This window comes from Telopea speciosissima, chromosome 10, assembly GCF_018873765.1.
Source record: "Telopea speciosissima isolate NSW1024214 ecotype Mountain lineage chromosome 10, Tspe_v1, whole genome shotgun sequence".
NCBI classification, from domain to species: Eukaryota; Viridiplantae; Streptophyta; class Magnoliopsida; order Proteales; family Proteaceae; genus Telopea; species Telopea speciosissima.
Genome location: NC_057925.1, coordinates 42,173,660 through 42,245,385, shown reverse-complemented (window position 1 = coordinate 42,245,385; position 71,726 = coordinate 42,173,660). Strand labels below are relative to the sequence as shown.

At 39.9% G+C, this 71,726-nt stretch overlaps 1 protein-coding gene across 4 annotated transcripts; it reads right to left on the bottom strand.

Annotated features, from left to right (window-relative positions):
- Positions 1-41,689: 41,689 nt before the first annotated feature.
- On the bottom strand, positions 41,690-55,326 carry LOC122642390. Of its 4 annotated transcripts, none has more exons than XM_043835839.1 (3): positions 54,389-55,326; positions 43,583-43,779; positions 41,690-43,195 (listed from the first exon to the last, which is right to left on the bottom strand). In XM_043835839.1, exons 1-3 carry the CDS (start codon positions 55,170-55,172, stop codon positions 41,747-41,749), a joined length of 2,430 nt encoding a protein of 809 aa, XP_043691774.1. In that variant the 5' UTR covers positions 55,173-55,326; the 3' UTR covers positions 41,690-41,746. The 4 variants fall into 4 exon arrangements, with proteins under 4 accessions (XP_043691774.1, XP_043691775.1, XP_043691776.1 ...); XM_043835840.1 differs by having other exon boundaries at positions 43,598-43,779; positions 54,389-55,325; XM_043835841.1 differs by lacking the exon at positions 43,583-43,779 and adding an exon at positions 46,257-46,267 and having other exon boundaries at positions 41,690-41,959; positions 53,138-55,302.
- Between the last annotated feature and the right edge of the window lie 16,400 nt (positions 55,327-71,726).

Genomic DNA, 71,726 nt, shown 5'->3' with positions numbered 1-71,726 from the left:
GCTACAGTGGACCTATAAATTGAATAATCAACATACTGGACGTACCCTATAATGTAAGACTAGAACTAGAATAGGTCTAATCCCAGGCAGGATCAAATAAAAAACCTCCAATAAACAAGAAATTATATGAGGGAACCAAGAGAATAATTGCAACTCAAATCATATGAGGGAACCAAGAGAACAATGGGAACTCAGATGAGGGAATAATTTCCTTGGTTGAAATAACAAGTAAAAACCCACAAATTTGTAGCCTGTTGAAGCAGCAACGATGTTGATGTGGTAATCTTCAAGAAATCAATGTGACAATCAGTTGAAAGAAATCCCAGCAGCTTGTAGCACTTTTGAGATCGATTTGAACAAAATTAGGGTTTGGATTCAAGAACTGATGGAAGGGGATTGGGGAAGGTTAGGGTTGGCTATCTCAGCCTGGGCATCTCACCCAGCCTATCTTAGGATTTTCAGCGTTGCATAAGCAACTTTTCTATTCATTCAAATTCGTGTACAATGCTGGCCTCCCTTACAAACTTATATAGAAGACTCAAAAACAGACTTAGACACTAAAAAAGAAAGGCCTAACCCTAATTTTAACTAATAAGGTAACCTAAATTGACTAGGAAAGTGAAATAATAAAGAAAACAGACTCAAAATATGACTGTAACTAAACTAATTAAGCAAATCCCATTTTCCTACTTTCTACCCATATTTTAGGCTCATTAAATTGGTCAATTGCAAAATAAACCCATGGGATCAAAAGCCCAACACCTACTCTCCGTGGTATATGATGGTACACACCACTGCCCCCCATGTAGACCACTCTCATCCATAGTCAGGTCTCTGAGAGTATTAGTCAAGCTCGTAACATTGACGTCCATGGACTCCATACTATCATCCTCCTCAGGTGGTGATATGAATCAGTGACGCAAGCCTCTCGAGTAGCTTGCACATGTGGGGGCACGTGCACTGTGGTCCTGATCCTGTGTGGCATGAGTAAATTGAGTCTTGCCTCTGAAGCGCATCGGCTCAGGCTCCTGGTACCTCTCATGCATCCCTGCAAGCAAGGTTTAAAGTATCGGTATCGGGTATCGTATCGATCGGGTAATTTTAAGAGACGTATCGTATCGTATCGTTTCGGAGATACGTATCGAACAATACAAATACGCATAGAAATGGTCAAGATACACATGGAAATACACTTTTGGAACAAAAAACAATATAAATAAGCAATATATAATAAGTGTCATGCATAAAACCTAAAATGGTGAATAATGTATAACCAAACAAGTGCATTAAATTGAAATTGTTATAAAAGATGAAGTTTCTCACATGTTGTAATCGTTTATAGCCCTGAAGAGTATTGGATGATGCAAAAAGATGATGTTGTAGCACTCCTTGATTCGTTTTTTAGATTAAAAGTGTGAAAAACCAAGATTAAATGCAAGATTTTAGACTCTTGGTTGAGAGTTTTCCTTCATTTTTTCGTTAGATTAGGAATTGTATCGAGTCTGTGAGTGAAAATGGCGTTTTTATGGAATGTATCGGTAGTATCGGTATGTATCGGTGCATATCGGTATGTATCGGTACGTATCGGTATGTATCGGTATGTATCGAGCCGTATCGGCCGATACGTATCGATACGTATTAAACCACCCACTGAACCCTTTACTGGACGTATCGATGGTATCGCTACGTATCGGTCGTACCGTATCGTATCGGCCCGTATCGGTCGATACATTTCGATACACTTCGAGACCGTTCATTTTTTTTAAAAAAGAGACGTATCGGTATGTATCGTATCGGTATTGACCGATACCGATACGTATCGGTCCGTATCGTATCGTATCGATCGATACTTTAAACCATGCCTGCAAGTCTATCACCCTCATCATCATCATCATCATCATCATCATCATCATCATCATCATCATCATCATCATCAGATGGGGACGGTGTGCGAGTGTGGCCACTAGAATACGACCAGTCTGTGACCAAGAAATCTCAAAATCTCAAAACCTTGTACAACAGTGATTTGGCTAAGAAATCTCAAAATCAAGTTAAAAAACCCTTTCTATGGCGAAACTTGTCGAAGTTCACAAAATGGGTTGAAATTTCGACCCATTTCCTGCAAAACCATGTCTTTATAATGAAGGCTTTGTACCGGTTTTTGATATTTCGACGAAACAAAATTGTGGCATTTCACCGAAATTTCAGACAAAAAATTGCACTTCAGTATCACAGGCTGTTTCATTTCGGCAGTGTGCGAAATCGAAATATTTTGGTAGGTTTCGCAAAATTTTTGCAAAAACCTTGTACATGACTGCTCCTGACGAGTAGATGAACCAGAAACTGAACCAATGGTTTAGTTGAACCATTAAATTAGTTCAAAATATGAACCGTAGGCCAAGAACTGAATCTATTCCTCATTCCATCACTAGAACAAGTCTTCATTCTCTTTTTTCTTAGATAATACTGCATCACAACTGCATTAGGTTTATCGTTCGTTAATTGGTCTTGGTTTGAGTTTGACGGATATTTCTTGGTCGGTGACATCGAGTGCGTAACCGGTGGTGTTATGAATGGCAGGCTGATAAGGTGGTGCTCCTTTCTTGCTCCCATTTTTGGATGGGAAATGACTTGGGAGTATAGAAAGAGAGAGTGGGGGCAGCGGATAGCGTGGTTGCTTGTCTCTGGCCTGAGAGTTGAGATGCTGAGATCAGACACAATCCATGCAGTTAGGAGGAGGAGATGATGGGGAAGAAGGCTGTTCTGATAGGTTGCAACTACTCAGGAATGAAGGTGGAGCTCAAGGGATGCATCGGCGACATTTATCGTATTACTGATGCATCATTGAATACTATGGATTCGCCTAAGAGAACATCACTGTGTTGTTCAACTAATGTAGAAAGGGTTCAGCTAAGAACTGCTCTATAGTAAGATCGATAAACCCACAAATCCAAAAGAAACAAGGGGCAGAATTAGAAAGTGTATGAAATCAACCAAACCAGTCAAAGGAATTCTCCCAGCTTTGGATCGAATGATGCTTGAGTAGGTTAGAAACTCTGCTGAAAGTTTTAATTGATTCTGATGGTTGTGTTGGAAGATATGACAGCAACACCCAAAATAGAAACTAATCCTCTGCAGGCCAAACCTTAGTTAGTAAGTTCGGGAACGGCAATTGAACGGGAACGGATACGTACGGCAATTAAACGGACTAGACGGTAATAATACTTTTTAAAAATTCGGCTTCATAAAACGCATACGGTAATAATACGATACGCGTTTAATACGTGTATAATACGGCATAGACGGCAATAATACTTTAAAAAAACGGGCATATATTCATTATATAACATGCATTCACCACCTAATAAACAAAATAATATCATGATTTTATAAACTAAAATAAACACAATAATATAATATCTTATATTACATCTCTAAGATTAGCACTTAAAATATCAAAATATCAATAAAGTAGTCTCTAAACGAGAGAGACCCACACCCCATAGTGGAGAAGGTTTTTTTTTTTTTTTTGGTTGAACCATAGTGGAAAATGTGAGAATTTTCAACCAAAAGTGAAGTTGAGGTTAGATTTCCACAAAATTCCAATTTCAGACAATGAGAATAAGAATAAAACAGAAATAAGGAGACCTGCAAGGCATCTTAAAACGAGAACACAACAACTGAAGCTAAAAAAAAAAAGGAAAAATTATGTGATTAACTACAAATGAGAATAGGGAAAAAAATAGGGAAACTTGCTGTTTACCAAATTAATTAATCCTTGTAGATAAGAGTGAAACAGAGGATAGGTGAACGTGGATTGTGGTGAGAAACTGAAAATAAAAAAGGTTTCCCGTTTCTATTTTCCATGGAGATGCAGTTGGAACTTGTGATTTTTCGTTTGATTAGCAAACAATACGAAATAGAGAAAGGGATACTAACCACAGTGGAAGAAGTTCTTCCGAAGAACAACAGTGGAAGAAGAAATAAACAAGGAGAAACGTCGCCGCTGCCGTCGCTGCTGCCATCGCCTCTGCCGTCGCTGCTGCCGTCGCCGCTGCCGTCGCTGCTGCCGTCGCCTCTGCCGTCGCTGCTGCCGTCGCCGCTGCCGTCGCCGATGTTGTTGCCGTCGAAGCTTTGACGATAGCAGGTGTTGAACGGAGATGGAGGGGGGCTGCCGCTGCTGTTGCCTTCTAGGGTTGGACTTTGGAGTGAAAACGCAAATCACAAAAGAAGAGAAAGTGAAATCGTGAAAAAATTCTAATCTTTGGGGGTTTTTTTTTTTTTTTTTTTTTTTTTTAAAACATTAGAGTAAAATTTAAAAAGTATAAAACGTATAATACCCGAATTATACGAGTATAATACGCGATCGATTAAAAAACGCGTTTTTTTATAAAAATACGGGAAAGTGCGGGGACGGGAGTATTATGCGTTCAAAAATTCGGGTACGCGTATAATACGCGTATTATACGCGTACTTACTAACTAAGGGCCAAACCAGCCACTAGTTTGGGCTCTAACTTGGATCGAGTGTAGGATCTATGGAGAGAGGGCTCTGCTGCAAGTTTGGTGAAGTTATGATGGGTACAAGTGAAGTTATGGGGGTGGAATGAAAATAGAAAGTTATGGAGAATAGGGCAATTTAGCCAACAGAACAGGCTAAAAATTGGATCGAGTGGAGGAGGCCTTGAGGAGAATGTGTGCTCGGAATTTCATCCAATTCTAAGGACTAACAACAGAGATATGAGACAGACTTGAAAATAGAAAGTTTGATGAGATCTGGCTAACCAGAAGGAGTTTGGACTCCAAACCAGGGATCAAATGGGCCTCCTGTAGGTCTGATTCAGCCTTTCAAATATCACTGTCGATGGAGGAAGGTTGCTTTCGATGATAGCAGCAGGGAATTAGGAACAAGTGCAGCTGCAGGTGTGTATATGGTCTTCCTTATTTCTGATCAGCAACAGCATCTCCAGCAGTGGTTTGGAATGACTTCTGGTCCTCCTCAGATGTAGTAGCAGCGGAATAATATTGACACAAGTATAGCAGCAGAGCAGTTAAAGACTCACAGCAGCAGTCACCAACAGAGCGCGAGTAAGGCAGGAGGAAGGAAGAAGATAAGAGAAGGGAGGGATAACGATGCTTCAGCTCTCTCAGCCAGGTTTCTCAAACCTTCATCCACACAAGGATAAAAAAAACTCAGTGGCACTCAAGGCAAACTCATATTCATTCATCTTCAAATCGTGGGGAGCCTCTAAGGGCTGTCAGATATAAATAAAAGCATACCTTGCATCTCAAGCTTTAACAAAATAGAAACTACTTGGAAACAGAAACTAATAAAATTTAGTAACTAGGAATGACATGAAAATAGAAACTACTAAATACTAATTGATTCTAAAGCCTTCAAATCTCTTCAACTGAATCATGTATTCATGTGGACCCCACTTTAGATGGCTTAATAGCTGTGGCTGAACTCCATAGCTTGTGGTCCCCACCCTTTAAATTGTCTCCATCGGTTCAGTTTAAAAGACTTTAAGAAATTGACAAAACTGCCCCCATGGTCTTCTTAGTAATAATCTCACCAAGCCAAATTAAGGGGCTGTGACACTGTTCACATAAACAGTGTTTTGGCCTCTTCTTCTTCAAGTTTTGATCTACATCATCAACACTGATAACTCCTATATACAGCCCACTGGCAAGAACATCCAGCTTGAGAGTACGGAAAACTGATCATGGGGGTGGGCTCTGGGCAGCTGCCACTGCATATGGAAGAGAAGGGGGTGTTGGGAAAATTCAGATATTTCAGCACCATAGATAATTTGTGCTGCATTTCCGATTATGTCATCTATTGGAAAAAAAAAGAAAAGGGAGAAGAGAACCCATAAACCTGGGATGGAAGCTGCTTAGCTTCTCCGCGAGTCTCATGCGGGCCTTGAGAGTGGTGGAACTGGAAGTAGAAATGATGGTTCTGATTGTGGGGTGGGAGTGCGGCTTTTTGGATGGTGGGGTCATTGAAGGCGATAAAATTGAGGACATAAGAAACAACACTGGACTCCGTAATCTATTTACTAGAAAATGGTTCCGTTTGGAGAGGCATTTGAGTTGGCTGAGGGAGTCGAGCTTGGAGTGGAGAGAAGAAGATGTGGAAGTGTGGGAGAAGAAGCTTGGTGACTAGGTAGGTGCAGTTGCCTATGGAAGATTGGTCCAAGATGTGGCCCAAAGATAAGTTGGGAACACTGTTAGTTAAAACGTGTTTTTTACGGCCTACCATTTTTTGTGTTTTAAATGCCGAATTTCGTATCGATCCCAATCATAAGGCAAAAAACATCAAAATTTCGGGCTCCCGTTTTAAACGCATATAAAACATGTATGGCGTTCTTTTGAAGTAAAAAAGCACGCACTTTGTGTAACCGGGAGCACATTACCATGGTGAACTCTCCCAAAAATAATTAATTATTAAATGCACCAAAAAGGTGGAGAAAGTAGATTCCCACCAAAATTAGGATCTCTAGCCTTCTTCTTGTCATTTCATAGACCACCTCTTGCTTGCTCCCTCTTTTTCTGATGTGGGATTAAGTTCTCTATAGCAAGTCCTCTTTAGTGTAGTATATGCGAACCTGTCCCAAGTCCTACTGCACTGATTCAATGGGAGCAGGGGGACCTACCAACCACTGCGTCGTACCCCTCCTTTACTGTAAAGTGCAAAGTGTAAATTAAAAATCAATTAAGTGTCAATTATAGTATACAGTATTATGGTGAGTATTGTGCAAGTAACCAAACAATCAAAGATCAAAATGGATGGTAACCAGTTGGTGCCGAGGTGGTTAGACATGCCTCCAACCAATGATTTCATAGAGCTGCCCACACTAGTTGCTAAAATACTTGATCTCAGTGACCTACCGCCTGTTCATTCTTATAAACATTGGTATCACCAATGATTGAAGCCTTTATCTTTTTCTTTTTTTCAATTTTGTTTCACATTTGAAGAGATTACATGCAAGAGATCATGTCTTATTGGGATCTAGGAACAGTGGACTTCCCTCAGAAAAGACTAAACTTTTTATATGGTGCTTGGATTTTGTAGTTTGAAATGGGCTGTAGATATATTAATAATTGCTCAATTTATGTGTGTGTATTCAGTATTGCCTTTTCTTTTTTGTCCCGTATTTATTCAGACTTAAACATTTAAAGCCCATACCATACGTTTTTATATTTTTTGCATACTAGAAATGTTTGACTGTATTTTTTACCGTCCCATTTAAATTCTGAGCCGTTTTAAACATGCCGTACTGAACAAAGTTTTTTTGCAGTTCCCATTTTAACTACGGTTGGGAATGGGAAGAAAACTGCCGCTGCTAGTTACTTGTTAGGGTTTTGGGGTTTCGTAGGCAGTGGGAACGGGAAGGAAGAGGGAGAAAAGGGAAACCCGAGAGGGTGAGACTTGAGAGGCTTACAGTATATAACTATAGGGGTGATGTTGGCTGCGCCAGACACATGGAGCAGGCCTTTTAGCCTATCAGGGGGTGGGGCAGTCATTTCGCCCACCCCCATGTGTCTGTGCATCCTGCGCCCCCAGTGCAGAGAACATTTTCCCATAACTATATATAATGCGTGTGTATGGTTTTTACTGGTCAGTTCGGTTTTGGTAGGTTCAGTCGGTTTTCAGTTTTGATCGGTGTCACTGGTCGCGCGCCCTGTCAGTTATACAATCAGAAACCGAACCAACTTATTACCAAAATTTTATACTTCAGCAGAAACCAAAAGACTGTTTATTAAACAGTCAGTTCGGTTTTGGGCTTAGTTGGTTTGGTCTGTCGGTTCGGTCCTGGTTTTGACACCCCTAGCATCCTCCATTTCCACCACAGTGGTAGCCTTTCCTTGCGCTCTACCTTGAGGTCTTTTTAGATATGCATATTATTGAAATGTCACCCTTGTCCTGCTCATGATATATCCAGCCAGATGTGGAGCAGTGATGTTATTTGAAAATTTGCAAATTGTTATCGTGATCTGGGTATTAGCGCAGAGAGCTAATACCGAGATCATAATGAGAAGGGTATTTCAGTCTAATATGTTGGTAGGGTGTTTCTTTTATTTTATTTAGGTGTTTACTATTTTACCCTTTAAGTGATTGATATAATGAAGATTGAGAGGAGAGTTACACATATCGTGGAACTCTCCCAGTTCTGCTGAATCTCGCCTCCTCCTCTCTCTCGGCTTCTCTTCTTCTTCTTCTTCTTCTTCTTCTTCTTTTTCTTCAGTATTTATCATGGTATCAGAGCTGTAAGGGTTGTTACATACTTCGTGGATCATTGGTTCCCTTCTTTACAGCATTCAATTGAAGAAATTTTTTTTTTGAAGATTTGCAGCACTTGCGGCTTCTCCTATTTTCTGTTTGAAGGGGTGCAGCACCCTATGCTGTTTTCTGGATTGGTTTAGAGACTAGTTCATGATATGAATTAAGAACTAGGTCTCTCCCTTTTTTGTTTAAGGATTATTCGAAGGAGTTATTAGATGAAGTGAAGATTTTGTCAGGATTTTGTTGAGAAGATCGATTGCTGTCTCTACTGTTGGTTTCAGATTTTTCAAGGTTTTATCTGAGGGAGTTATTTGCTGTGATTATTGATTTCTATCAAGGTTCTTCAGTCTTGATCGACTTCTGTCCCTGTTTTCAGTATTTTTCGGTCTCTTTTGTCTTGACTTCATCAAGTAAATCATGGATGATGAGCCGAAACCTGTTGAGGGTTCAAAGTCAGTCACAATAGAAATTTTTTCTTCCTCTTCAAATCGTATTACCGAGAAGAAGTTGGAAGGGGTTACCAATTTTTTGCAGTGGAAGAAAATTGTTCGCCTAGTGTTAACTGGCCGTGATCAGCATAAACATCTATTCGAAACCAAGCCTGAGAATGACTCTTCGTGGGAGACAGTTGATGCTCGAATATTGGGACAGATGCTGAATTCTATGGATCACCAAATTGTGGACCTAGTGACACACATTGACACAGTGAAGGAGTTGTGGGAGTATCTTAATATCTTGTATTCTGGACAAAACAATCTGTCCCGTATTTATGACTTGTCCCAAGAGTTCTACAGGGCTGGTAGGAAGGGTCGTACTTTGACCCAGTACTTTGCTGATTTTAAGAGAATGTATGAAGAGCTTAATTCCTTACTTCCTATCACTGCCAATGTGGAACAGATGCAGAAACAGCGGGAACAACTTGCTGTTATGGGTTTTTTGGGAGGTCTTGGGAAGGAGTTTGACTCTGTTCGTTCCCAAATTCTTGGTGGTGACAAAGTAGCCACTTTGTCTGAAACCTTTTCCAGGGTTCTTCGTGTCTCTCGGGAACACACTACTGGTGGTGATACTTCAGCCCTGGCTTCTTTTCCATCCAACCGTGTGTGCAATAGTGGGGCTGGTGGTGGTGGTCATGTCAGTTCTGATGGTGGTGGTGGTGGCCGTGGTCGTGGTAGTGGGGCTGGTGTTTCTAGTAAGGCACCTACCTTGGGTACTCAGGATGTTTCTGGTGGTTCCGTGCGCACTTGTCATCATTGTGGTCGTCCAGGACATATCCAACGTTTATGTTGGAAACTACATGGCAAACCAACTCAGCAACAGTTTGCCAATTTTGCTACAACTGATTCTTCTGTTTCTCCACAGACTGAGGGTAAGACTATGAAGATGTCTGATGATGAATATGTCTGTTATACACAGTTTCAGATTTCTCAACCAGCCCAGCCTCCAACTGCGACCTTTGTTCAGACAGGTAATGCCACTGCATGCCTTTCGACACTCTCTTCCCGTCCCTGGATCATTGATTCAAGGGCCTCCGAGCACATGACTGGTGTTTCAGGTATACTTTCTTCGTTTTCAGCAATCCTCTTCGAGTGTCACTTTAGCTAATGGTTCCTTGGCTAAGGTGACTGGTACGGGTACTGTCCATATTACACCTTCTCTTTCTTTGTCTTTCGTTCTTTATGTTCCTGATTTTCCGTTTAACCTTTTCTCTGTTAGTCGGTTTATTAAATCCCATAACTGTTCTGTAACATTTTCTTCTGACTCTTGTGTATTTCAGGATCTTTCGTCGAAGAGGATGATTGGTAGAGGTCGTGCATCAGGGGGACTTTACATCCTTGAGGACACTTCATCTATGGCGTGTACCGGTGTGGCGTCACCCCACCAGATTCATTGTCGTTTGGGTCATCCTTCGTTGGAGAGTTTGAAGCTTCTTGATGGTCGTTTTCGGTCTATTTCTAGTTTTAATTGTGAGTCGTGTCAGTTTGGGAAACTCCACCGTGCGAGTTATCCACCTAGAGTCAATAAACGGTCTGACCAACCATTGTCTTTAGTTCATTCGGATGTTTGGGGTCCATGTCCTGTCGTTTCCACTTTGGGTATTCGTTACTTTGTAACTTTTGTTGATGATTATTCCAGGGTTACCTGGATCTATTTAATGAAAAATCGTTCTGAGTTATTTTCTATATTCTGTGCATTTGTGAATGAAGTGAATAATCAGTTTTCATACTCTTTGCGTGTTCTTCGTAGTGATAATGCTAAGGAATATCTTTCTGCTCCTTTTGCTGATTTTATGACTCAGCGTGGTATTATTCATCAGTCCTCTTGTGCCTACACCCCTCAGCAAAGTGGTGTGGCTGAGAGGAAAAATAGACATTTGATGGAGGTTACTCGCTGTCTCTTGTTTGAGATGAAAGTGCCTAAATCCTTTTGGGCATATGCTGTTTTAACCTCGTGTTATCTCATTAATCGTATGCCGCTTTCGGTTTTACGTGGTGGTATTCCTTTTTCTTTGTTGTTTCCTTCTGAGCCACTGTTTGTTTTGCCACCACGTGTGTTTGGTAGTGTTTGCTTTATTTGTGATCATCGTCCAGGAGTTTCCAAGTTGGATCCCAAGGCTCTCAAGTGCATGTTTGTTGGTTATTCTCGCACTCAAAAGGGTTATCGTTGTTATTCTTTTGACTTGCGAAAATATTTTGTTACCGCTGATGTATCTTTCTTTGAGTCTACACCGTTCGTTCATTCTTCTAGTACTGTGTCTGACTTGGATGATGATATTCCTGTTACTGTTGTTCGGTCTACTGTTCACCATGCTCCGCAGGCTGCCTCATTACCGGCTCAACCTAGTGTGTATCAACGTCACCAATGGAAAGTATGTCCTTGGACCCCTGCTACATCGACTTCTACGCCATCTCCTACTTTGCCGGCAGATCCTGTGATAGGTAATGATCCTACTCCTTTGGACCCTTCTTCTGATCTTGATATTCCTATTGCTTGTCGTAAAGGGGTTAGGGCTTGTACCCAACACCCCATTTCTAACTTTGTTTCTTATGATAGTTTGTCTTTCACCTTTCATTCTTGTTTACATACTGTTGAGCATCATCCTGTTCCTAAGTCTGTCGCAGAGGCATTGTCTAGTCCTGGTTGGAGGGCTGCTATGGGTGAGGAATTATCGGCATTGGAAGAAAATCAGACTTGGGATCTTGTTCCCTTACCTTCGGGGAAGACTGCTATTGGTTGTCGCTGGGTGTATGTGGTGAAGGTGAATCCTGATGGGTCCTTGGCTCGCTTGAAAGCCCGTCTGGATGCTAAGGGGTATGCCCAAGTATATGGTGTGGATTACTTGGATACCTTTTCACCCGTGGCAAAGCTTACTTTTGTTTGTATTTTGATATCTCTTGCTGCTACTTATCATTGGCCCTTATATCAGCTTGATGTCAAGAATGCATTCTTGCATGGTGATTTGCATGAAGAGGTTTATATGGAGCAACCTCCTGGGTTTGTTGCTCAGGGGGAGTCTGGCTTGGTGTGTAAATTGAAGAAATCTCTCTGTGGGCTGAAACAGTCCCCTAGAGCTTGGTTCGGCAGGTTTACTGAAGTTGTGTTAGAGTTTGGGCTGATACGGTGTGATAGTGATCATTCTGTATTTTTCCGTTGTTCTGGAGGTGGAAAACTATTTCTTGTGGTTTATGTTGATGATATAGTCATCACAGGAGATGATGTTTCTGGAATTGATGGTTTGAAGGCACACTTGCAGCAGAAATTTCAGACCAAGGACTTGGGAAAGCTGAAATATTTTTTGGGTGTGGAAGTTGCTCAATCAAAGAAAGGGATCTCGCTCTCACAGCGGAAATATGTTCTTGATCTTTTGTCAGAGACAGGAATGCTAGGTTCTAAGCCTCTTGATACTCCTATGGATCCTAACTTAAAACTTGTTGCAGAGGATGGTGAGATTTTAGGTGATCCAGAAAAGTATCGGAGGCTTGTTGGTAAATTGAATTATCTCACAGTGACTAGGCCTGATATAGCTTTTCCGGTTAGTGTGGTGAGTCAGTTTCTGTCTGCTCCTCGGACAACTCATTGGGAGGCTATTGTGCATATTTTACGTTATCTTAAAAAGGCTCCTGGACATGGTCTTCTCTACATTGATCATGGTCATGGGCGGATAGTAGGTTTTTCAGATGCTGACTGGGCAGGATCTCCAGTTGATAGACGATCTACTACAGGTTACTGTATCTTCGTTGGTGGAAATTTGGTGTCCTGGAAGAGTAAGAAACAGACAGTTGTTGCCCGCTCCAGTGCAGAGTCAGAATACAGGGCTATGGCACATGTTACCTGTGAGTTGATGTGGGTAAAGCAATTAATGGCTGAACTTGGCTTTGTTGATGGTCCTCCAATGAAACTGTGGTGTGATAATCAAGCTGCTGTCCATATTGCTTCAAATCCGGTGTTTCATGAGAGGACGAAACACATTGAAGTTGACTGTCATTTCATTCGAGAAAAGTTACAACAAGGTTTGATTACTCCTGGCCATGTCCGTACAGGAGAACAACTCGCAGACGTGTTCACAAAGTCATTGGGAAGTACAAGAGTGGATTATATTTGTAACAAGCTGGGCATGATTGACATCTATGCTCCAGCTTGAGGGGGAGTGTTATCGTGATCTGGGTATTAGCGTAGAGAGCTAATACCGAGATCATAATGAGAAGGGTATTTCAGTCTAATATGTTGGTAGGGTGTTTCTTTTATTTTATTTAGGTGTTTACTATTTTACCCTTTAAGTGATTGATATAATGAAGATTGAGAGGAGAGTTACACATATCGTGGAACTCTCCCAGTTCTGCTGAATCTCGCCTCCTCTCTCTCGGCTTCTCTTCTTCTTCTTTTTCTTCAGTATTTATCACATATGAATATCTTGGTTAGACTGCGACCACGCCTCTCCTCTTGTATGTGGGTGATTGGGACCATTGATGTCTTGATCCAGAAATTCATTACTTTTCCTTCAATATAATGTGCTGGTTTCAGGATGAGCATCAAGAGAGAGAGTATTTATGTCTTGTTATTTCTATGATATCAAGGAAGTTTGAAACAGGTGACTTTCATTACTTAGCTGTCACAGTCTTTTTATTAACAGTGATTGCCAAGAGAGAGGACCATACATTTTTATTTTCCTTGACACGGGTCTGTGGCACTGAAACTTAGCACTTTCCAATAGGATGACATTTGAAATAGATGACTTCATTGCATAGTTGCAGAGCAGATTCAACTACTGCAATCAATTGGGCCACTGGAAGAACTAGTACTGAGATTTTTCTTCTCAATCTAAGAATTTGAGCCTTCTAGCCTGTTTTTATGTATGTTTTTTCCATAGTAAGATGCAGCCAATGTGTTTTGCACTGTCTAGCCAAGGTGGCATTGGTTGGACTGTCAAGTCCAATTGTGTACATGTCCATGATAATCAATTGGCTCCACTTTCAAAAGGTGCTAGTGTGTAGCACTGGTTAGCCCTGGGTGCCTAAGATGCAAACCTACCTTCACACCCCACCATCCCACCCCACCCCCCCACCCCAAAAGAAAAGAAAATTCTGATGGGCTCATATTGGTACAAACAAATGGTTGATTTGGTGCTCCTTTAGATGTGTAACTTGAAGGTTGAAGCATTGACAAAATTTTCTTCCTGTACATTCATCGTGCATGAAGTGTGAAAATATTTGTTTCCTTTGAGCTTAGTCTAGTTTATTTAAAATTCTCTGCATTATACTTTTCTGTACTAATGTTGATTAATCAATTATAATTGATTCTTTAATTCGGTGGGAATATGAAGTCTCTTGTATAACAGTGTAAGATCAATTTCCTCAGTTACGGTTCATTATTTTACTTGTTTCTTAATATGCTAAGATTTTATATTTAGGGATCCTGTTATCTAATTCGTGACATGATTTCTATACTGAAAAATATGTTCTATTGGAAGGATGTGGTTCAGGGTGCAGCTGCCTTTTTGCAAGTATCTACTACATGCCCATTGTTAACTCCTCCACACCAGGCTCATTTGCCAAAGCACCAAGGTATGAAAATAGTACAGTTATATTGAATAACGAAAAATTCTATTATGTTGCTGAAAGGAAAAATTCTTGAGATATCTCATCCCATTAAGTGGAATAGTGTGATGTCAAGGTTATTGTCTTGTTTTGTTTTTTGGATGGATAGGTTATCGTCATGTTACCTGCATAAGAACCATGCAGCAGCTAAGCAGATCTATGAAAACAAGAATACCTAGGTCCCATACATCATAGAATTGGCCTATCAAATCAACTTCTACCTTCCATTTTGTAGGTCATATATCCCCAAAATCTCACGATTTTGGTAAACTCAATGATGCGGAACCTGGGGTCTAATGACCTTATTCGTTCACTTATGGGCCCACCCAAGTGTAAAATAGCCGAAAGTAGGAAGAAAATGGCAATTCTGTAAATATAACAAAGATTGAATAGGAAAGTGGCAAACTTGTAATAAAACAGAATCTCAAAAGGGGCTATTGGGTAACTCAATCGGAAAGGAAATGGAGATTAGTATTTATTGTAAAGGCCCAATCTTGGAAGTGACAAAAAAAATGGTGGGGAGAAATAAAGGAGAGGAGGGGTATTTTGGAAACAAAGGATAAAAACAAACGATTAGAAACAACTTACGATTTGGTTGTGTCAACCTTCAACAAGAACCAGAAAACCACCGGTAAAGTAAAGCTTGAAACTATGGCAGCTGAGGGCTCTCCATGTGAACCCATACTGGTCTGAAAACTTGTGAGGAGATTGATCTCTAGAAGGTCTATTAATCTCAACTGGTAAGCACTCAAACCCACCAACTAATTATTATTTTTGAAACTGAAACTCAGTCTAGCAGAAGAAGAAGAACCAGACTTGGTTTCTGGTTCTTTCTCTCAACAGGAGATGATTTTGGGGGAGGTGATAACCTAGAGCTAGAATTGCCCTATGGTAGGGGTGTACCTCCCAAATTCTGAGAGTAAAAGAAAGGGAATTCGGGGAGATCAAACCAGTTATCTGAGGTTGTTAACATCGTCCAGCATAGGAACAGGAAATAGAATAAGAAAGTAGTAATGGGAATGGAAAAAGAAATAGAAGGAAGAGACTCACCTGAGAGAAGGAAAGCCTGAATCGATTGGGAAGATGAGAGGGGGAAGGGGAGAGCACACACTCACAGCTCCTGACAGCAACACCAAACCGAAGTTTCATTCAATATTCCAAATCTATATAAAGTTGATTACAAGCTTGTATTTAAAGAGAAAATAAAAGACTCCTAACTAAACTCTAAAGCTGAAATACGACACTAAATCAACTCTAAGACCAAAATAGAATCCAAAACTAACTAGCCTATCTCCTACAATTAAACTCCAATAAAAAGATAATTAGAAATTACAAAGAGTCCCCAAAAAATAGAAATTAATAAAATCCTAAAACATCCTTCTAGACCAAAGTCCAAATTTGGATCCAGTTTGGGCTCCCCAACGGGTTTGGGCTGGTCCATGGAAGTGTCTTGCATCAATTCCCCTAGTGTTGAGAAAAACTCGTCCTCGAGTTTTGTAAAACGAGAGAATCAACACCACTCGATCGACATCCACAATTATTGGCTTTGATTGTGTGTGTGGGGGGGGGGGGAATGATCCAACACATCTCACGATCAACCGTTACGATCTCCTGATGATCATTGGCAAATAAAATCTCTCTGATTGGAATCTGATTGGGGGGTTTTTACATCTGCAATCGGACTATCTATCAATTCCTCAGCTTCAACCTTGATCGGACGTTCAATTCATTTTGACAATTTGACCATCATTTTTATTGTCCATCTTTTCTGCCACCTCTGATCCCTCTATCATGCTTGGCACCTCATCACAAAAGCGATTAATATTATCGGTAAGCTCTTGAAAACTCGATCGGAGATCCAATAATCCATCCTCAAATTTCTTCATACTTCTCTCAAGAAGTACAAGAAAATCATGATCGATCATCATCAGAAATAAAGGATTTCACTCTAATACCAATTGATGTAGAACCCAGGGTTGAAAGACCTTACTGGTTTGCTTATGGGCCCACCCAAGTGTACAATAGCCAAAAGTAGGAAGGAAATGACAATTATGTAAATATAACAAAGATTGCAATGAAAGTGGCAAACTTGTAATAAAACAGAATCTTAAAGGGGCCATTGGGTAACTCAATAGGAAAGGACACAATGGAGATTAGTATTTATTGTAAAAGGGACAAACTTTGAAGAGCCAAAAAAGAATGATGGGGAGTTTTTTTAATAAAGGAGAGGAGGGGTGTTTTGGAAACTAAGAATAAAACAAAATGTTAGAAACAACTTACGATTTGGTAGTCTTCAACCTTTGACAAGAACCAGAAAGCCAACGGTAAAGTAAAGCTTAAAACTACGTCAGGTGAGGGCTCTCCTTCATGTTAACTCCGACCGGTCTGAAAATTTGGGAGGAGATTGATCACTCAAAGATCTATTAATCTCACCTGGTAATCATTCAAACCCTGCAACCAAATATTTTTTTGGAGACTGAAACTCAGTCTAGCGGATGAAAAAGAACCAGACTTGGTTTCTTTTTCAATCTCTCAACAGGATATGATTATGGGGGAGGCAATAACCTAGAGCTAAAATCGCCCTACCGTAGGATGTACCTCCCAAATTCCAAGAGTAAAAGAAAGGGAATCTGGGGAGATCAAACCAGTTATCTGAGGTTGTTAACATCATCCAGTATAGGAACAGGAATAGAATAAGGAAGTAGGAATGTGAATGGAAAAAGAAGAAGAGAGTCACCTGAGAGAAGGAAAGCCTGAATCGATTGGGAGGATAAGAGAGAGAAAATCAGAGTAGGAGGGAGAGGGAATGGGAGAGCACACACTCACAGCTCTTCGCAGCAACACCAAACAGAAATCTCATTTAATAATCCAAACCTATCTAACGTTGATTACAAGCTTGTATTTAAAGAGAAAATAAAAGACTCCTAACTAAACTCTAAAGCTGAAACAAAACTCTAAATCAACTCTAAGACCAAAATAGAATCCAAAACCAACTAGCCTTATCTCCTACAACTTTAACTCTAATTAAAAATCCAATAAAAAGATAATAAAAAACTAGAACGGGTATAAAAAAAATAGAAATGGAAGGGCCCCAATATTCTCTATTTGGGGGTGAAGCAATTATTGAAGCAAAACTTGGAATTGAGGGATAAGGAACAAATATTGAAGCGGCAAGAGACAGACTTACCACTTTACTAAATCCTAACATATCCTACTAGACCAAAGGCCAAATTTGCATCTGGTTCATCTCCATCTGGGCTCCCAATGGATTTGGGCCGGTCCATGGAAGTGCTCTTGCATCATTTAATAATTGGAGTAGCTGAAATTTGGACATCTATGTATGTGGTTTAGTACCATCAGCTTTATAGATTGCCTGGTCCTTCAAGATTTGGCAGTGTGGACCCTCTACGCATTGGCGCTCCAGCCGACAAATATTGATTGATGAAGTTGCTAGGCCACTGTAGTTGGGTTTTTGGTCACTCAGCACTTTCGGTGTCTAGTTTTACAGAGTAAATCCCCCCACTCCAACCCCAAAAACAATAATGAAAAAATTCAAAGCCTGCCTGTTACAGATTGGCTGCAACAAAATCCCCATTCTGACTTGGTCATTTATCATATTGGAAATCTCAATATTCTTTTGGGTAGATTGTCAACAGCATAGCTAAAACATGTGAGGCATGAAAGCTAGGGACTCTTTGGAGATTAAGGGCCACTTGCTGTATTCATCATACTAGGTCAAATTTCAGATGAGAGTCCTTGGTTGGCTTATACATTTTAGATCTGCCTCTGACATGTCTAACTGATTACACCATCCAGATCCCAATGGTCTACCCAATGAGAGATCTCTCTCTATGCTTGTTGAATTATTTTTTTCTCAAGAACCACCCCCCACCCCCCCCCCCCCCAAAAAAAAAAGAAGAAAGTTTTGCATCAGCTTTCTTGTTCAAGTAGCCATCTGTCTTTGACTTTTAACTACGATATTTAATTTGTTCAATGGTAGAAAATGGAATAGCTCCGGCATTGCAATTGTGTGTAGCTCCTCCACCTTTTATTGCTGGTGGACAACATCCCTTTGCAGTTCCAACCCAAATTCAGCTGTCACAGGGTCCTTTCCCTATAATCCGGCCTGTCCCAGTACCTGGTGCCAATGGTCAGTTTGGCAGTATGATCCCATGAGTCCATGTATTCACCCCTTCCTAGTTTTTTTTTACCTTAAGTAGGATGTACTATTCTTTTTTTGAGAGTGATTACATTGTAATTTTGGCTTCCAAACTGTAAAGAGTAGTGGTTTTGCTGTGAAGTTTTTGTTGGTATAAATGGAATTATTCTCTCTGTTGGATAGAAATTAAGCTCAGAAGTTACTGTGACAATGGTAGTAAACAAAGGGTCCTAAAAGGCACACTCCCCAGATTCCAATGCTTTAAAAGTCTATGGCTCAGTTCTTTTTTATGTGATAGTATTGAAAACATATTCTGGAAAATTAGTTTGTTCGTCAGCTGGATAGATCGCTACTTAAATAATTGTGGAATCAGTTTGACATACAAACTTTAGATCTTATGAGCTAGTTTCTTAGAAAATTACATAACTGTAGATTGTATGTCATTTTCCAAAAATTAGTAGAATAGGCTGTTGATTTGTACATTTTATCTTATCCATAAACAGAGGTTACTTATCCAGGTGTTGTTTAACACTGATTTCCTGTGAAATTTCTTCAATATTTGTCATTAGAACAGACACAAGACACAAACATTGCTCTGTTAACCATAAATGTATTCAGTCCAAACTGGAACTGAAAATATGAGTTTACATGAAGAATATTCAGGTTTTGGGACCTTATAGAGGTTCTATAGACAGAAAGGGAATTTTCTTCAGATAGGATTATGCATTTCTGAAGAAAGTTTGTGGCTCTTTCGAGGGGATTTCAATTTTCAACTCAGGTATTGTTTTTTATTTTGTAATTTGGGGTTTGTTGCTCCTTTTCCCTTAATCCTCTCATAAAACAGAGGGGAAGATGACAAGACGTGTGCAGCACACAACCTATGTTTCTGAAAGTTGGTTGTGGAAGATAGACCAGGTAGATAAATATGGGTAATACTAAGGATATTGGTCCTTATTTTTTTATAAATGGGTTTAAGCATTAATGGAAACTGTAAAAAATATAGGAAAAATTACCCCGACATCCCTACTTGAAAAGCTAATTCACAGAATTTACCCATTTTAAAAATGATATCCTTATGGGATCTTAGATTATGGAAATTGTTAAAACAACAAATAACTTGCAACTAATCATGCCTGGTATTTAGAAAAAAAATGGAGTTCCTTTTTGTGGTTGTACATGTGCTAGCTGTTCTTGGCCATGATCTGATGATCCATTAAGGAATGGAGTCCTTGTGTGTTTCCAGTTTCAAACAATTCTGTGATCATTCCTTTTGATCATGATTTCAAGTCAAGGAATAGGAGGAATGATTTGGGTAGTTTAGAGGGCTGACTAACCAATAAGAACCACGCCAATCTCATTCTGATGGACTCTTCCTTTGCCACTTGGTCAGATCTATTTAGATTTGACTTTTATCTTTTTGCCCTTATCGAGTAAAAGATAATTTTTTTATTAAAATGAAAATAAAATAAACTAAGCAAATAAAAACATATCTACATTTTCTTCTACCCACATCGATAGGACCAGGATCCTCTGCAGAGGATTTTACTATCTCTAGCCACATATGCTAGCCCCAGCTAAGGGTATCAAATGTCTTTTCCTTTCACCCCAAAAAAAAAGTCTTTTCGTTACTCGATACAATTATTACATTCTATTTGTTTTTGGATGGGAATTATTACATTCTATTTAAACATAATAACTGACAATTCCAATAGGATGTCAAACAAATCCCATTGCCACCCTGTTGGATTCCCCTGTGTGAACTAGGTTTGAAGTTCCTCACTGTCCAACCACACTTCTATTCTTGCCAAAAAAAAAAAAAAAACCGCACTTCTATCTGTCTTAACCCTTTTGCCACTGCTTGGAGCAAACTTGCATGATAATCCTAGCCTTTAATGCACCACATTCGCTGAAAAAACCACAACTTAAGGAACCATAGTGAAACTTTGATTGATATATCAAAATCGATGCCCAACCACTACTATGTGTTGTAGGATCCAAATAACCATCACATATGATGATCGGATTGTCCCCTAAGGGCAATATGAGATAACCCTCAAGAGATATGAAAGACACATTCTCAAGGGGGGGGGTGTTAGGGAGGGAGAAATAGACAACAAAGCTAGATTCGAAATCCATTTATTAATAATGCTATTCACATGAGAGGGTGAAAAAGATTGAGGTTGGAAAATCAAATATAATACATCGTAACAGCCGCTACAGATAGAATTTGAGATAAATCAAGAGTAGAAATGGAGGATGATCAAGCCAAAGACTCAAAAACATCAAGCAAGGAAGAAGCCTGGAGGAATTCTGTGTGTAATCCAAGAGGCTCAATAGTCCAAATGTGTTTTGAAACATAACATGAAGAAAATATATGTCAAAAAGATTCATTTTCAATATGATATAGACAACACGAAATATCCAGATCAAAGAACTTCACAAGATGGTCTTTAGTAGCTAACCTATCATATAAAGCTTTCAAAAAATACTCCTCAAATCTTGAGTATAACTTAAGTTTTCACACGGCCTTCAATATTTTTCTTTTTTGTTGGGCAAAGACAACCCTTAAATCATTACGAACAAGATACTTAACGACACAACGAGTAGTCAAAAGTCTCAAACTAATTAGAGGGAAAATCCAATCTTAAACATGAAAAGGTGATACAATTGGTGTTTCACATATAGCCTAAGCAATAAAAGGAGGGAAGAGACATTTAATAAGATCAACATTCCATTGAGCAGCTTTGGTACCTAACTGAGTCAATTCCGGACTCCACTATCAGGAAAGGCAACGAGTTGGCTTGGACATCTTATGCTTGGTTTTCACTCTTGTATTCCTCATCATCCTTCATTACTAAGAGGTGTATGTTGGATGCCCTTCCAATCAGGGACCAACTCTGGAGAAGATCTATTCAGGTAGCTCGCTATTGTTTTTTTTTTGTTGGGTGAGGCTGAAAGTACTATATATTTTCTGAATGCCCCTTCATCTCCAAAATTTGGGGAGCTATCCTACCTAAGGTTGTGTTCGCCTTCAAGGGGCCTTACGAGGAATGTGGAGTTGGAGGATCAATGGGTGGAGAGCTCATTTAAGGGAGATCTGCTAGTTTGTATTGCTAAGTTAGCATTTTGTTGTACTATTGAGTATTGACCACTCACAGAAAAAAAAAAAAATAATTTTAGGGAATAAGACTAGCATCAAATCAATCATTATCAATAACACTCGGTTGAATATAGAGGAACGATGTCGGACTATCATTCTCTAGGGGTCAAAAACGCCCTTGAAATCAATTCCTTGTGGAGTATTGGGGTGCATAGTTGTCATGGCGACGCCATGGCGTCCTGGCGCTGGAGAGGGCTGCATGGCGACCTACGCCATGGCGACCCTCTTTGATTTCTTCTTCCTGACTCTCTTTCCCTCTTCGATTTCTTCTTCCTGTCTTCGATTTCTTCTTCCCTCTTTGATTTCTTCTTTCCCTCTTCAATTTCTTTCGATTTCTTCTTCGATTTCTTCTTCCTGTCTTCTTTCCCTCTTTGATTTCTTTCGATTTCTTCTTTCCCTCTTCGATTTCTTCTTCGATTTCTGAATTTTCTTCTTAAAACTTGAGAAACAATAGAGAAAAAATAAAACATGGCTTGAGTATACATCTATTAACACATTAAAAATAGGGAAAATAAAAAATAAAACATGGTCGACATGCTCGCCATGGCAACGCCATGGCGGGCGACATGTCGATATATCGACGTGACACCCCTCCACCGACTTGGATCGCCGTGACGCCGTGACAACTATGTTGGGGTGTTCAGCCCATAAGGTCTACTAGATAGTCTCCTGCTTTCGATGATTTTTTATGTTTTGTCCTTCTTTGGGTATCGCTTGGGTTTGTTCGGCAGGGTCCCCGTTTCTCCCTGTTGCTCCTATGTAGTTTTGCGATTGTCTTGGAGTCTGCCTCCATCTAAGGGATAGCCATCTTGCAATTGTATATTGTTTTTTCTTTCTTTTGCACTAGATTTAATATTAAAAAAAAGGGTGCACCCAATGCATGAGGCTCCCGTCACTGTAGGGTTTGGGGAGAGTCATAATGTATGCAACCTTACCCTCGCGAAGCGGAGAGGTTGTTTTTTGACTCAAACCTGTGACCACTAGGTCGCAATGGAACAACCTTACTATTGCGCCGAGGTTTAGCCTCTAAACTAAATTTGATATTACCTATAAAAAAAAACATTCCAACGACCACCAGTCATTAAATTGTTAATCCCAATTACATTAATAGATTACTAATACATTAGAGGGAGTGCAAAAACTCATAAAGCAGACACCCACGATTCAATCTATATAGAGAAAGACAAATGAGTAGAAATTGTTCAACAAACCAAGTTCTTAATTAACGGAAAAACTTGATATAGACCATCCTAGAACAGTGAACTTTTCTTCAGTACATTATCATCAAATAAGAAGGAATTAAGGAAGTATTTAGCCTTAAGAACTTTAGCCCATACCTCCTTAAAATTATATAATAACTTGCAAGTTAACTTGACCAGAAGGGCCATATTACGAAAAGAACAAATTCTAAATCCTATTACTCTAAATGGTTTAGGTAGACTCAAGTCCTTCGAAAAGAATGAGAACTAACCTTTATGGTTGTCAGACAAACCTTTCTAGAACCTAGCATTAATGACATCAATTTGAAAACGTACCCTTAGTAAATTCACGTATAATATGCGTATTATATGCGTCCTCGTATTTTAAATGTATAATACTCCCATCCCCATATTTTCTTGTATTTTTATTAAAAAATGCAATACGTGTCCTCGTATTTTTAAATGTATAATACTCCCATCCCCGTATTTTCTTGTATTTTTATTAAAAAATGCATTTTTTAATCAAACGAATATTATACTCGTATAATACACGTATTATATGTATTATACATTTTTTTTTAAAATAAAAAAAAAAAACCCAAAAGATTAGAATTTAGGGAAATGATTTCACTTTCCCTTTCGTCCCTTTCGATTTGCGTTGAACATCCAACCGTAGCAGGCAATAGTAGCTGCCCTCCATCTCCAATCATCCTCCCCATCTCCATTCAACAAAGCGGCACTTAAGTCTTGTACTCTCCTCTTGTTCTCTGGTCTTTGAACTTTGATGGTGGTAGTGAAGCAAATGAATCTAGTGTGATATTGGCGAGAACGGCTCAATCTCTATTCTATTTTATTCTTGTTTTTCTGTCTCTTGTAGTTAACGTGTACAGTGGAGATCCATATCTGGAACTCTCCCTCTTGTCTTGTGTTGGTTAATTAGTGAGAACTGGGAAGTGGAAACTCATCCCCCTTCACAAGAACACATCTGGTTAAAAATATATGGTTATCTCATTGTAGATAATAAGAAATGTAATGTTGGAAGAATGATTTAATGATAAGGTAATCAACTTGCTCATCTCATTTTCAGACAATCTACATTCATTTCTTGTAGATTATTGATATTTTGGTATGTTAAATGATAATCTTAGAGATGTTATATAGCATATTATATTATTGTGTTTATTTTAGTTCATAAAATCATGATATTATTTTGTTTATTAGGTGATGAATGCATGTTATATAATGAATATATGTCCGTTTTTTTAAAAGTATTATTGCCGTCTATGCCGTATTATATCCGTATTAAACGCGTATCGTATTATTACCGTATGCGTTTTATGAAATCGGATTTTTAAAAAGTATTATTACCATCTAGTCCGTATAATTGCCGTACGTATCCGTTCCCGTTCAATTGCCGTTCCCGAACTTACTAACTAAGAACGTACCCAAGAAGGAAAATGGAACACAGATATCCAGTAAGTTGGAATAGAATTAAGGATAAACTTAACTAGGACAGATCTCCCAGCATGGGACAACAAAAAGGTTTTCTACAGTCCAAGATTAATCCAAACACAATTAAGAACATTATTCCAAATCATTTTTTTTATCAAGGGGCCCCAAGATAATTAGATCCCTGAACCATAAGAGAAATACCGAAAATATTAAAAATTTTGTTTCTATTATTCACCGTAGTTACATTGCTAAAGAAAACACTACTTTTGAAAAAGTTAATTTATTGACCAAACAAATCCTAAAATAAATTTAAAATAGATTAAATAGACAAAGCATCATGTTCAGTGGCTCAACAAAAAATACAAAGTATCATCAGAAAACAAGAGATAGGGCTATAAACGGCTCAGATTCGGCTCGGATTCACTACTATCCGAATCCGAATCCATTTAACAAATACACTATCCGAATTCGATCCGATATCCGACGGATATTTAAATGGTATTACCGTATCCGAATCCGAGAGTTTATCGGATATCCGGATACTATCCGATCCGATAAACTATCCGATTCATGAACAATTAAACTTATGGATTTCCAACTCCAATTACTGATTTTCGACTCCAATTACCGATTTACGACTCCGATTACCAATTTTATTAAACTGCTGCCTATTCTTAGAAAGGTGTTATTTTGTTCTTTAAATTGGATTATCATTAGGTTAATGGATAGATTGATCCTGTTATCTTCAAATCAAACCTCAAAATGAAGTTTTTTACACGATTGTCATTTGAAAACTATACCCATGGTAAATAGTAATACTTTTCACCAAATGTAGGTAATAAAGCTCAAAATGACAATAGTGTAGATTGAACTTGTGATTTTCAAATCAAACCCCAAAATGAAGCTCTTCATGTGTTTAACAAATCCTTAAGCATGAGTTCAAGGTAAAAAACTAGCAAACACTTGTTCAAAGACAAACACCATAGTATTTTGCAATTCTAAACTAAACTACCGGAAATAAACGATTACACTAGTACACTTCTAAATAGGATTACACATATAAATACTCTGCAAGCTTGTCATTAGTTTGTGTTTCAAACAACGAAGCTCCATTGATAACAACTCCAACCAATGTGAAAATTGGAAACCATCTGCCTGCAATAGAAATATGACAAGCCTTAGCAAATGATCTTATCTACTTGATTCACAATCTATTAATAAACGTTTATTAAATGATAAGAGCAATATCTATAAGTTACTTTGAGAAATGAGCCCATTGATTCTTAGTAGCAACTTATCACCACAATAAGTTACTTGCTATAAATAATTAAAAAAAAATAGTAGCATTGTCAAATATCTACTACAAATACACATATTAGAACATAGTTACAAAACTAAAACTCTAAAACCGAAATATTCAACCAAATATATCTTCAAAACCAATATTAACCCACAACTACTTTTAGAAATTTAATAAGGAAAGTAGCCTACCTCTTAGAGAAACCCACACTCCCACTTTTTTGGGCACTTCCAAGTTCCAATCCTTGCTCCTAGCTCTAGTCTTCCAAAACTCAATCTTGAATCAAGATTGTTTAACCTAAAAACAATCAAGGGAAGAGAGAAAAATTAAACAAGATGTACTTAGGATCTATAGAGGAAATTCATGTCTCTCACATGGATTTAAACATGCACCTATGCTTCAATTAGCAATTACTCCAAAAATTCACAAGGCTCAAGAATAATAAAAAATGCACATAAACAAATAGCAAAGCCTACTTGAGGTAAGTTGAATAAATTACTAAATGTGGACAATTTAATTGCAAGATATCATCTCATTAAATGTATATGAGTGATATTCGAGGGAGACCACTATAATTCCGGATAAGGGCAGCCATCTAAATAGAGACTAACATCAACTTATCACTCAATTGACCAAGACTTGGAGAAAAAGAAAATGTAAATAATAATGCACAGCAAGAGACAACATGATAGAACAAATTAGAATGATAATTGTGCTTATGAAATGAAACAAATGGCATTTACACTAGTTAATGCAAAAGACAAATGCCAGCTCTAGGCAGGGCTAATCACAGCTCTAGGCAGGGCTAATCAAGTGAGATTAGATCTGTAATCCATTTTATACTAGTTGCATTTAGATCTGTAATGGAGATTAGATTCTCTGTACTTGTATACCAATTATCCTAATTAGTTCCTTTACATTAACCAAAAGATAGCATCAAAGAATAGTGAGAATTGAGAAAACATTTGATCATATTATAACCTTCCATAGAATTACAAATTATCTAAAAACATAAACCAAAGGAAAGAAGATAAGAAAAACAGAGTATACCAATAGAGGACTTCATTGACCATTAAGCAATCTTCCCAAGAGAGGTCTATGAAGTATAGCCAAGAAGGCCAAGACCCATGTAGGACTTATCGGTACACTTCAAAGGAGATGGAGTGATCTGCATGAATAAATAATTGATTCAACAGGACACCTCTTGGATGGGGTTTTACCTAAAACACAACCATCTTTTACATTAATTGTCCTTCAAGTTGATCTTTTATGTACAGTTATCCATGTTTTTACATCCACTCAAACTCAAGCAGCCCTTTGGATTGTTAAAATAATCTACATTGCATTAATATTTTGGGTTACCAAATCTAAGAGTTAGAACTTAAGGTAGTCTGAATTGAAAGCACAATTTGGCAGCCGCACAGTTAGTAGCAACTGAACATTTAACATTGGGTACACAAATAATCTAAACTTCACCTCATATTACATTCTAAAGATTTTAAGACTTATTACAGCCAACATCCATGTAGCATTTTCAACTTCATGACGATTGGAATTGACATATCGATGGTTGAAGGTGTACCCACCGTCCATGTCAACCTTGTGATCATCCTTGAAATGTGCAACAAATATTGGGTAAAACCTTATGTTACTAAGTTTATGGCAACAAGATTCTACACTAACCATTCTAGTTATGCAGATCTTTGAGAAAGGTCATGGATAGGTGTGGAAATCCATGGTGTGACTGACCAACACTTCACCAAAGAACAATGGCAGAGTTGTTAACGTAAGGAAAATCTTGTACACACAAAGTCCAGACCAATTTCAGCCCCTGTTCATGAAGTAAGAGATTATGCTAATCATAATATGTGACCTTTCAAACTTGTTGAGACCAATTAGATGGTTATGGAGACCAGTTCATGCAATCCCTTTCAAGGATTCATGCCATCTGTAAACTACCTTACTATGCAATTATGCAACTCCAAGGCCTGCAGACCTGATGGGTCCAATTTTCAAACTCATTTGGGGTTTAATCAAGCAAAAGAAATTGAATGAGACAAGAGCTTAAAGTGTTCAAAGCCTGAAACTAAACACATGAAACCGAGAGCTGAGAACCTGAATCAAAGTATAAACATCTATCACTGCAAAAACAAACCCACAAAAATGGAAAGTTGTAAAATATAAATTTCAGTATATCTTCCCCAAATGGGATTCTTCGGTTTATTGCCTAGCACAACACCAAACCAGAGATACTTGCGAGAGACAGAACCAAGAGAGAGATACGGAAGAAGAAGAAGAATCGTATACCTAATTAGTCCAAAGCGAGAGTCGAGGGGGTTGTGCGAATGCAGTTGCCATTGCCGTCGCCGCTGCTGCTAAGAGCCGAAAATCAAGAGTGAGTGATTGACCTTGAAGCTTGAGGGTTGAGTGCAGGCTGCCGACGCCGTTGAGAGCTTGAGAGCTTGAGTGTTGAAATTCTGAGACTTGAATCGAGAGTGAAAGAGGGAGAAAGGGATTCAAGAGAATAGAAAGCCCTAATTAGGTTAAGACTTAAGAGTGATATTACAAAAATAACCTTATAAAATACAAATAATAAAGGCAATACAGTAATATTGATATTTATTTATAAAAAATATTAAAAAACCATAATTTACAATCGGATAATAAATTATCCGATTATTATCCGACTCCGAATAGAACTATCCGACTCCGAATTCGATTAGCTTTCGGACGGATTCGGATATTTTTCGGAAACCAAAATTTCGGATTCGGAACCTCTTAAATGGATTCGAACTCGGATCGGATTCGGATTTTCGGCTATCCATTTACAGCCCTAACAAGAGATGGGTGATCTCAGGAGTATTCCGGCCAACTTTGATTCCCTTAAGGGAAATCCTTGACGAATACCCTCCGATGGTTCGAAAAAATTAAAAACAGCTACCCTGAAGCTTAATAGAGTAAGAACAAGAAGACATCATATAGCTAACCATATCTCACCAATGGTGGTTAAAACCCAAAAATTCAAAAAATGGCTTGAAGGTAACCCCACTGTAGTCTATCATAAGTCTTAGACATGTTAGAGTTGAGGATCATCCAATCCTGTTTGCCCCTGTTATGTCAAAGAAAATAAAATATCTCATGGAAAAATGAAAATATTATCAGTGATTTGCCACCTTTAACGAAAGCTACTTGAAGGAGAGATGATTTTGTCAAGGACAACTCTTAATCTTTTAGCAAGAATGTTATTATTTTTGAAGAAACAATACAAAGACTAAAAGAGCGAGAATCCTCAACTTGTTCCATGTTAATTTTCTTTTTAAGAATAAAGAAAGGAGGGTGTGATTTGCATTAAATGGGAGATAAACAGTAGTAAAAAAATTATGAATGAAAGAATACACATCATTTTTTTTAAAATGACAGAGATACCATCATGACCTAGTGCTTTTAAAGCACCAATGCTAAAAATAATAGTCAAATTTCTTCCTCGGTAGGGAGGGCAATGAGAAACATGTTGTCCTTGTCAGAAATGATAGAATCAAACAAACTCTAAATGAAGGAATGGTCTAGAAGATTAGATGTAGTAGAAAATAGAACTATGATGTTTCACATAAACATCTGTCATCTAGGGGATTAGAAACATTAACACTATCTTCATTTAAAACATATTTAATAATAAATCTCCAAATATTGGAAGCCGCATTGACATGAAAAAATATGGTATTACAATCCTCATTACATAAAAAAATAAACCCTATATTTTTTAAGCCAAAACACTTCTTTTGCTTCTAAAAGTCAAAATAATGTCACTAAAAAGTTTACAGGGCTGAGAAAGAGTTACAGGTGTAGAAGCAAAACTTTTAAGAAAACGTTATTTTTCAAAAAGAAATAATTCTAATTGAAAATTGTTATCAAAGATCTCCTTATTCCAAACACAAAATCACATCATACTAGCTAGTTTACTACATAGATTTTGACTACCATAAGAAAATTACTTGTTTTCGTGAAATAAAAAAAAGCTCCAGATGTTTCATTCCGTAGGGAAAAGTTGAGCAATGGATTGGATCAGCCTTTGATTTTGTTTCGTAAGATAAAATTGCGCAGTGGATGAAGGAAAAACATAGAAGCGTAAAAAATAAGGCAAAATGTTATGAATCCCCAAGGGAGAAGTGCTAGACTTGTAATAGTAGTGAACAAACACCAGCGATGGGGCAAAAAAATTACAACTTGAACCATAGATGTAACAATTCCAATAGTTGAAAATTGTGGTTCATTCTTTAAAACTTCATGTTGAGCCGCTGGTTCAACCACATAGTTTGACCAATCATGAGGATCATTCTCCACGAATGTGAGTAAGGACACCTCATTGATACGAAAACTCTTTTTTTTTTTTAAGAAAGCACATCATATATAGGAAATTGTAATACTCTAGTTTCAAGTGAAAATCATAAATGTCAAAGCTAGGCGGTATCCAAAATTTATACTTAGATGTATTAGCATGCCTTCTAAAAATTAAAACTAGGTAATGTACTTTTTACTAGATACTGTGAAAAATAGAAGGTAATCCTTCCAACCAAAACTTTCAACCTAGCCAAGTATCATTGCAAAGACAATTACAACATGGGCTACTTCAACGATTTACTTGAAATGAGGCTGTTCAAGTGTGTTATACAATGATTACGGTTAACCTTGACAGATGGTAACTTGTTTACCTGCTTCAGTTTGAAATCAGTTACAAAACTGGAACCAAAGTCTATGGATCTGTCTACCAATAAAATTGTTCTGTCATTTTCAAGTCTACCAATTGGTACATAATCCTTGTAATCGAAGCATTCAAATTGACTGATGAAGAAGTGTCATCCAATCCATTGTTTTGCATAAAAGTCCATCAGAATTCATACTTCATGTTTACTATGAACTCCCACATAAGATAAAAATTCTCCAAAAGCAATTAGGTAATGATCTATTAACTTGAAATTTGGGAGTAAAGTCTTATGAGAAGTTTCATTAACAGTATCTATGGAAAATAAGAACATTCGATTACCTTCAGTAAAAATGAATTGTACGAAACTATTAACAGATATGGCTTGTTTGACATTCGCAGGAAACTGAGGCCCTCTGACTTCTCTCCATTCATTAGAACAAGAATGAGTATCTTATAAACTAAGCGAAGTCCATTCCCATCTTGATCATAAATCTGGCACACGATCTTGTATTTCTGTTTTGAGAAATATATGTAAACCCAAAAGCATTATCCAGTTTAATATGTGAACATATTCTTACTTTTATTGTTTCTCTAGTGACAACGTTTTCTATAAAAAATATCCCAACATTGGATAGTCTTGCACCAACAGAAGGCCATTACAGGAAGCACATGGTGGCTTCATCATAGACATATTCAGATCTTGAACCACGACCACTCCGCCTTTCATTTTTATAAAACCCAATCGATATGAATCATAGACTAGGGTTTGGAGCATGATACCAAGTTTCGCGCAAGAAAGGTTGGAATTAGCAAACAAGGATCAAACATCAGGTTAAACCATTGTTTGCACACCACCTTTAAATTGTACAAAGTATTAGCTTGAAGTCTCTTGAGGATGTAGGAGATGATATCCTGACCTAATATTTCAAAACTAAGAGTAGATGTCTTGACCTTTCTATTCCTCTTAATCTTAGGCATCTCAAATGGTTGGTTGAGTAAGCTGAGATTCTAAAAATGTTGACTTTGCATAAAAAACTTCTCTGATTGAAGATGGTGGAGCAGCTTCTTCTCTTTCGTCAACTCCAACGATCTTTCTCTTAGTTCCTCTTTTCTTGGCAGTACACCGTTCTTGAACAACTGCTAGTTAGGTTACATTTATTGGGGATCAAGTTTACCAATTGGTACTCAATCTCTGTAATCGAACCATTCAAATTGACTAATGAAGAGACGTCGACCAATCCACTTTTCTGCATAAAAAGTCCATCAGAACCCATACTTCAACATGATCACTATGAACTCCAACAAAAGATAAAAACCCTCCAAAATCAATTAGGTAATGATCTGTTGACTTGGAATTTGGGAGTAAAGTCTTATGAGAAGTTTCATTAGTACTGTCTATGGAAAACAAGAACATTCGATTACCTTCAGTAAAAATGAAATATACGAAACTCTTAACAGATATGGCTTGTTTGACATTCACAGACAACTGAGGCCCTCTGACTTCTCTCCATTCATTAGAACCAAGAGTGAGTATCTTATAAACTAAGCGAAATCCATTCCCATCTTGATCATAAGTCTGACACACGATCTTGTATTTTCTATTTTGAAGAATATATGTGAACCCAAAAGCATTATCCAGTTCAGTATGTGAACATATTCTTACTTTTATCGCTTCTCTAGTGACAACGTTCTCTATGAAAAAATATCTCAGCTTTGGATAGTCTTGCACTAACAGAAGGCCATTGTAGGAAGCACATGTTGGCTTGGTTAGAGACATAATCAGATCTTGAACCAAGACCACTCCGCCTTTCATTTTTATAAAACTCAATCTACATGAATCATAGACTAGGGTTTGGAGCATGATACCAGGTTCTGCACAAGAAAGGTTGGAATTAGCAAACGGGGATCAAACATCAGGTTAAATCATTGTTTGCACACCACCCTTAAATTGTACAAAGTATCAGCTTCGAGTCTCTTGAGGATGTAGGAAATGAATTCCTGACCTAATATTTCAAAACTAAGAACAGATGTCTTGACCTTTCCTTAGCATTACACCAGCTCACACGATCTCAATATGATAGTGTCAATCCCATCCCCTTTTGTATATTTAGTATGTACATATCATTGTGACTGTATATACCATATATGTAGGTTTACAGAATAGGAAGTTAATACTGTATATATCATACCATTACAGATCATATACAATCAAGGAAAATAAAATCCCATTTTACCTACCTCATTCTTATCATGGTATCAGTTTAGGAAACGATCCATTTTTCACCATGACTGGTTCTGCTCAAGAGACAGCAGCTTCTTCAGTCCCTCCGGCTACGTTGCCGATCTCTTCTCCATATTTCTTACATTCGAATGATCAGCCGGGTGCATCACTTGTTACTCCACCGTTAGATGGTGACAATTATCCGACATGGAACCGTTCCATGTTGATGGCCCTTGAAGCCAAGAACAAAATCAGTTTTATTGATGGCTCTCTTTCGATTCCGGCAACTTCATCTGCAGATTATGCTCACTGGGTTCGTTGCAACAGCATGGTCAAGTCCTGGCTTGTACACTCCACAATCCCTTCCATCTCCCATAGTATTCTATGGATTGACTCCGCACACGCCATATGGACTAACCTCCAAGATCGATTCTCCCCAAAGAATGCACCGCGTATTTTTGAGATACGTCGCGCACTTTCCACTCACGTCCAAGGCAGCGATTCGATATCAGCATACTATACCATCGTCAAAGGTTATCGCGACGAACTGCTATCTTACCGTGCTCTTCCCAACTGTTCTTGTGGAGCTCTCAAAACGCTGCAGGATTTTCTGAATACCGATCACTTGCTCGACTTCCTTCAAGGCTTAAATGACACTTATGCGGCTGTGCGCAGCCAAATACTTCTGATGGACCCTTTGCCCACTGTCGCCAAGGCTTACTCATTGATCTTGCAAGAAGAGCGTCAGCGTAGCATTCATGATGCACGCCCTCTTCCACCCGATCAAGCAGCCATGATTGTATCTCGCCCCTCTGTTGCATCACGTTCTGGTTCTGGCTCCTCATCCAAACCAGTATATCATTGTTCATTTTGTAATAAGGAAGGCCACTCTGACTCCAGATGCTTCAAAAAGCATGGGTTTCCAGACTGGTGGAAACCTCGATCAAATAATCCAAAGACTGGTTCGATTGCAGCAAGTTCTACAGGAAACTCTGCACCTTTGCGTGCTCCAAGCACACTGCCCATTGCTGCCACTGCCAATGCATCGGTTCCTTCTTTGATAGCCGATCAACTTAAACAACTGCTGGCTCTCCTTCCTCCTGGTGACCACCCATTAGTGAACTTAGCAGGTATTTCATCCCCTTTTTGTTTCAATTCGATCCAATCTTGGATATTGGATTCGGGTGCCACAGACCACATGGTCTTTAACCCCTCTTTATTCTCATCTATTCACAACACTAACACTCATACTCCTGTCCTATTACCCAATGGTTCTAATGTCACGGTTACCCATGTTGGTGATGTTTCCTTGCTTCCTACTATTACTCTCAATTCGGTTCTTTGTGTTCCAGATTTTCATTTTAATTTAATTTCCATTCGCAAACTTACAACTGATTCTAATTGCGTGGTCACCTTTTCCTCTGACTCTTGTCTTATACAGGACCATCAATCGAAGATGACTTTAGCGACGGGTAAGCGGCATGGTGGTTTATATTTTTTGGAAGCGGTTCCTTCTTCTCCTTTTGTTTCTGTTGCGTCCCCAGGTGCCCATTTCGACCTTTGGCATTGGCAACTGGGTCACCCTGGGTTAGCATCTCATCCTCGCATCCGTACTATTGATTCTAATATTTTATTTTCAGATAATTGCACTTGTACTATTTGCCCCCTGGCTAAGAAAACTCGGTTGTCTTTTCCTTCTAGTTCAATAAAGACCGTTTCTTGCTTTGAAATGGTGCATTTAGATGTATGGGGACCGTTTCGTATCAAATTTTCATCGGGTGCCCCTTTTTTTCTCACTATTGTGGATGATTTTTCACGAAGCACGTGGATGTATTTAATGCAATCCAAATCCGAAGTAAACTCTCTTTTACTGCATTTTTTCGCTATGGTGCACACACAATTTAAATCCACCATTCGATGCATTCGTTCCGATAATGGTACAGAGTTTTTCAACAACCAAGTTTCCGCATACTTACACTCTTTGGGCGTTCTTCATCAGTCCAGTTGCGTTGACACCCCTCAACAAAATGGGGTCGTTGAACGTAAGCACCGGCATCTCCTTAATGTGGCCCGTGCTTTACGTTTTCAGTCAAACTTACCTCTTGAGTTTTGGGGTGATTGTCTTTTGACTGCCGCCTACTTAATAAACCGTTTACCCTCCAAGGTAATTCATGGCAAAACTCCCTTTGAGGTACTTCATGGCCGACCCCCAGTCCTCACCCACTTGCGTGTGTTTGGCTGTTTGGTCTTTAGTCGCCCCACTTCTATCCTTCACAAGTTTGACAAACGGGCATCCCCCGGGGTTTTTTTGGGTTATCCTCATGGCCAAAAGGGCTTTAGGATTTTTTATCTCCCGACTAAACGTATCTACATCACCCGCGATGTCATCTTTCATGAAACGATATTTCCCTATTCACTTCACCCTAACCCAACTCTCCCCGGTTCCCCTGTCCTTCCTTTACCCATCAGTGACACCACTGAACCAATCATTAACACCACTGAGCCCATGCTGCCACCTTCTTCTACCACAGAACCATCACCTACTCCTCACCCAGATCCACCACCTTCTTTCCCTACCCAGCCGCCACCATTGCGTCCTCAACGCACACACAATCCGCCGCTTCGTCTCAAAGATTACCATTGCACGCTACCCTCGTCTCAAGTATCGTCAACGGCTGTTGGTTCAGGTACTATGTATCCTATGGCTAATTTCTATCATATGATCATTTTCATCCAGCGCATTTAGCTTTTCTCACATCTTTATCTAGTTCCTCAGAACCAGCTACCTTTACCGAGGTTGTGAAGCACCAGGTATGGAGGGATGCCATGCAAGCTGAGATCCATGCTTTAACACTCAATGATACTTGGACAATTGTTCCACTTCCTCAGGGAAAGTCTCCTATTGGCTCCAAATGGGTCTACAAAATCAAACGTGCATCTGATGGCTCTATTGAGCGTTACAAGGCCCCTTTGGTCGCAAAAGGCTATAATCAGGTGGAGGGAATCGATTATCACGATACATTTGCCCCAGTTGCCAAGTTAGTCACCGTCCGGTTGATCCTTGCAGTTGCCACCATCCATGGCTGGCCTTTACATCAGATGGACGTGAATATGCATTTCTCCACGGTGATCTCAATGAGGAGGTGTACATGAATCCTCCCCCTGGATATCGGCGCAAGGGGGAGACTTGGGTTTGTCGTCTCAAGAAATCCCTATACGGTCTCAAGCAAGCATCACGCCAATGGTATTCCAAGTTCTCTACTTCCTTGTGCCGTTATGGGTTTTGACATTCCGAGGCAGACCATTCCTTATTTTACCTACATCACGGGCGACACTCTATTTTTGTGATTTTATATGTCGATGACATTGTCATTACGGGATCTGATGATGGCTTGATTAATTCAGTCAAGGCTATGCTACACCAGGAATTTCACATTAAAGACCTGGGTCCTTTGAAATATTTTCTTGGCATTGAAGTGGCACGATCTCAAAATGGCCTCTCTTTATGTCAACGGAAATATGTTCTCGATATTTTGAATGACTGTGGCTTGAGTGGAGCTCGACCCTCAGACACTCCTATGGAACAGAACTTGAAACTCACTGATACTTCTGGGGTTTTACTATCGGATCCATCCTCATATAGGCACTTGGTTGGGCGCTTCATTTATTTGACGGTGACTCGACCCGATATATCTTATACCGTCAACATATTGAGCCAATTCATGCATCAGCCCCGCCAGCCTCATCTTGATGCCGCCCATCGGCTCTTACGTTATCTCAAGGGTACAGTTGGTCAAGGACTTTACTTTCCTGCCAAATTGACACTTGATTTGCGTGCATATTGTGACTCTGATTGGGCGAGTTGCCCCATAACTCGCCGTTCCACCACTGGATACTGCATTTTTCTTGGCGATTGTCCAATCTCATGGAAAACAAAAAAGCAACATACAGTTTCTCGATCCTCTGCTGAGGCCGAATATCGTGTCATGGCTGTCGCCACCTGCGAAGTCACATGGCTGTCTTACCTACTTCAAGATATTGGGCTTCGTCGCACCGGTCCAATTCCCTTATTTTATGACAACTAGGCGGCACTCCATATTGCAGCAAATCCGGTTTTTCATGAACGGACCAAGCACATTGAAATAGACTGCCATCTCGTCCGTGAAAAGATGCATCAAGGTCTCATCAGTCCGGCTAAGATTCCCACGGCCTCCCAAGTTGCAGATTTGTTTACTAAGCCCTTGGGCCGTGATCAGTATCGTCTCCTCATGTCCAAGTTGGGCGTTCGCAATCTCCACGCTCCAACTTGAGGGGGAGTCTTAGCATTACACCAGCTCACATGTTCTCAATATGATAGTGTCAATCCCATTCCCTTTTGTATATTTAGTATGTACGTATCATTGTGACTGTATATACCATATATGTAGGTTTATAGAATAGGAAGTTAATACTGTATATATCATACCATTACAGATCATATACAATCAAGGAAAATAAAATCCCATTTTACCTACCTCATTCTTATCACCTTTCTATTCCTCTTAATCTTAGGCATCTCAAATGGTTGGTTGAGTAAGCAGAGATTCTGAAAATATTGACTGTGTGTAAAAAACTTCTCTAGTTGAAGATGGTGGAACAACTTCTTCTCCTTTGTCAGCTCCAACGATCTTTCTCTTAGTTCCTCTCTTCTTGGCAGTATACCGTTCTTGAACAAATGCTAATTGAGTTACATTTCTTGGGGATCAAGAATGCTAATAAATCTCTAAAATAATAATCCATGCGATATGAAATAGGAACGTCTTATAGAACTTAACAACAATTAGAAATTCCTCAATGGGAGAGGCAAAGACATTACCTAATTTTAATGGCACATTCAAAAACTCTAATTCCATAGCACAATCAATATTGTTAATAACATTCAAAGGACTCATAAAAAGCACCTTCGTCTACAACGCATTAGGATCGTTGATCACATGGAAATTACCCTGTACAGTCTTAAAAGAAAATTTAACAACATTATGAGCCAGACTACCAATAATGTTGTAAGAACCTGTAAATTCAAAGTCAGACAGGTCAATATCATCATTCACCTTACGCTTCTTGGACGAAGAACTAGGAAGCAATGACAAATCCCTAGAATATAATGTGGTTACTAAGCAATCCTCATACCTCAACATAATTTTCTCTTTTGATCAGCAATCAGTTGTTTGATGATAAACCATTCCATAAATATAACAAACGAAATGAAGCTCAAATCAAACAAAAACATAATGGAGTACACCATTCGAATTACACATCAATACTACCTCGGATTGAGTTGCGTTTATAATGAAAATTTTTATTACTGGCAGAGAACGAATGGGGGGAACCATAATTTTCAATCAAGATCAACAACTTGAAATTCCTATAATCTCGACAACCTACAGAATGTATTTCTCTGGAAAAAAAAAATTAAATGAAAGTAATATAAGATGAACCCAAAATGGGATGTAATCCACCCCAGGATGCATAGGTAGTGGAGCAACCAAAGACATTAGCAATGTGTGGAGCAGCTGTGTATGACACCACAAAGGCGAGGCATTGATAACCACATCTCAAGCTTTAAAGTTCGTGAAACATACATCAAATAATGAACCTGTAGAGATGATCACAAAAATGGCCCCTTTGGTGATTAAGTATCCATAAGTAAGGTCTCTAGAATAAAGGGAAAAGGACAAGGTCAACCCACACAGTACCCCAAAAGCACCGGTCGGGTCTTGCCAGAGAAAATGTTCCCAAAACAAACCCTAGAATGCAGATCCCTGACATTACCATCATTATGGCATAACCCAAAAGAGTCCCAGAATAAAAACCAAGTAGAGAGATTAACCATTTTTGAGTAATTCAGAGAAGCCCTACTTCTGGATATCCTACGCCGATGGTAGCAGGAACAAGAAGCACATGAAAAAGTATGACAATCACAACCATTCATCGAGGCTCTAGTATTCAAAGCCTCCTGCAACTCCGAATGAAGAGATGTCAAAACTTTAACATGCATCTTACCATTATCAGAAGAGGAAAACCCAACCAGCTTTTGATGGCGACCCAAAAAAAGAGCAACTTTTGTGGCATTGTATGGTCATATAAGCAAAAACCATCTCAAGTAGAAGAGTCGAGCCCACAATGCCTAATGTTCGGGACCCCATCCCTAACATGCCAAAAAAATTACAAGCATAAACTCGAAACAACATAAGAACAATTACAACAATGAGAAATAGAATGCATAAACCCAACACAAAACACCGCCATAGATGAAGAGCGAAGATCATAGAGGAAGAAGGAAGCTTCGGGAATGTGCAACACAGACTGAGAGCTGTTAATAGACAAATCTGAAAGACAATGATGAATGGAAAGAGAAAAAAAGACAAAGTAAATCGATGCGATCAATGAGAAACATGGCTAAAGCACGCTATGGCACCTCTTCCTGTCACTGTTTTTTTACATGAAGTGTATCCCGACTTCACACGTTTTGCCACATGAAAAAATGAAGTGACAATTTCAACCATTGGATACTTAGAAATGGCCTGAATTGGTCAAATGTCAAATTTAGATTCACATTCAATATATATCGTCTCATCCATAGGCATATCCTCCCATGTATGTCCATGGACCCCCTCATAGTCCTTAGCACCTCCAATTAGTTCAATGTTTTGTCTTGCCACATAGTCTATTCCATTTGGGCTGAAACTTGACATAGATAGAGCCAACCGTTGAACTAGGTGCCCATCCATGATTCCTTCCCAGACTGCTCAATTAGGAATCCCACTTGGAATTCTAACTTTCATGTAGAAATTTGGACGGCCCAAGTCTACACTGATTTAGGGCTATCAAGCTCCTTGGGTTGCACTACTATTGACCCAGGTCCGGATGGGCTTGGTGAGAATTGGGATGTGCAGCATTAGGTTGGAGTAGGGTTGACATAGACTGACTCAATCTCTGGCTGCAATTCAGCCTATATTGAATTGAACACTTTCATTTATGAAAACTTCAAATCCAACCAACACTAATGCTTAAGGTATCGCAAAATTACCCTTGGATTACTAGTTAACATGGTTTGAGTATTAAGAAATCATATACTTAAACCTGTCTTAGTGAAGTGTCTATACATGTGTTATGTTTTGTGGATGCCCCCGAACACATAGAATACATTCTTTTTTAGCTAACGAGGATCTCTTGAACCTACCCGGGTACGGTTCACGGTACACGAAGCCTCCTCACCCCGTGTAAAGCTTCACTCGTGGGGACTTGAACTTGGGACCCTGTGACCGAAGCATATCATCCTAAACAAGCCAAGAAAACCCACTGGGGGTTACATATTGATGACAATTTGGCTATTAAATCCCTTACATAAAATACATTCTTATTACTATAGAAATTCCACAAAAGTTATTCCTAGAAAGAACACCCCCCCCCCTCCCCACCCATAAAAAAAAAAAAAAAATTACAGTTGTTCCTCTCTTATAGTACTATAATTTCAAACATTCCCATATCTCACTAGTAAATAAATAAATAAATAAAAAACGTCATACCTTAGGTTATTATAAAAAAAGAAAAATATTTCACATGGCCCTTTCAGAGGCCTCCAATGTGGCCCAAATATTTGCCATGTTTTAGCTCAAATGATACTCAAATTTTGTGGTTAGGTGATAAAAGCCCGCTATTTTTTTTTTTTAAATGTCACAAAGCATCTATTTACCACATGGACAGATAAAACCAACCGTTGGATAAAGAAGACATGGTCTAGATTAGCCATGTCAAATTTTATACTTTAATTCAATCAAATACCCCATTTTGTATTTGTATACATCCCGTGTATGTCTAGCCAATTGTATCAATACTCTGGATATTACTGTGCATTCTCCCAACTTTGAGTGGGAAGAGACAATATAGATTAAAAAAAACTTAAAAATGATGGTTCAGATTCGTCTTGTGATTTTAAGAAACATCACCTTTCATTTTTACATGGATAACTACCCATATTTATGGGTTGGAATCATTTATATTCTAAACATTGTAAACCACTGTCCCACACACATAAATATGTACAAATGGACAAAGTGTAAATGTGAACCCAACATGGCCTTAAGGCAGTCAAGTTTAGACCGGTTTTGGCAGTCAACAAGGGATGGGCTCATTTTCCTGATAGTGATCGTCATGGTAGTGTAGTAAATTTCAGAGATCTCATAATTCCTGTAACTAAAATTAGAAGCAGAAAAGCAGAACAATAATGTCCACCCACAAATCTACCTTACCCTATATGTTGGTACCATCCACTGTTCTCAGACACTCATCAATGATGGCCAGTGATGAAGGAATTCCTCTTTCACCGTGGCTAAGGCAAAACTTGTTCCAATGGAAACATACATTCACAGAAATTATAACTATAATAACTGGAAATGTCCATCCCCATACTCAGCAGCCCTTTGGAATGCACAATCAGAAGAACACAGCAATCAATGTGTCTCACCTGAGTGGAGAATTTGATTCATAAATGAAATCTGAGAATTATGAGCAGTCTGCAAGACATTCTGATGATTGTCACTTGCCAGCCATCAATTGACTGCATTTTACATCAAACTTGGGGACCATATTGGAATAAAACTGAAACATTCAAAGCCAAAAGATGATCTACATTCAAAGCCAAAAGATGATCCTTGCAGCATTAAAACAGCTTTCGAACATAAATTTATGAACTTCCAAGCCCAATAAAACCAGCGGATTTTCCTATCTGTATTCTGTATAAAATGAAAGCAGAAGAAGCAAGTTAGCCAATCCAAACAGCAAATTGAAGCTTCACCAAGTCCATAGTTTCAAAACTTCACTAGCAGAGCCGTCAAAAGAGTAGGAATGAGAGACGAAGTAACAAGTGCTGAATTTTGTTTGTCTCCAAGCAACTGAAATTGAAGGGATTGTTGATAAATAGGTCATAGAATGTTCAAGAAATAAAATATTTTCTATAGTTAATCCACTGCACTTGAAATCCTGCTGTAAGTTTACCCCAAAAAGAATTCCTTCTATAAGAAATATCATAAAACTCTTTTACTGTCAGTAGTATAATTAGCTGTATTAGTCTGTCTTCAAGGCTCAGTGCAGTTATCTTCAGTTAGAGCATGTTTTTTACTTCAACACCTTCTCAGGTACTCATACTACCGGTAACCTTTGATTCTTCAGGATCATACTGAGATTGAATACTGGGAACAGCATCCTCTGCAACACTATCTTCATTCTGGATGGGCAGGGTGGAAGTAGAGATTTGGTGCCCATTCAGTTCCAAATCAAGTGACACAGCTGGAGTAGTTCCTTTCTGCAATTCTTGGGAGGGTTGTTCACTGGGAATAGCTTCATTCTGCATGGCCATAGAAGAGTAAGAAATTTGGGCACTAATTCCTCTGTGGAACACATCTACTGATTGACTGATCTGCGACTCAGACTCTGTATGTCCCTCGGTCACTTCAGAGACATCAGCCTTTGCCCTCCCATCCAACTGTGAAAACTCAACTCTACTTGGAATCTCATCAGAAAGTTTAAATGTTAAATCTTGTGGTGTATCACCTTTTGGAGAAGCCTTCTTTTCCAAGAAGTTGGTCACTTCATTATCTGGTTGGGTAGCTACAGGTTGGGGTGGATCTGACACAGGAATGCAGTTTAGTTTAACTTCAAAGCCCCCTGAAGTCAAAGCATTGTCAGCATGCCAGCCAGGCTGAAGTTCAGATATCATCACATGTGAATGAACTTGAGTTACCTGGTCAATGGATTCACTGCCCGACAGTTTCTCAACAGAAGGTTCAGTACTAGGGATGGATTTTGAATCTTCAGGTGCATTTGAATTTTTCAGGGGCCGCTTGATTAGAGCTGCAGATTCATTTTCTTGAAACTTCTCAGCTGGTGCAACAACCCTGTCATGCTCCAACTGTAAAGGTTGGGTTGCAGATGGTTCACCCTTAACCACAGGCTGTACAACTTGCTCTGGCTTGATAAGTGAGGCTTGGTTGGAACTATCAAGTTCTCTTGTGAGCAAGTCAGTCTTGTCATCAGATACCATATTGGCAGACTTTCCACTCTCTCTCTGAGGTGCTGCTGCTTGCAAAGAATCCTCAACCACCTGACTGGCATCATTTAGCGGACCTTCAGGTTCTCTTGCAGGAAGATCGTGCTTGTCATTAGGCAATACATAGATTGACTTCAAAGCCTCAACCTGCGATGCTGCTGCCTGTGAAGGAACATGGACCATCTCATTGATATCACTTGGCACTCCTTCAGGTTCACTTGTGGGAAGATCAGACTTGTCATTTGAAAACAAATCAATTGACTTTCTCTTCTCTATCTGAGGTGCTGCTGTTTGCATAGAAATTTGAACCACCTTGCCAGCATCAACTGGCAGTACTTCAGCTTCTCCTGTAGGAAGATCAGTCTTGTCATCAGGCACCACATTGGCAGACTTTCCACTATCTCTCTGAGGTGCTGCTGCTTGCAAAGAATCTTCAACCACCTGACTGGCATCATTTAGCGGACATTCAGGTTCTCTTGCGGGAAGATCAAACTTGTCATTAGGCAATACATAGGTTGACTTCAAAGCCTCAACCTGTGATACTGCTGCCTGTGAGGGAACATGGACCATCTGATTGATATCACTTGGCCCTCCTTCAGGTTCAGTTGTGGAAAGATCCGACTTCTTATTTGAAAACAAATCAATTGACTTTCTCTTCTCTATTTGAGGTGCTGCTGTTTGCATAGAAATTTGAACCACCTGGCCAGCATCAACTGGCAGTGCTTCAGCTTCTCCTGTGGGAAGATCAGGCTTGTTATCAGGCACCACATTGGCAGACTTTCCACTCTCTCTCTGAGGTGCTGCTGCTTGCAAAGAATCCTCACCCACCTGACTGGCATCATTTAGCGGACCTTCAGGTTCTCTTGCGGGAAGAGCAAACTTATCATTAGGCAATACAAAGGTTGACTTCAGAGCCACAACCTGCGATGCTGCTGCCTGTGAAGGAACATGGACCATCTGATTGATATCACTTGGCACTCCTTCAGGTTCAGTTGTGGAAAGATCAGACTTGTTATTTGAAAACAAATCAATTGACTTTCTCTTCTCTATCTGTGGTGCTGCTGTTTGCATAGAAATTTGAACCACCTGGCCAACATCAACTGGCAGTGCTTCAGCTTCTCCAGTGGGAAGACCAGACTTTTCATTTTGCATAACATCAATTCGCATCCTGTTCTCAGTCTGAGACGCTGCCGGTTGTGAATCATCACTTGCTTCACTAGCCAGTCCTTCGGCAGGTAGGCTAGGTGATCTCTTGGTTTTACTATCCTCTTGGGGCAAGGCATGGTGTGCATCTCTTGTGGGAAGACCAGACTTGTCATTTTGCATAACATCAGTAGGAATATTGTTCTCAGTCAGAGATGCTGCCGGTTGAGAAGAAACTTGATCAGCATGATTGACATCACGAATTGCTTCACCTGCCAGTCCTTTGGCAGGTAGGCTAGCTGAGCACTTGGCTTTACTCTCCTCTGTCTGCAAGGCATGGGGTGCAGTTTTTGGGACATTGTTGGCATCATTAACTTCTCCCTTTGAGAATGCCATAGGATTGATCTGGATCTGGGAGGGCGATACTTGGGGTGCTCTAGGGACCTGTTTGACAGTTGGAGAAACCTTTGATGCAAGAACACCCTCATTCACTGAAACCTTGACAAGTCTTTCATTATTTTGCTCAGATTGGAGATTAGTACCTCGCACCTGGGTTGGCAGGGAAATCTCATTTCTTTTAAACATCTTGACATGTGGGGCCACATCATTCGCCACAGAAATTGGAACCGACAACCCTGGTTCAAACACAACACCCCTCAAAACAGTATTGGTGTCGCCAACCTTGACAGTGAGCAAGTATCCAGCATCGAATGATCCTTCAAGGACACCAGAAACAACCTGGCCCACCATGGCATCACTAATTTCATCTACTCTACGACGACGGTTTCTCCTCACCATATCAGTTACAGGTGGAGATGTCGAAGCCGGCTCCCCGCGGACCAGATTTTCATCCTTTCGAGGACGGCCTCGTTTCCGCTTCACTGGGGCATTTTCCATAGGAGAAGAATTAGTCCCTTGGTTCTCCTGGCTCATGTTTCAGGAACTAATGTGGATTTTGGTTCCTCACTGATCTTTATAGTATTTCTTTCCTGCAACAGAAAGGCATTCTTCACTGACTTGGTAAACATAATACACCTTTGAAAAGAAAATGTGTCAAACAATTGAGAATAAACAAATAGAATAAAAAAATAAAACTAACAAGTAAATGAGAAAGAAAGCATCTAACATGATGAAAACCATCAATGATACAGAACAGAAATTGATGTCCTTGAGAAGGGAGACATTAGGCAAGAGCACCAGTTTGGCCTACCCGACTAAAGGTCTATGCAAGGAGGTGGTGGTGGGTCCTGCACCACTTCCGAATCAACCATATTTCTCATGGTTGGTCAACATCAAGCTTGAGCAACAGTGTCAAACATTTGCCAGAAATATGTGCAGAAATGCTAGCAGCCTAGCACACAGTCATGGAATGGCAATCTTACCTATGAAGGGTCAAGTTCTTGCAGACTGTACGAGTCAGTTTTTCCATCATTTCCCGTTCAGGAAGCGACATTCATGGAATGGCAATCTTAGAAATGGATAAGCATTTCTCTTCTCTTTCAAAGGACTTCATAACTTATGGCATTTCCTCAACTTCCTCCAGCAGCCCCAGACCTTCAGTTTATTCTATTTTCTAAAATAAAATTGTTTAAATTCCTCTTGTGACTCATTTTCTTGTACCTTATTAATTATTATATTAAAAAAATTCTGTAATGAGAAAACAAGGATGACTAAAATTTTCCCTATATATATTGTTATGCATGGCCATAACAATCTCTGACCAAAAGCCTTGGTAAGTAAGCCTTAGTTTGAGTTCCACCAACAACTATAAACTTGAATTGTCTAAGGAGAGTAACCTTTATTAGTTCTTTTGACAAGGAATACTTCAAACAAATTAACATATGTAATACATGCAATCACTGATGGAGAAGCCAAGCTATTTGGCAAGAAGTACTGTAAGAGAACACATGGGAGAAGGGCTGGTTCACATCACCAACTGGTGGACCAACCCCATGGGCCATAGATAGGGCCAACCAACTTTAAGTTGGGCCACCCAAATTGGGCTGGGAGTTGCTGGGTCTCTCAAACCAGAATCGTGGGGGATATACTCCTCCAATCCCTATGTGAGAAGCATCGGTTTCAACTTCAAAGATCAGCTCTGTTTTGAAGGTTTTCCATAACCTTCTAGTTTGGTGTTTCTCTTATATCTCAACATCCTACCATCACAATTGGATGAGATTGGGAGCCAAGGATCCTCTTACCAACCTCTACACTCGATCCAAGTCTGATCACCATCACATGGCTGGTTTGGCTGGAAACCCTAAGTTTCTAATTCTGAGTTTATTCCAATTTTTTAATTTTGTGGGTTTTTGGGACTAGCTACCTAATCTTACATTAATAGCATCTTAGAAATACAATTTTTAGTCAGGAATATTTATTCATATTAAAGTTAAAAACGCAAGGAGGAAACACACACAGAAGGACCCAACTTGACTCAAGCAAATCCCAAAATGCATATGCTTTGGAGTTTGGGAAGGAATTGTTCCTTCAGATACAATAAATGTAACTCCTATATGCAAACACATGACTGTGCAAACTTCTGATGGCTAGAGAGTGAACCTAAATGTGAAAAGATGTAAAAAAAAAAGCCCCCCAAAAAGGTAGTAATAATAGTAAGGGAAAAAGAAAGCTGCCTGCTCGCGTGGCCCCTGTGTACAGACACAGGAGCACGCAAAATTACCACTCCACCCCCAGTGAAATAAAAAATCTCATCCAAGTTGATGCCCCTACAGGTGCTCTCATTGGCCCCCCACACTTGTGCAGGGCTACACAACCAGGCAGCAATCTCTTGCTCTAATAGTGAAAAGTACATAACATTTAACTCACAACAAATGTCCATGCAGAAATAACAGAAACCACCTTCATTAAAAGATGGAAAAGTGTGGAAACCTCCACAATCTCAAACTGTCTTTCTTAGAGGATATACTAGCAGGAAAACTATACTGCAATAGTTTTCACAAAAGATCACAACTGTCCCCACTAATCACATCAGGCTTTGTCTTCCACTTCTCATTTTAATATTGAACTACTAGGCCTGTAGACAGCATGCATCATGGAATGCTGGTTATTTACTAACAAAGAAAAAGCAGAATCACTGAATGGGTTATTGGATATGAAAGAATGCACGACGAAACACCAAAACAGAACATCTACATATAATGCCAGAAAAAGATTTCACAGAGATATAATTTGATTTAGGAGAATGTTCAGTCAAGGATTTAGTTACAGTTTTTTGGGATTGGATCTGTCTAGGACAATATCAATGAGCATTGGTATTCAGCTTGGATCAGTCTGGATCGATACTGATATGGATCAGCCAACCCAATGCTGATACTTGAAACCTTGTATCTAATATTCTGGTTGTGATATACGTAGTGTTTTTAAGGTTTTTAATGGTCAGCACGTGGAAAAAGGGTTTTGATTGGAAAGGTCCCTTATTCTCATTTAAAGAGGAAAAGACCACCCCCACCCCAAAAAAAAAACACACACACACAAGAACTAACCTGCAGGGAGCAAGACAATGTCCAGTGATAGATGCTACTCGGTTCAATACCATAGCATTCAATGGGTAGGTCTACTATTGGTAAGTAAAGCAAATGCAATAATAAGAGATGTGGAAACGACAAAAATATGGATATGTGAACCTATTGGTTGGCATACAATTCCGGTTATGCACTCAAAGTTGAGAGCAGATGAAGGTATGATCAATCACCACTCACCAGTTTGTTTGCAGCACATTTTTGAGAAGTTTACGCCTTTATCCTTGATGTTTAAGATCTAGTAGCTATTATACTAGCCATTATTTAGTGAGCTACAGTTACGACTTCTCTTGGCAGAATAATGGAAATAAACATCAAATGGCTCATAGATTTGAAATTTTGATATAAAATCCTAAATGATCATTATTCACCAACTGATGGACTTCTAATAGGTATGAAAAACTGTAACACCAAATGACTCCTGTATGCTTTCATGGAAAAGTCCTACCAAATATACTCTGTTACCAGAATCCAGAAAACATAACTGCACTAGCAGTTAAGACATTAGCAATAGAAATTTAATATCTTCTTCTTCCACTGGGTATTCTTCCACTGCACAGCTTATATATACATCTTGTCTATAAGATTTTGCGAGCACAGGATCAAGTGACCTAGAAAGCAGACATGATTGTATATAATTCCACACCGATACCACTAAAGAGATGGCAGAACTGTTATCAATATAGAGCAGCTTTCTAAAGCAATGTTTAAAAGGCTGGAAAGCATACAAGTTGAGGCTCTGTAAAGTGCATAAAGCGATGATCTTATATTGTTTTCCTCATAGAAACAGAGACCTTAGAATTATATGTTAAGAAAGCTGGATTGCAGCATGCCTATACCTGGAACCCAATCCATCATTGCCCTTCTAATTGCCGCATGGTAGTTTAGTTGAGGCACAAATTTGGTGGACAAGCTATGATCAGTGGTTAAAATCACAAGTCAACCTGATACTTTGGTGTTGTTTTAGAGGTTTAAAAAAAGTTCAAAAAGTCTATAAAGTTAGGTCAAAATAAACTCAACAAGAACCATTGAAAAATTAAAGAGAACGCCCATATATGTGGGTCATACAATTAAATTCGATAGTTGTCTTACGGGGAGGGGTTCAATAATCCATCCAATGGTGAGCTTGCCAAATCATCAGTCCATGTAGATGAGAGTAGAAAGCGTGATGGAAAGGGTTCTTAATGCGGGTGTGGTGGAATCTTTTTCCCATATATTAAATAACAATGATAAAACATAACTGGGGTCAGTATCCTAAAGCAAGCACCTAACAAAGCATTGAAAATGCTTTGGCCATCTTTTTCGACATTCAACAATGATTAAACATTACCCACATGAAAGGTGAGTTGGCCACAAGGAGGAGATGAACTTATCCAAATGCTAATGGCATGGCACGCAGCTGTGACAGGATGTAATGACCCAAAATTATTTTCATTTTACAGGTGGAGAATGATTTAAAAAGAACAGGGTCACAGAGCACTTGAGCTCTTGGAATCTCAGTGACACCCTCAGCCCCGTCTATCGAGATAAATACACAACAGGAGTCCATCCAACTGTGCAGGAACTGTTCTTTCTAAATTGCTACTATTTAAAAATTCACCCAGAGCACAAAAGTATCCATAAATTATGGTAGTTAGGATCTTCTAAAACCATTCGCAATGTAGTTGGAGTTTGTTTTATCTTACAATTTCTTCTAGATACTTTACAAGCTATACTTTATTCACTGCATATCAGATCTACAGTGCATGTCACAGAGTGTAGCCATGGAGATTCCATTCTCAGGCAGGGAAAAATAAACATTTAAAGAGTGTTTTGGTAAATAACACCAGACAAGTTTACACATTTGTATCCTCTCGTCTTTAGTAATTTTTCTCTTGGTTATTGATAAGTTCCCCTGTTGTCCCATTTCTTGATCGATTTTTATCACCAACAATACACGAGCTTCTTCAACGTAAACAGGATCAACATTGAACTAATATTTCGGAGGGAGGTGGGGCAACCATTTCTGGTGTTATAATAGAGAGATAGATAGAGAGAACAAAGACAAACCCTGAAAATGTACGAAGATTTGGAATAAACATCAAGAGAATTTCAAGCGAGGGGAAAGTAAGATTCAAAAAGCAATAATTTTTTAGTTTTGTTGCCACAACGAAATCCTTCTGCATGATACATTTTTATCGGTTATCAATGAAACTGCTATCGATTAACGTCATTTTTAAGTACCATTTGCATTAACCATTAGACCGAAACAAATGAACATGCAAGGACTGAGGAATAAATATTAGAAAATATAAGGCTTCAAAGAACTAACCTTTCCTCGGCTTCAAGGACTTCCACCCATTAAATCAGCTAAAGAATGCAGGCGAAAAAACATCTGAAAACCCTAGATCTACTCTTCTTCCTTTTCACAGTCGAAGTGATGAAAATTTAATAAAATGATCCTCTCCCTATCAGAGAACACTCTCTTTTACCAAACAAAATAAAAGAAAGGAAAATAAGGAATTAAGGATAGAAGTTGGATTTATTAATTAATTCTCTAGAAATAATTTTTTTTGCCATTTGTCATTGTTATCTTTTTATTTCCAGAAAAACAAAAACCATTTCCATTTAGGATATTAGGTTTTTATTTTTTTAATTCTTTCTGTGTAGCTTTAATTGGCTTAGCCTCAAACTCACATTTATGGTGGTCTGATTATCCGGATCCACGTTTACCAAAAAAAAAAAGATTATCCGGATCCACGCGCCCCCCACGTAGATGGAAGATGTGACGGGAAAATTGAACCAATAAATTCACTATAAAACGGCATGAGATCGATACTTGGTCGCATGGGCTCTACACCAGCGTCTAGGGCAATGGTGGAGCACGCCTTGATAGGAAAATTATCACCTCCAGTTTGCTGACCGGCCCAGTTCCCCAGTTCCTCTAATAGGGGGATGGTGGACCCCACCCGGGGCAGGGTGTTTGGGCATGGGTAGAGAGGTCATTTCAGCCCCCCTTTGTTAGAGGAACTGGGGAACTGGGCCGGTCAGCAAACTGGAGGTGATAAAGATCCCGCCTTGATATCCACTCAGTGTTAGGGGCATCATTGCAGTTAGGGGTGCTAGTTTGGCCCTGTCGGCCCGAACCCGCCCTGGCCCACCCTTAGTCTGAACAGGGTCTAGGCTGAGATATTTGACCCTGAGGGCGAGTCAAGGTTGGAAATTTCTGGCCCTGAGTTGGGGTCGGGTCGGGTTAGGGTTGAGGCCTAAGGCTAAGCCTGGCCCAGGCCGTCCCGACCCTGTTTTAAGTTATACTATAAAATATATATTGATATAATATAATTATAAACTTTAAACGTCACCCACATTTTGTTATATAATATATTATATATGAAGACAATAAGTGATATAATACATTTTATTACAATGTTATTTTACATAAAATTGATAATTTTCTCCTTGGCCCATTCTAGCCCATGCATTTCTTTCCCCCTACCCATGATCAAGGCTAATCAGGATCAGCCTGGCCCGACCCTGAGGACGGGTCAGGTTGGATTTTTCTGGCCCTGAGTCAGGGTTGGGTCGGGTCTGGGCCTAGTTAAGGGGACTTAGAGTTGGGCTAGGGTTCTATAAAGCCCGACCCAACCCAACCCTGTTGCAACCCTAATTGCAGTATTGCACTATGTCATGTGAAAGGGTGTAGGGGACACCACCATGCAGGGATCTTTTTCCCCTACAAAATATATACAACTGAGATCATTTGCAACAAAAATAAAAATCTGATCTTTCTTTAGTAATACATGAATTGCTATAAGTTCTTCAAATATCTTTGCATTGCTATTGTTTTTGTAATCGGGTTTACTCCGGTCCAATTTTGGTTTTGCATGTATACATAACGAAATCAATGGAAAAAAACTTTTTTTTGGCGGGTGGGGGGGGGGGGGGAGGAGGTTGGTTTCTTATCGGGTTATTATCGATCCAGTCTCAATTTTTATTGTGTTCGCTTTGCTTTTCGATTTGGTTGATGCATTTGATCGTCGGTCAGTCTGGTTTGGTTTCAATGTCTAACGGTTTCATAAAACTCCAACTAAAAATCAAACTGATGAGGATTTGGCTCGGTTTGGTCTAAACTGGTTAGGTCGGCCAAATTTGGGCTCATAGTTGAACCACCCTTATTTGAAATCTAAGACTATAATAGAATCTACCAAAAAAAAAAAAAAACTATAATAGAACGCATAATAATGATTCGAATACCATAAGCATGCATAGACAAACATGAGGATGCATGCGGAATACACTAGGGACGATGGACAAATTTGACAAGTGGATTATTAAAATTGTTCACTCTCTATCCATTGATTAGAACTATCACATGACAAATTTTTGTGGACTATCAATTCATCAAGGGAAGCTTACTTCAATGATACTAGGACGTAGCAATTTTTCTCTAAGAAAAAGTTCCTAAAATATTATAAACTCAAGGTGACATAAGTTCTTGAAAAACAAAAAACGATCAGGATCATAGTTAGCAAAAACAAGATTGGCGGTACAAGTTTTAAACAGAGCAAAATGCCGTACAATACGATAAAAAAAGCAGTCAAAAAAGCAAAGAACAGCAAACAAATGGAAACTGACGGTACGAGTTTTAAACACGAAGATTTCGAAAGAACAGGACAAAAAAAAGACAGCATACTCATAAATTGAAATATTATTACTTGAATACCTGCATTTAATGTTCAAAACAACTATATAACATCTATGTGTTGGTACCAGACACTCATCTAAAAGCAATGATGGCTACTGGTGAAGGAATTTCTCCTTCACCGTGGCTTCAGCAAAATTTGTTCCAGTGGAAATATACATTCACAGAACTTAAAACTATAATAACTGGAGATGTCCACCCCCACACTCAGCCAGCCCTTTTGAATGCACAATCAGAAGCACAAAGCAAACAATGGGTCTCACCAGAGTGGAGAACTTGATTCATATGAGAATTTGAGAATCATGCAAAGTCTGCAAAACATTCTGATGGTTGTCACTTGTCAGCCATCATTTGACTGCATTTTAGTTAAAACTTTGGGACCATATATGGATTAAAACTGATATATTCAAAGCCAAAATATGATCCTTACAGCATGAAAACAGCTTTCGAAAATACATAAATTTACGAACTTCCAAGCCCAATAAAACCAGCGGATTTTCCTATCTGTATTCTGTATACAACTAAAGCAGAAGAAGAAAGTTAGCCAATCCAAACAGCAAATCAAAGCTTCACCAAGTTCATCGTGTCAAAGCTTCACTAGCAGAGCCTTCAAAAGAGTAGGAATGAGAGACGAAGTAACAAGTGCTGAATTTTGTTCATCTCCAAGCAACTGATAATTGAAGGGATTGTTGATAAATAGTCATAGAATGTTCAAGCAATAAAATATTTTCTATAGTTAATCCACGTCACTTGAAATCCCGCTGTAAGTTTACCCCAAAAAGAATTCCTTCTATAAGAAATTTCATAAAACTCTTTACTGTCAGTAGTATAATTAGCTGTATTAGTCTGTCTTCAAGGCTCAGTGCAGCTATCTTCAGTTAGAGGATGTTTTTACTTCATCACCTTCTCAGGCAATCATACTACCAGTAACCTTTGATTCTAAAGGATCACACTGAGTTTGAATATTGGGAAAAGCATCCTCTGCAACACTATCTTCATTCTGGATGGGCAAGGTGGAAGTAGAGATTTGGTGCCCAGTCAGTTCCAAATCAAGTGACACAGCTGGAGTTGTTCCTTTCTGCAATTCTTGGGAGGGTTGTTCACTGGGAATAGCTTCATTCTGCATGGACATAGAAGAGTCAGAAATTTGGGCACTACTTCCTCTGTGGAATGCATCTACTGATTGACTGATCTGCGACTCAGACTCTGTATGTCCCTCGGTCACTTCAGAGACATCAGCTTTTGCCCTCCCATCCAACTGTGAAAACTCAGCTTTACTTGGAATCTCATCAGAAAGTTTAAATGTTAAATCTTGTGGTGTATCACCTTTTGGAGAAGCCTTCTTTTCCAAGAAGTAGGTCACTTCATTATCTGGTTGGGCAGCTACAGCTTGGGGTGGATCTGACACAGGGATGCAGTTTAGTTTAACTTCAGAGCCCCCTGAAGTCAAAGCAACGTCAGCATGCCAGCCAGGCTGAAGTTCAGATATCATCGCATGTGATTGAACTTGAGTTACCTGGTCAATGGATTCACTGCCCGACAGTTTCTCAACAAAAGGTTCAGTACTAGGGATGGATTCTGAATCTTCAGGTGCACTTGAATTTTTCAGGGGCCGCTTGATTAGAGCTGCAGCTTTGTTTTCCTGAAACATCTCAGATGGTGCAACAGCTCTGTCATGCTCCAACTGTAAAGGTTGGGCTGCAGAATGTTCACCCTTAACCACAGGCTGTACAAATTGCTCTGGCTTGATAAGTGAGGCTTGGTTGGAACTATCAAGTTCTCTTGTGAGCAGGTCAGTCTTGTCATCAGGCACCACATTGGCAGACTTCCCACTCTCTCTCTGAGGTGCTGCTGCTTGCAAAGAATCCTCAACCACCTGACTGGCATCATTTAGTGGACCTTCAGGTTCTCTTGCGGGAAGATCAAGCTTGTCATTAGGCAATACATAGGTTGGCTTCAAAGCCTTAACCTGCGATGCTGCTGCCTGTGAAGGAACAGGGATCATCTGATTGATATCACTTGGCACTCCTTCAGGTTCACTTGTTGGAAGATCAGACTTGTCATTTGAAAACAAATCAATTGACTTTCTCTTCTCTATCTGAGGTGCTGCTGTTTGCATAGAAACTTGAACCACCTGGCAAGCATCGACTGGCAGTGCTTCAGCTTCTCCTGTGGGAAGACCAGACTTGTCATTGTGCATAACATCAATTGGCATCCTGTTCTCAATCTGAGATGCTGCCGGTTGTGAAGGAACTTGGACAGTATGATTGTCATCATCACTTGCTTCACTGGCCAGTCCTTCGGCAGGTAGGCTAGGTGATCTCTTGGCTTTACTATCCTCTTGCGGCAAGGCATGGGGTGCATCTCTTGTGGGAAGACCAGACTTGTCATTTTGCATAACATCAGTAGGAATCCTGTTCTCAGTCTGAGATGCTGCCAGTTGTGAAGAAACTTGATCAGCATGATTGGCATCACCACTTGCTTCACCTGCCAGTCCTTTGGCAGGTAGACTAGGTGAGCACTTGGTTTTACTCTCCTCTGGCTGCAAGGCATGGGGTGCAGTTTTTGGGACATTGTTAGCATCATTAACTTCTCCCTTTGAGAATGCCATGGGATTGATCTGAACCTGGTAGGGCGATAATTGGGGTGCTCTAGGGACCAGTTTGACAGGTGAGAAAACCTTTGACGCAAGAACACCCTCATTCACTGAAACCTTGACAAGTCTTTCATTATTTTGCTCAGATTGGAGGTTAGTACCTCGCACCTGGGTTGGCAGGGAAATCTCATTTCTTTTGAACATCTTGACATGTGGGGCCACATCATTCGCAACCGAAATTGGAACCGATAACCCTGGTTCAAACACAACACCCCTCAAAACAGTATTGGTGTCCCCAACCTTGACAGTGAGCATGTATCCAGCCTCGAATGATCCTTCAAGGACACCAGAAACAGCCTGGCCCACCATGGCATCACTAATTTCATCTACTCTACGACGTCGCTTTCTCCTCACTATATCAATTACAGGGGGAGATGTCGAAGCTGGCTTCCCACAGACCAGATTTTCATCCTTTCGAGGACGGCCTCGTTTCCGCTTCACTGGGGCATTTTCCATAGGAGAAGAATTAGTAACTTGGTTCTCCTGGCTCATGTTTCAGGAACTAATGTGGATTTTGGTTCCTCACTGATCTTTATAGTATTTCTTTCCAGCAACAGAAAGGCCTTCTTCAATGACTTGCTAAACATAATACACCTTTGAAAAGAAAATGTGTCAAACAACTGAGAATAAACAATTAGAATTAAAAAACAAAAAACTAGCAAGTAAATGAGAAAGAAAGCTTCTAAACATGATGAAAACCGTCAATGATACAGAATAGAAATTGATGTCCTTGAGAAGGGAGACATCAGGCAAGAGCACCAGTTCTATGCAAGGAGGTGGGGGTGGGTCCTGCACCACTTCCGAATCAACCATATTTCTCATGGTTGGTCAACATCAAGCTTGAGCAACAGTGTCAACAAATGCCAGAAATATGTGCAGCTTATTCATTATTTCATTTCTTGACTGGATTACCTGTGAAGTGCCAAGTTCTTGCATACCATACAAGTCAGTTTTTCCATCTTCATTTCCCATTCAGGAAGCGACATTCATGGAATGACAATCTTAGAAATGGATCAGCATTTCTCTTCTCTTTCAAAGGACTTCATAACACAATGGCATTTCCTCAACTCCCTCCAGCAACCCCAGTCCTTCAGTTTATTCTATTTTCTAAAATAAAATTGTTTAAATTCCTCTTGTGTCTCATTTTCTTGTACCTTATTAATTATTATATAAAAAAAACAATTATATAATGAGAAAACAAGGATGACTTCAATTTTCTCTATATATATATTGTTATGCATGGCCATAACAATTTCTGACCAAAAGCCTAGGTAAGTAAGCCTTCATTTGAGCTCCACCAACAATTATAAACTTGCATTGTCCAAGGAGACTAAACTTTATTAGTTCTTTTGACAAGTAATACTTCAAACAAATTAACATACGTAATACATGCAATAGTATATTAGAAAGACCACTTTTAGTCGGAATATTTATTCATATTAAAGTTTCAAAAAGCAAGGAGGAAACACACACACAGTAGTAGAACCCAACTTGGCTCAAGCAATCCCAAAATGCATATGCTTTGGAGTTTGGTGAAGGAATTGTTCCCTCAGATATGATAAATGTAACTCCTTTACGCAAACACATGATTGTGTAAATTGCTGATGGCTAGAGAGTGAACCTAAATGTGAAAAGGTGTCCAAAAAAGCGCCCCCCGCCCGAAAAAAAGGAAAGTAATAATAGTAAGGGAAAAAGAACGCTGCCTAGTCACGTGGCCCCTGTGCCCAGACGCAGGAGCACGCAAAATTACCTTCCCACCCCCACTGAAATAAAAAATCCCATCCATGTTGATGCCCCTGCCCGTGCTCTCATTGGCCCCCACACTGGTGTATGGCTACGCAACCAGGCAGCAATCTCTTGCTCTAATGGTAAAAGTACAAAAAATTTTAATCACCACAAATGTCCATGCACAAATAACAGAAACCACCTTCATTAAAAGATGGAAAAGTACAGAAAGCGCCACAATCTCAATCTGTCTTTCTTAGAGGATATACTAACTGGAAAACTATACTTCAATAGTTTTCACAAAAGACCACAACTGTCTGCACTACTCATATCAGGCTTTGTCCTGCACTTCTCATTTTAATATTGAATTATTAGGCCTGTAGACAGCATGCATTGTGGAATGCTGGTCATTTACAAACAAAGAAAAAGTAGAATCTCTGAATGGGTTATTGGATATGAAAGAATGCACGAAGAAACACCAAAACAGAACATCTGCATATAATGCCAGAAAAAGACACAGAGATACAATTTGATTTAGGAGAATGTTTAGTCAAGGATTTAGTTACAGTAATTGGGATTGGATCCATCTAGGACAATACCAATGAGCATCGGTATTCAGCTTGGATCAGTCTGGATCGATACTTATATGGATCAGCCAACCCAATGCTGATACTTGAAACCTTGTATCTAATATTCTGGTTCTGATCTACATAGTGTTTCTAAAGTTTTTAATGGTCAGCACATGGAAAAGGATTTTGATTGGAAAGGTCCCTTGTTCTCATTTAAAGAAGAAAAGACCACCCCCATCCACAACCACAACCCCCCCCCCCCCAAAAAAAAACACACACACACACACAAGAACTAACCTGCAGGGAGGAAGACAATGTGTCCAGTGATAGGTTCAATACCATAGCATGCAATGGGTAGGGAGGAACAGTGTCTAATATTGGAAAGTAAAACAAATGCAACAATAAGAGATGTGAGAACGACAAAAAATACGGATATGTAAACCTATTGGTTGCCATACATTTCCGGTTATGCACTCAAAGTTAAGAGAAGATGATGGAATGGTCAATCAGCAGTTTGTTTGCAGCACATTTTGACAAGTTTATGCCTTTATCCTTGATGTTTCAGATCTAGTAGTCATTATACTATCCAAGTTATTTAGTGGGCTACAGTTGCCACTTCTCTTGGCAGAATAATGGAAATAAACATCAAGTAGCTCATACATTTAAAATTTTGAAATAAAAGCTTAACTGGGTCATTGTTCACCAACTGATGGAATTTTAATAGGTATGAAAAACTGTAACACCAAATGACTCCTGTATGCTTTCATGGAAAAGTCCTACCAAATATACTTTGTTACCAGAATCCAGAAAACATAACTGGACTAGTAGTTAAGATATTGGCAATAGAAATTTAATATCTCCTCCTTCCACTGCACAACTTATGTATACATTTTGTCTATAAGATTTTGTGAGCACGGGATCAAGTGACCTAGACAGAAGTTATGATAACACATAATTCCACACCGCTACCACTACAGAGATGGCAGAACTCTTATCAATATAGCTCCTTTCTAAAGCAGTATCTAAAAGGCTGGAAAGCATACGAGTTGAGGCTCTCTAAAGGGCATAAAGCGAGGCTCTTAAATTGTTTTCCTCACAGAAACAGAGACTTTAGAATTACATGTTAAGAAAGCTGGATTCCAGCATGCCTGTACCCGGAACCCATTCCATCATTACCCTTTCAACTACCACATGGGGGACAAGCTTTGATCAATAGCAAAAATTAAATTACAATCCCATTTGATACTCTCGTGTTGTTATAGAGGTTTAACAAAAAGTTCAAAAAGTCTATACAGTTAGGTAAAAATAAACTCAACAAGAACCATTAAAAAATTAAAAGGAAGGCCCATATATGGTGGGTCCTAAAATTAAATTAGATGTTGTCTTGTCAGGGAGGGGGGTTTAATAATCAATTCAATGGTCAACCTGCCAAATCATCAGTCCATGTGGATGAAAGTAGCAAGCGTGATGGAAAGGGTTCTTAATGCGGGCATGGTTGAATCTTTCTCCCATATATTAAATAACAATGATAAAACACAACGGGGGTCACTATCCTAAAGCAAGCACCGATCAAGCATTGAAAATGCTTTGGCCATCTTTTTCACATACAACTATGATTAAACATTACCCACATCAAAGGTGTTTTGGACACAAGGAGGCGATGAACTTACCCAAATGCCAATGGCATGGCATGCTTCTGTGACAGGATGTAATGACCAAAAATTATTTTCATTTTAAAGGTGGATAATGATTTAAAAGAACAGGGTCACAGTGCAATTGAGCACTTGGAATCTCAGTGACACCCTCAGCCCCGTCTATCGAGATAAATACACAACAGGAGTCCATCCAACTGTGCAGGAACTGTTCTTTCTAAATTTCTACTATATAATGCTTCATCAAGAGCTCAAAAGTATCCATAGATTATGGTAGTTAGGAACTGCTAAAACCATTTGCAATGTAGTTAGAGTTTGTTACAAGGTATAGTTTATCCACCGAATATCTGATCTACAGTGCATGTCACTGAGTGTAGACTTGGAGATTCCATTTCAGGCAGAGAAAAATAAACATTTAAAGAGTATTCTAAATAACGCCAGACAAGTTTACACATATTTGTGTAATGTTTCTCTTGGTTATGGTAAGCTCCCCTGTTGTCCCATATCTTGATCTATTAAGGAGGGAGGGGGGGCAACCATTTCTGGCGTTATAATAGAGAGAGGTAGAGAGAATAAAGACAAATCCTGAAATGCACGAAGATTTGGAACAAACATCAAGAGAATTTCAAGAGAGGCAAAAGTAAGATTCAAAAAGCAATAATTTTTTAGTTTTTTTTTTTTTTTCGGTAATAATTTTTTAGTTTTTGTTGCCACAACGAAATCCTTCTGCATGATACATTTTTGTCGGTTATCAATGAAAAACTGCTATCGATTAACTTCAGTTTTAAGTACCATTTGCATTAACTATTCGAACGAAACAAATGAACATGCAAGGACTGGGGAATAAATATTAGAAAATATAGTGCTTCAAAGAACTAACCTTTCCTCTGCTTCAAGGATTTCCGCCCATTAAACCAGCAAAAGAATGCACGCGAAAAAACATCTAAAAACCCTAGAGCTACTCTTCTTCCTTTTCACAGTTCGAAGTGATGAGAAATGATCCTCTCTCTCTCTCTCTCTCTGTGGAGTCTGGACACTCTCTTTTACCAAACAAAATAGAAGAAAGGAACTATTTTTCATTTTATGGATCTCTAATCACTTATTGTTAATTCTCTAGAAAATATTTTTTGCCATTTGTCATTTTGTCATTGTTATCTCTTTATTTCCAAAAATAAAAAATTATTTCCTTTTAGGGTATTATTGGTTTTTTAATTTTTATTTTTCCTTCCGAGAAGCTTTTATTGGCTTAGCCTCAAACTCACATTTATGGTGGTCAGATTATCCGTATCACGTAAGAGCGATGAAAAAATCTCTCTCGTAGTATGTAGAATTTTCATTATAAGGCCCCGTTTATTTACCCGATAAAAAAAAGGTGGGAAACTTGTGAGTGAGTCCCACATGTTGTGAGTTGGATTGATAAGGAAAAGGAAATTATGGAATATGCATTTTGTACTAGGTGGGATTTAGTGGGACTCCATGGGAAAGAAATGAAATAGGGAAAGGAGAGAGAGATAGATTCAAAAGTAATTTTTTCATTAATACTAACAAAGTCTGAATGGTGCGGGAAAAAGAAGGGTGCCACCTCCCCAGACAAGAATAAATGCATTTAAGGAGCTTGTCTGGAAGTTTTCCACCCCCATGTATCCAAACACACACATCTTTGGTATCTTGTGGGGAAATAGTACATTTTTCCCACCCCTTTTTGCCTATTCCACTTTTATCCGACAAACAACGGGTCCTACATGAAAAGGAAAGACTATACCGTTTGCAAAGAAATAAAAATCTGTTCTTCGTAATACATACATTGTTATACAACAACAACAACAACAAAGCCTTTTCCAAACTAACTACATGGATCCCAAAAGTAACCAAAATTGATAATATTATAAAAAAAGGGAAGGCACACACAACAATGACGCAAACTCTAGGGCATCAACCTGACTTAGCAACAAACCACATCATAACTGAGTCTCAAGCCTCGGGAAAGGAAAGTATTAACACCATCGTCACAAACATCATAGCCCAACTAAAATGGAGTCGCCCACGTGGATCTTCGCTCTCCACTCAGCTCTATTTGCAGTCATACAAAGAGCAAGGCCTAAGCTAAGCATGTCTTTCTTCACCACTTCTCCGATTGTTATCTTTGGCCTGCCTATAGCTCTTTTGGTTTCCCTCAATCTGGATCAGGTTGCTCCTTTGAAATGGGGCATATGATGGCTTCCGTTGAACATGGTCATGCCATGTCAAACGAATCTCACTAAGTTTATCATGAATTAGGGCTACTTCCAAATCAGCTCTAATATGGTCATTTCCTACTTTATCCTTCCTAGTCTTCCCACACATCCATCTCACATCCTCCTCTTTACCACTCCAAGTTTATTTATATGACATTTCTTCACAATCCAGCATTCTGCACCGTACATCATAGCTGGTCAGCTGGTCCATTGACAGTCATATAAAATTTTTCTTTAAGCTTTAAAGAGATGCGTCAATCGCACAAAACTCCTGACACGCTTCTCCACTTCATCCACCTTATTTTAATCCTCTAGGCAATGTTGTCCTCTATGTCGCCCTCCTTATTGACAATTGATTCCGAATATCTAAAATACTCATTTTGTGGGATCTCCCTCTCACCAATATTCATTGCCTCATTATCCGTACCAGTGTTGCTAAAGTTACACACCATATATTCGGTCTTTGTTCTGCTTATCTTCAGATCTTTTGATTCCAAAGTTGATCTCCATAACTCCACTTTGGCGTTAATCCCTACTTGAGTCTCATCCACCAAAACAATATCATTTGCAAAGATCATACGCCAAGAGACCTCTTCTTGTATGTCTCTAGTTAGGTCGTTCATGATACGCGCAAATAGATAAGGGCTTAAGGCTGATCCCTAATGTAACCCAATTGAAATTGGAAATTTATTGCCTTGCCCCCCCCTACCATTCTAACGCTAGTCACGTCATCAGCATAAATATCTTTAATTATGTCTACGAATTTACAAGACACCCTTCTCTTCTCTAGGATATTCCAGATTAACTCTCTAGGGACTCTGTCGTAGGCTTTTTCTAGGTCTATTAAGACCATATGTAGATCCTTCTTACCCTCTCTGTATCTTTCCATGAGTCTCCTAAGTAAGTAAATTGACCCAATCTTTCGGGCATAAAATCAACTTGGTTTTCTGAAATAGTAGTCTCCTTTCTCAGGTGGGCTTCAGTAGCCCTCTCCCATAATTTCATTGTATGACTCATCAACTTTATGACTCTATAGTTATTACAAGTCTGGTATCTCCTTTGTATTTGTAAAAAGGGACCACAAACGGTTCTCTTCCTTTCATCTGGCATTTTTCTAGTAGTCATAATCTTGTTAAACAACTTGGTTAACCAAGAAAGACTACAAAATCCAACGTTTTCCATACCTCAATTGGAATCTCGTCTGGGCCTGGAGTTTTGCCTACTTTCATTTTTCTTATAGCTTCTTTTACTTCAGACATACTAATTTTGCGTACATATCTACGCAAAGAAGTATCCTAAAGAATTACGTCACTTTTTGTAACCCTATCTTTCGACAATGTCCTTAATCCTTATCCTTTTATTAGAACTCTGTCATCTTCACTTTTAATACATCTAACATTGTCTAAGTCTGGTCATCATTTCTCTCATTTTAGTTATCTTAAAGATAGCTTTTTCGTCATCCTTTGAATTTAGGTTGTTATAGAGATCATCATATTTTTTCACCCTTGCTTTTCCCATGAGGCCATGATCATCTTAGCTTCGTTTCTGGTGAGCTTGTATCTTGCTAGGTCATCTACCTCTTTAAACTTTTGCAATGGTTTAATATGAGCTTTCTTGGTCTTAATGGCCTTTTGGACCTCAACATCCCACCACCAGGTCTCCCTTGGAGCATGTCGTATTCGTTTCCCCTAGGACCTCTTTGTAAGCTTCTTTAAATAGGCCGCCATCTCATCCCACATCATATTGGGGTCTCCCTCAAGGTCCCACTTTCCTTGTTTGACCACTTTTATCCTTAAATGTACTCAAGGCCTCTCTTTTAATTCCACCCCTTAATATTAGGGTGAGTAGGCTCACCTATCCTACGATTTTGCATAGTAAGGCACATTTCAAGGACCACCATTCTATGTTGAGTGGTTAGGCTCTCACCAGGAATAACCTTACAGTCTTTAAAGAACCGACTACCGAAACTTCTTGCAAGTAACAAGATGTTCCTCTCTTATAGTGCCCGCTTGATAACCTTTCGGGTGTTTCTGTTCTGGTTATGTGTTGAGAAACAGCAAAATAGTTTTTTCATTTTTTGTGGTGAGAAACCGTTTTTGACCCACTTGGTAAACCTATTCTTGGAAACAAGAAAAACCCTTTTTTTTTGTTTTAAATTAATAAAAGGAATCAAAAAGCTTCTTCCCCAAATCGCAAAACAGAAGGAAACCGTTAGGGTTTCAAAATCTATGAGAGAAGGAATCATCCCTGAAATAGTTTGGATTAGAAGGAAAAAGAGAAGAAACAGGAAGTCAAGCATAAACGGAACAAAGAATGGTATCGTTTATTGTTGGAACATAACTTTCAATTGTACAATTGACTATCATGTTTGAATCGGCAAAAAACTTCTGATAAATAAACGCCATTGAAGAAGCAGAGAGAGAAGCAAAGAAGAGTCTAGGTAGAGTTGGAACTTGGAAGGAGAGAGAAGCAGAACAAGTGAGAAGTAGATTCGAACCTACTCCGTGAAGAGACCATGTTTCAATTTGAGAGATGATGTTGATGGAAAGACTGTCGATTCGAGAGGTTAGGATATCTCTTGACCTTCCGTTTTGTTCCCATCCTCTTTCTCTCTCTCTCTCTAACTCTGGTCTTCAATGAGCGTTTACAATAGTGCAAGTCACTGGAAGCAAAACAAATGAGTAATAGTCACACAATCACACCTGACTACCTGAGATAGACCATCGATAAATTTTACCAAATAAACAAATGCCATTACCCATTACACAAAAATTATGGTTGAATACCTTTGCTTCTAAGGCACCTCATACCTACAAGAATTACTCGTAGAGTATACTCTGGGAATGCAAGATTTACATTTTTATTTGTAGAATTAAAAACCCCATCAAGGAAATTCATTCATAAGTAAGATGCACAGAGAGAGAGCTTACAGATTTCTGCTACCCTAGTAGCTCAACCGCGATGTCCAAAAATCTCAATGGTTCAAGGCCTCCTGAGAGACAAACCCAGAGTTTCAACTCAGATCGCAACAACCAAATTGTAGAGAGAGAGGATAAACGATGGCCGGAGCTTCCAGGACGAACTTGTAGTTGCAGAGCTCTTCATTCGATATTCTCTCCAGGGTATTTCGTACCAGCAACAAGAAGGCCATCTCCATGGTTTTGGATTTTGAGACTTTTATCGGGAACAAGTTTGCAAATTTGTGCTGAGAAACGACAGAACATGTTGGACATGTTCTGTCAAAAGTCTTTTAGGGAGCATAAATTTTGATTTATGTTTCAAAAAACAGTCACAAAAAATACTTCGTTATCAAGCGGTTTTTGGGTGTTTTTCCGTTTCTCAGAATGGAAAAACACCAGAAACTGTTTCTGGTAAGGTTATCAAGCAGGCACTAAATTGCTATAAGTTCTTAAAATAACTCCATAAAACTGTAAAAAAACTCCTAAGGCCATTGACAATTTGGCTTTGTCATCCATTGAACCAGCTCTGCACAATCAATCCAAATGTCGATATATATGTCTCCCAAGGCTCTTATTCGCTGATGTCCTTGGACCATAGTATGTAGAGTTGGTCCAAGTTTTATGGATAGAGATCTTTAAGTCCCTATTTACCCATTAAATTTTAGTTCAAATGAAGTTTGCTAAATGACTTGAAATTAAGGGTGTCAATTGGTGGATTCAGTCTGATTTTGATCGAGTTAAGATTTCAATTTTTTGTGTTATTAGTCCAACCCGAAACCAAATCATTAAGGAAGTTATGGCTTCGGTTCGGTTTCTTATTGGTTTTATATTGTTGGTTTGTAATTGGGTTCACTCCCGTCCAATTTCGGTTTTACATGTATACATAACGAAATCAATGGGAAATTTTCATTTTTTTATGGGGGGGGGGGGGGTTGGTTTCTTATCGAGTTACTATCGATCCGGTCTCAGCTTTTTTATTGTGTTCAGTCTGCTTTTCGATTTTGGTTGGTGCATTCGGTCGGTATGGTTTGGTTTCAGTTTCTACCAGTTCCATAAAAACTCCAACTAAAAATGAAACCGATGAGGATTCAGCTTGGTTTGGTCTACGTTAAACCGACTACGGTGGGAAAGAAAACATACTATAAAATTGCTTCTAATTATGTTTTCCAAAACAATTGTTAGAGAATGAGCAAGACACCTCCTCTCTTTATATAGGAGAAGAATAGACACTACTAAGGGATGTCTCCAAAAGAAATGCTCCAAAACATGTCTTTTCCCATAAGGCTTGTTTGTTAACCATTCAAACAAGTCTTCCAATAGGCACCCATTGGCTATTTAGGTGTCTATAAGGAAAGACATAACCCTCTAACACATCCATCAAAAACGTGTTTTGAATCTTTAATTTTAAATATAATTAAAAATCCAATAGACCTGCCTGGATTTAAAGGGTTTTCTTTGCGAAAAGAGCATGAATCTTTCAATCTCTTTTTCCTCTTCTGCAAAATTTCTCTTCCGAATGACGCAAGGCAATGTGGCAGAGCATGACTGTCGGTCACTCCCTCATTCCTTCCCACACCATTACAAGCCCGAATCCACCAGATACTTAAAAAAGTTAAATGAGGGAAGACGAAGAACCCATTTCTGATCTCACTCTTTTAAACCCCAAATGCTCTCTTGTTCAAACCCTACAAATCAAAACCAGCTCCTTTTCTAATCCAAGAAAGAACTCAATGGAATCAAAGTTTAGGTAGAAAGAGAGAGGGGCGTCTAGTTTTGTTCACAACTTTCCCTTCTCAAGTATCTTAAAGTTATTGATTTCTATAACAACAACATGACAGGTGATTTGCCCGTTGAGATGTCGAAGATGCCCAACCTCTGCTAGCTGAACCTCTCTAACAACCATTTTATCCTATTCTTGTTGGAATCCAAGAAAACAAAAGAACAAAGGGGACTGCATCAGGAAGAGTTTTTGAAAATCTATTTCTCTGGTTTTGAGTCCTCTGGTTCTTGTTCGTTGGGGTTAGCCAGATCAAAGGGTAGGGGTGGGGTTGCCAGAAGGAAGAGGAAGAAGACGGGATGGGAGGAAGAAGACGACTGCCCCTTCATTATCCTTATAGGTAAAACTATCCAAAAAGAAGGAAAAACCCTATATTGACTATTTTTGTAAAATCAAACTCAACCCTATCTTGTAATTTTCCCTTATTTTAACAAGGGTTAGAATGAATAGGTTGGTTTTAATTGAAGGGCAAAATTGTCATTTATATTTTTTGCTTAACACCTTCCACTTAAAGTGTCGGGTGTATATTTTCAAAACACTGGGGGTTGCCCTATATTTAGGGCAAAACTCAGGGGGTCGCAGTGTAATTTACCTTTAATTTTTTTTGTCTATCATAATCTAAGCTTAGGGATGTAAACGGATCGGATTTGGCTCGGATTTACTCCCATCCGAATCCGAATCCGTTTACCGAATTACCTATCCTAGTCTGATCCAATATCTGATGAAAATTTAAAATCTAATATCATAATCGAATCCGATTGCTTATTGGATATCCGGATATTATCCGATCCAAAAAACTATCTGTTTAGTTCCTTCACTGGCTATTTTATCTTTTGCTTGTTATTGTTTTAGCTGATCTGGATCGAAAATTCCTATAATGAAATAAAGAACTTTGGAGTATTGTTTATAATTTGTTCAACTTGAAATATAATAGCGGGGCAAGAAAAAAAGAAAAGAAAGCTGGGATAAATAAAAAATGCTTGAATCAAAATTCTAGTTAAGGTAGTCACCGATATATAGGTTACAGAGAAGAAGGAAAATGCCATGCTCTTCAAACCAGCAACAATTAAAGTTTCGAGAACTGCAATTGAATACCATACACAGAACAGGAGAGTGGTACCTTCGATAGGATTGGTACTCAGAGCAGAACCCACAACCGAAACACCTACAAGCTTTGCTGGAGAGAACTCCTTCGTTAGGAACCCAATCAACTCAAAATTTTAGGCGAAGGGCAGTGGCTTGATTCTCCACCGATTACAGGCCTTAGCATCACCAGTATCAACACCCTAGTGAGATTTGAAGCTCTGAAATCACATCTGGCGACATCATAATTTCAGGGTTTTTTGAGGGGTCGAGTCTCATAGTAGAAGAAGACTTACAGAACAAGCACTTGGGGTTTGAGTCACCCTAAGGTGGGGAATTTAACCCTAAAGCTTGAGGAACAAAGATTGGTGAGGGAGGAGATTGAAACAGAATATTTGGGGCTGCTACTACTGTCCAGAACAAAACAGTAAAAAAGGAAACAGAAAAATAAGAGAAGAAGAAGAGTAGAAGAAAGGCTGCAAGAGAGAAGGGGGGCTCAAATGAGCAATCAACCATGAAGACGATTCCCTTCAAGGCGCAATTCCTTCTAAGCATTCCGCATGTTGCGGATGAAAACCTTCATTGCCCGGTTCACCCACGGATGAGCCTGCAAAAATCGAGTGAGCGCAAGAGAGCCGTTGTGGCTCTAGCCAAGGATTCTTCGGTACTCAAGTCAGGTCTCCAATGCAACAGCGTAACAGCTTAGTAAAAAGTGAGATGAGCATTTGAGCTCTATACCTGGGTATTTATAGGATGAGATGAGGTGGTTGGAGGAGTCCTTGTATGGTAAGAATCCTTCCTTGGTAAGGCTCTTCCACGCGGAGCGAAGTGGAGAGTTATTTTCAGAGTCGGACTCTTACTAAGGTAAGAGTCCTAATGGGAATGTGATTCGGTATCTCGTAGGATCGTGGCTCTATCCTTACCCCTTGATTCTCGGGTTGTGCTGACCTGGCACCGCGATCCCCGGTGGGGTGTTATTGGTGCCTCTGAGGAGGGCTCGGCCTCAGGCGACCGCGCCCTCAATGCTCGACGCGTGTGGTCTGAGGGATGCTCTCAGATGTGTGCATGAGCTTGGCTGAGTCCAGGCGCTCCGTCGATGGTCAATTTATGCGAGCTCGGCCCAAGGCTCGGCTGACTTGATACTCGGCCTCTGAGTCTGTCTAGGTCAAAGATGAGGAGATTGCCTTCTTTGTCGGTGTCCCATCTAGCGTCGCGAGCCAGGTGCTTGGCCCGATTCTCGGTGTGCTATGTGCTCAATTGCGGTGCTCGGCCAGGCGGGGGAATGAGGTGATGCCTCTCTTTGGGTGATCGATTCGGCACGGCCTTACACTGCTCGGGCTTGGTCCCCGAATTCTGTCTCAGCATATCCACGTGGCAACTTTTGGTTGGCTGAGGATTCTATGACTCATCACAGGCCCCCACTCATAAAGGTTCGGCTCATCCTTGATGAGTACAATCTTTTCGTTTGCTGACTGTTCTGCCCCGAGGCCGAGTCAGAGCTCCTTTTCTTTGGTGATTTGACATTGTACGGACTGACAGTTGAAGTGTCAGTGCCACATCACCCGGTGTAAGGTGCTTAGGAATTCGAACCGTTGGTGGATCAAGACCGTTGGATCTCCTTCCCTGAATTCTCCTCGACCATTGGATTTGGGCCACTCGGTGGCTATAAATAGGTGAAGGCTCTTCCTTCATTTCTCACTATTTCAAATCTTCAAAGTGCTAGGCTGGTTCAGAGTCTTTGGCTTTGGCTCAGTCCTTGTTTAGCTTGTTACCCAAGCCTTCTTCAACCAGTAAGTCTTCTCTCCTCAACATGTCAGTTGGTAGTGGTCACGAGGGCGAAGTGCTCGCCAGGGTGGACGAGGTTCTGAGTCTGAGCCGAGAGCTCTCCACCTACTCTCCCATCATTGACTTATTGGGCTCAACTTTGGACGAGCCCGCCGTGGTGGAACCCCGTCCAGGCGATGTCGCCGAAGTCCCCTTGCCCCAAGAGTCCAGCCATGAGCCTCAGCCTATTGCTGAAGACCGAGCCGAGAACTCGAGATCATCTTCATCAAACGACGAAGAGTTGAATGAAGAGAGGTCTTATGAAGAAGGAGTTGGCTCGGGCGATTCTTCCACCGATGTCCTCTAGCCTACGGAAGGGAGCATCGGCACGATTGAGAGCACAATCACCGAGTCCAACCTCCAACGGTTGAGGGATACTTATGCCATCCCTGATGATATCAAGCTCCGAGCTCCCAATCCCAGGGAGATGGCCAGCTTCATTCGACCCAGCGAGGTGGCCTTGTATGAGATTACGTTTAAATACGCTTTTAGGTTCCCATTGCTCAACCTGGTGGATCAAATTTTGGACTATTTCCACTTGTCCCCGGGTTAGCTGACGCCGAATGCGTGGTTATTGCTTTATGGCTTCCACATCTTCTTCTGCCAGATGGGCCGAGCTGCGAATGTGAACCTCTTCGCTAGGCTTTGGTACCTGAAGAAATCCACCGAGAAGGGGTGGGATTATTTCACTCGTCGAGTTAGAAAGGGCTCGGCTCTGGGCACGTACAAGTATCTAGATCGAGTGCCATCCTCTAACAAGTATTGGAAGCCTCGGTTCTTCTTTGCCTCGATCCCAAATTGTCCCTTCCGAACTGAGTGGAAGGAGATAAAGCTCAGATATGTCAACCGAGTGCTGCCGTTGAATGAGTATGAGCAGACCTCGTACGATCTGATTCGCCAGCACCCCCCATTCGATGTCCAATAGCTCCTGAACGAGGAGTTTTTATAGAGGTAGAATCTGACCCCGGGTAAGGAATCCGAGCTGAGCTCGCTCACTTGTAATTTTTATTGTGCATGCTCTGACTCCTCTTTTTTGTAGTGGTCGGCCCCGTGCCTCAAATGGACCAAGCCCGGCTTAAGGCCGAGTTCCTCAAAGATAGGAGGAGGAAAGCCGCGGGGAAGAAGGCCAGAGCCGAGGCCTCCAAATTGGGGAAAGGCAAGGCCATCCTACCAAGCCCGAAGGACACCGTTGTAGGCTTAGAGGCCGAGAAAGGCAAGGATCCGAAGAGCCCGCTAAAGAAGGGGAAGGGCAAGAGAGAGAGAGATGAGCTGAGCCTGCCGTGGGACCAATGCCGCAAGCTCTCCGTCAATCTCAAGGACGATAACCCCCTAGGGTCGCCTCAAATGTGGGGATCACTTGGTTGGCCTTAGTGAGGGTCTCAGCCAACAATATTCCAATCCAGCCGAGCTGGCGCCTTTTCCCCGGGGATTCGGCCCTGACGTCCGCTGCTCATGCTAAGGAATGGCTAGATGCAGGTCAGCTACCCAAGGACAAGGCCATGCTAGAGGGGCTAACCGACCCCAAGCTCCTCTCCACACTCTTCCAGGATTTTTCCATTGTAAGTTTCTGCTCAACTCTTACTAAGGGGTATTCTTTCTCGGGCTCGGCTCTACTCTTGCTCGGCCTATTTTTCAGGGGTTCTCTAAGGCGGTGGAGGCCACCCTGTGGCTCGAGCGGATTCTGAACAAAAATGCCTCCTTTGAAGCTCAGTGCACTCAGGCGGGGAAGGAGGCCAGCGTGGCAGTTGTGGCACACCACGAGGCTATGGCAAAGGTCGAGATCGCCTAGGCTGACCTTAAGGTCCTTCGGGAAGCTGCAGCGAAGCATAAGCAAGAGATGGAGGCCCTAAAGGGTCAGCTCAAGCAGGCTAAGAAGAAGGCCGAGGCTGACCTGGAGGGCGCCTATACCGAGGTGGTGGTCGAGTACCTCGTGTCAGAGGAGCATGCAGAGCTATGCCATAATCTGTGGAAGCCTTCGTACGAGTCCGGTTACGATGAGGGCCGAGCCGACCTTCTTGCCGAGCTCAAGGCTGCCTACCCCGACCTTAACCTCTCTCAATTAGATGATGATGCAGCCACTATGGTCGAGGAGTTAGGTGACGAGGAAGGGGTGGAGGTTATGCAGGCCGTCCCGACCGAGGTTACGTCGCTGGCCGAGATGCCTGCCTTGGCCGAGGATCCAAAAGCATCGCCCACTAAGCTCCCCACCGAGAACACCATCGAGGTCGCTACCAAAGACTTCGTCGAGGAAACTGCCCCTTGAAACCCTTTTTCTTTTTGTTTCTGATGTATATGTCCCCGTGCTCGAGGTTTTGATAATTTTTCTTTTCTCTTTTATACTGCGCCGAGCTGTCGGCTTTTTATTTTTCTCTTCTTCTTCTTTCTTTTTTTTGTATTGAGCAGAAAGGCTTTTTTGTACTGTGTCGAGCTTTCGGCTTTGAATCAATGCCGACAACTTTTCCTTCAAACTTTGTCCAAGTGTTTGTGCTCGGTAATTCTCTTTTTGTCATTTTGTTAATGCCGCTCCTATATCCGAGCACCGAGGCTGAACAATCAGCCTAACCCCTCGACCGAGGTCAAGGTGCACGATCGAGGCCGAGTTCTCGACCGAGGTTAATGCCTTGGCAAATTTTCTAGCACAAGTTATCAATTCGGCTCGGCCGCTATCTCGACGTGGGATTATTGATCCTAGCCGTCCACTTGACTGAGCTCCATGCCTTTGGGGAATTTCTCTTGTACCCTTGATGTCGCACGCTCGGCCATTGTGCTCGACATTGAGATGGCCAATTCATGAATAGTCTTGTAAGTTAGCCAACCTATAAGGGTTGGTCTTATGATCTTGTCGCCGACCTATGAGGGTCGGTCTTGCTTGCCAGCCAATCTTTGAGGATTGGTCTTACGACGTGGTTGCCGACCTATGAGGGTCGGTCTTTGTTGTCTGCCAATCTATGAGGATTGGTCTTATGACGTTGTTGTCGACCTATGAGGGTCGATCTTTGTTGTCGGCCAATCTATGAGGATTGGTCTTACAAGGTTGTTACCGACCTATGAGGGTCGGTTTTTAATGTCAGCCAGCCTATGAGGACTGGTCTTATGACTCAACATGTTTTTTACTCGAAAACAAACTAAAGAATGAAGGAGAATCTCTATTGTTTTACTTTTAAACTTCAAAGTAACGTCTGAGCTGAATCATAAAATTGGAGGCCGAAGCTGAGTACATAG

Excerpts from the sequence above, each read along its gene's own strand:
- LOC122642390 (XM_043835839.1), bottom strand. The coding sequence starts at position 55,172 with ATGAGCCAGGAGAACCAAGTTACTAATTCTTCTCCTATGGAAAATGCC. Across the intron at positions 43,780-54,388 it reads GTCTGGTCTTCCCACAAGAG|AAGCTGAAGCACTGCCAGTT; the intron begins ATGCACCCCATG and ends TTCCCACTGGAG. Across the intron at positions 43,196-43,582 it reads CACAGGCAGCAGCATCGCAG|GTTGAGGCTTTGAAGTCAAC; the intron begins GTTGTGGCTCTG and ends GCAGTATCACAG.